The 72,089-nt window shown below is 45.6% G+C and overlaps 3 protein-coding genes across 6 annotated transcripts in view; 2 read left to right on the forward strand and 1 right to left on the reverse strand.

Annotated features, from left to right (window-relative positions):
* Window positions 1-8,539: 8,539 nt before the first annotated feature.
* On the forward strand, window positions 8,540-50,610 carry LOC139760667 (uncharacterized). Of its 3 annotated transcripts, none has more exons than XM_071684171.1 (3): window positions 8,540-8,583; window positions 35,585-36,742; window positions 48,891-50,610. In XM_071684171.1, exons 2-3 carry the CDS (start codon window positions 35,651-35,653, stop codon window positions 49,194-49,196), a joined length of 1,398 nt encoding a protein of 465 aa, XP_071540272.1. In that variant the 5' UTR covers window positions 8,540-8,583; window positions 35,585-35,650; the 3' UTR covers window positions 49,197-50,610. The 3 variants fall into 3 exon arrangements, with proteins under 3 accessions (XP_071540272.1, XP_071540270.1, XP_071540271.1); XM_071684169.1 differs by lacking the exon at window positions 8,540-8,583 and adding an exon at window positions 9,976-10,192; XM_071684170.1 differs by lacking the exon at window positions 8,540-8,583 and adding an exon at window positions 18,802-19,496.
* An 8,007-nt stretch (window positions 50,611-58,617) lies between these two features.
* LOC139760670 (clusterin-associated protein 1 homolog) overlaps window positions 58,618-72,089 on the reverse strand; it is a 19,755-nt gene continuing 6,283 nt past the window's right edge. The window contains exons 6-9 of one of the 2 annotated variants that reach the window (XR_011715381.1): window positions 71,362-71,512; window positions 67,956-68,142; window positions 64,493-64,555; window positions 59,388-59,528 (exon numbers count right to left, since the gene is read on the reverse strand). Coding sequence is in view for 1 of the 2 variants with exons in the window: in XM_071684185.1 (XP_071540286.1) it covers window positions 59,263-59,528; window positions 67,956-68,142; window positions 71,362-71,512 (604 nt within the window). In the remaining variant the exon portion in view is untranslated. Of the gene's footprint in view, window positions 59,529-64,492; window positions 64,556-67,955; window positions 68,143-71,361; window positions 71,513-72,089 lie in introns of both variants that reach the window. The other variant, XM_071684185.1, reaches the window with a different exon arrangement.
* The window catches only part of LOC139760672 (ankyrin repeat domain-containing protein 40-like), a 54,280-nt gene continuing 42,754 nt past the window's right edge, over window positions 60,564-72,089 (forward strand). Inside the window, exon 1 of the mRNA XM_071684190.1 lies at window positions 60,564-60,583. The gene's annotated coding sequence lies outside the window, so the exon portion shown is untranslated. The remainder of the gene's footprint in view (window positions 60,584-72,089) is intronic.

Consider the following 72,089-nt stretch of genomic DNA (forward strand, 5'->3'; position numbering starts at 1 on the left):
CGTAAGAAGTGCCAAACATCTGTAAAGGAAAAACTATAATCTCGCTGGGACCAAATGTTTTCCCTTGGAAGAAAAAAAAAAAAGAAAGTAGAAACACAGGAGTGAGAGGAGATAAAAAATACATATATAAAGATTGGACAGTAGTCGAGAGGTGCTCCAGATGTGCTTTCCCGCCCAGCCAGATGTCGCCTCAGCAGCCCGCCCAGCTGGCCACACGCGCCCACTGTGTCATTACCAGAAGAATGGCAAAGTCGTGATGGTGTTTGGTCGCTGAGGACACCGTGCAGGCTACGTCTGTTGTTTGTTTGTCGCCGTCCAGTTACTGCCATGACCAGTTTATTTGTTGAGTGGAAATATTCCAACTTGTCCAGACAATAAAGTTAAGTCGAAACACATACTGTGTCAGATGAGAGAAGCTGGCCAGTTCTCCTGACACCCAGTTTGAGATGGTGGATGGCACACGCCATTCCTGGGTGTGTTACAGCGCTAGGGACTGGTACAGAAATGTACCACAAGTGTACCCGGACAGTACGGTACTTACTGGGTAGGAGAAATCACCGGAGCGTGAGGCAAAGAATGAGAGAATCATTTATGAGGTAATGCCAGGCCGTCAGCTACCCGAGGGAACCTACCAGAGCCTCCTGGCTGGCGTCTCCGGCGTTGGTAACAACAGATCGATATGCTCTTCTGTATGTTTTGTGTGTATATATACGTGTGCTTGTGTGTGTTCAGACATCTGTATGAATGTGTCTGCTTGTGCCTGATCAGATTTATCTTTTACAATCAACTGTTGTGAGAAATAGTAACATGTCATCTTATTTCCTTCTGAAAACTGGAGGACCTGAACCAGGTAGCGACGTGTGGTGGACACAGCTGCGTTGGTGCTCCTGTTTCCATTGCCTGATATTTATTGGTTGTTGGTTCTACCGACTTGTTCTGTTTGTTTCGTGTTCTTGAGCCCTCTCTGTCGTACTTTATTCTTCCATTTTGTCGTAATTTTCCCAGTCTCGGTGTATTTTTCCCTCATTGTTATGTCATCTTGTGTTGCTCTTATAATGTTTGTTTTGTGGTCTAGACGTCTACCGTTGTCTTCGGGTATCTTCCGAGTTTTTCATTCTAGTCTTATGCTCTTCAGTCTGGAGTTTGTTTCTGGATAAGTATTTTTTTTTTTTTGTGTGTGTGTGTGAGTGTGTGTGTGTTTTTTTTCTTCAGTTTTTGTTTAGGTTTTACCACGTCATGATTTTCTTGTGGATTATTTTAGTATTTTTCTAAGTTTTTCAAGTTCTCTTTTTCTGCCTTTTTGTCATTTTTCAGTTAACTTCTTCTGTTTCCATTTTAGTATACAATACTTACCAGAGGAACCAGCCACGGAGATGTCCTCATCGAGAACAGAACCTGGCACCGCTTAAAGGGTTAGGTTTGGCCAGCCAGCAACGAGGACGTCTTCCCCGACAGAGGCGTTGTAGGGCAGGATCTAGGGTGACGTGTGGATACTTTCCATCAAGAGAAGGAAGTAATCATGACACGTGCTGTGGAGGAGGAAGCTGCTCATGTCTGTACTTGCTTTGACTGTTTCCGGGTTACAGTTTTTTTTCTGTTTGTATGTTCATACGTATATACGTTTGTACTAAACTGTTTTCATCACAAATAAAACTTGCACTCAGACATAAAGTTTCAATTGGTTTACCCATGCCACTTATCAAACAAAAGCAGACATAACAAACTGAAATTGATTCTTCATCACTTGCAAAGTTATTGATAATTGGGTCCTGCTTAAGCTACTTCATGTTACGTCAGCAAAGGTGTTCCTCAAGGATCATTTCTTTCATCTGAGCAGCAATCCTATTCTCCTAATGAATCAACTTTTTGCCTTTACCTCTGCAAGACGCTAACTTCCCTCGTTAGCTCGTTGCAATGTACGTCTTGTTGTATCATCCCTCATCGTGAACCGCCAGCCTATCGGAAAGGTTGTTGACAGATCTAATGGAATTTAGTTTCTCCTAAACCCATGTTACTTGTTTCTTTGTTATTTCCCAGGAAGACTCTCTCTCTCTCTCTCTCTCTCTCTCTCTCTCTCTCTCTCTCTCTCTCTCTCTCTCTCTCTCTCTCTCTCTCTCTCTCTCTCTCTCTCCAGTTCTTTACGCAGGTTTTGGCGTAACGGTCGACCGGAAGGCTTCAGTAAACAGCGCCGTTTTCGAGTTCCGGTTCCCACGGATAGAGGCGCTGCCGTAGCTGGTCAGTAGTAGTGGTGCCGGTGGCGTGCTGCTGGCGTGTGTATGATGTATTTTTTTACCTGTTTGTACTCTACTGGGAGGGAGATCTGCAGTCATGCAACTTTTTGGTATTGTCATATTGTTAACATTCCCTACTTTATCACAGTTTATTCCATTCATCCATTACTCACGTGTGTGGGATGACTATATTTGTGTTATGGGAAGTGTGTGTGTCTGTGTGTGTGTGTGTGTGTGTGTGATGCAATCTACGAGCATGACGATACGACCCTTGAGTACGATAGCCTGGTTTGTTAACTGACCCTCAAGGGTAGGTTTAAAGGCCGGGCCATCACTGCCATCATACTCGAGAATTATATTCTCGTGCTCGAGGGGTTGAAGTACATTTATGAAGTGCATCCATCCCAGAATCATCTGTTCATAGATCACACTTGTTGTTCTCCTCTACGTACTGTGCCATGTCTCTTTAGTCTAGTTTCCTCTCCTTCCACATACCATATTTCTGTGGTGTCCAACGTTGGCTTCAGATAATGTCGCCAATTTTCCCTCATCTTGGAATTCGTCACTTTTAATTCCCTTTTCCCCCGTAGGATAATACGAAAGGGTCGCCATTCTCTGGTGCACCTAGAGTTTTACCCAAATTCCGATCTGAAACACCGAGCAGTAGCAACACCCTGGCAACACTGCCTGCCATGCTTCTTCACGGGCCGCTAGCAACACAGCATGGCAACACCTGGCCGTTGTTGGTTGTTCATGACGCAACCCTTTCCTCTTACTGCGGGGCGGGACTTAGCTCTGTTGCAGCTAGGGGAGGCGGGGCTTAACTCTGTTTTTGCTCAAGGGGAGAGGCTTAGCTGTGTTGTTGCTGTGGCCGGGGCGTAGATCTGTTGTTACTGGGGGCGGGAAGTAGCTCTGTTGCTGATGTCGGGCGGAACGTGGTTTTGTTTCTCGGGGGGTGAGTTGGGGACCTCTATTACTGCTGGTCGAGGCGTAGGTCTGTAATTTACAATGGGAGTCATGCAGCTTTGTTTTTGTTAGGGGCGGTACGTATCTTTGATGTTGCTGGGAGCGGGGCGTTGTTGTATTGTTTCTGAGTTGGAGCGAGGTACTGATACTGATGGTAGGCGTGTGTGGGTGCTCTGTTGCGACTGGTGGGCTGGGCTTAGCTCTGTTGCCGCTAAGGGGGCGGGGTTAAACTGCAACATCACTAAGCCACGCCTAAGGTGATGACGCATTGCCTGGTGTTGTTGTTGCTCGGAAGAAGGCGTGAGATGACGTCAGTACCTGATTGACGCCCATGAGTGATGGCTTAGCACCGCGGGCGGCCGGCGGTAAGGGCGGGACGTCACCTGTGATGGCCCAGCACCGCGGGCGAGTGGCGGTAAAGGCGGGGCGTCCCTGTGACGGTCCAGCACTGCGGGCGGTCGGCGGTAAGGGCGGGGCGTCCCTGTGATGTAACTAATGGGGCCATGCAGGAGAAAGTGGGTTGCCGTATGGAGGGAGGACCATGGAACCAGCGAAGGCAGTAAGTGAGAAGATGATTATAACGTGGACTTTGAAGGATGTGAAGCTATGACTGTGATGTTGAAGTCGAGGATAATGAAGGTAGAGGAAGTTGCTGTGTAAATATGATGATGATGCATCAGAAATTACAACGATGATGAGTTGGACTGTGGATGCAGTGGCGAGAAGTAAGGGAGTTACGTAGCAACACCGTAGACGTTCCTCGTTCCGTGTGGTGCCCGTGGTAGTGTTGTTCCGTGTCTCGTGCCTCATAGTATCGTCTTGCTCGTGAATGACGTTTCGTGCTGAGAGCTGTTGCTAACTAGTGTATAGTGCCAGTGGCGGTGACTGACTAGAATGTATTGACAGTGGCGATGCTTAACAAGTGCCTAGTAACAGAACTCATGTCTCGCTTGTGCTTGATTGTCTTAGTAATATACCTGACTAGCGCTTAATGCTAAAAGTGGTGCCCGTGTAGTGTATAGTACTATTACTGATGTCTTACTAGTGGCTGACTCTCCCAGACAGATGCTCAGGACGTCACACTTAGCACCAGGTGAGGGTGGCAGCAACCAAAGCCAAATTCACTTCTAAAAATTGATGACCCTCGTGATGTAGTCGATGACGTCCACCATTTATGTGAGTTTTTCTGGTGATGGTTGCTTCGTAGAATGGGATCTTCTGGAGTTTTTCTTTTTTTTTCTTCATGGCCAGACATCGACAGGGAGCTGGGAGAACATTAGCGTTAAGGTCACTTTCGCCTACATGTGTGTGTATTGAGGCTGGCCAGCGGCTTAGGCCGGCACCTCTAGTTTCTTGGGCCCACCAGCACGGCTTTGGCTAGGTTCACGCCACTTGAAATCTTCTCTTTTTAGTCACTATCCTCCAGGTTTATCATCGTCATCTCTACCGTTTTCCATCCCCATCATCCTCACCTCTATACCGCTTTGTCGTGTGTGTTCAGCGAAAAGACTTTCCACCCCATCTCCGCCAGACCCAGACACAACTGCTTCCCTTCACCTTGTCAGTCTCAGTCCTCAACCCTGCCGCCGCTTTCCATACAAACCTCTCCCCCTGAACCCCCACCACAGCCAAGCTCTTACATCTGGCGGTGACCAGCTGCCTTACCGCCCAGCTCTGGAGTTTTTACTGCAACACGACCAAGAACAACTGGGTAAGACGCAGACAGTTATGGAATGTCAATATATGTTACTTAATGCATTTACTTTGAGTTTCAGCTGTTAACCTTAAGAAAGGTAACATCCTGTAGTTCGCTACAAATCAGGAGACAAACCAGCACCAAACATACAGATGTAGGCTGTGGTGTTGCTGACACAGACCGCCCTCTGGTTCTGATGAAGACGTATGACCCAGGAGACACGTGGAAACGTTGGTATGTAACAGTTGGCGATGTTTATAGATTAGCCTCATGGTACATACTAGTGCCTCTTACTGATGCACTTTACCAGGCCTCTGCTGGTGGTGGGTGGCATGAGGTCTGATTCAGACTCTTTATGACCCCTGTCATCCTTTTGCGCTACCGCCCACAGGATGAGCGGGGGGTGCACAAATCAAATCAAATCGCCCTCTGCTGCTGCTGGTCCTGTTGGGTGTGGCTCCGACTCCCCCCACACCCACTATCTCACCCCTTTCCTTCATACTGCTGGCGATACAGAGAGTTTAGCTCACTATCTCCTGCTGCTGGCGATATATAGCGGTATATTCCCTATATTCTGGTGATGATAACATTCAAAGGTTAGTCCCCTTCTTGTAAGCGTTAATGGTCAGGTCTTCCATGTAACTGCCAGTATAGACAGTTATGGTTACTCGTCACATCGGAGCAGGAAGTGACCGACCCCCTGGACGGCTGTGTGGGCTTCCCCTGCGCGCGCACCTCAACCTGGGAAAGGCGGGGCCTCAGGTGAACTCCAAGGCCAGCTCAGGTCACAAACCCAGCCAGGTCAACCGGTGTCGAATTTTACGTCACGCGCGGTAAACAGGGAGAGGTGAGGTGGTCGGGAGTGAGGGAAGGGGATGGGGGGGGGGGGGGGGGGGTAAGGGTTTAAGATGTTGGGGGAGAAGGCGGTGGGTGGAGGGTGGTGAGGTAGAGGTGGTGGAGGCTGGCAGGAGGATCTTGGAGGGGAAGAGTTGTGGGTAGTTTAAGGAGGGACTAAACTTTAACGTTTAAATTCTCTGGTGAGTGAGGTATGTGGCCTGATGACAGCCCCAGGTTAGCAGCGCTCTGATGGAACCTGACAAAGCCTTGGAGCGGTTAAGGAAACAGCAAGGAAGGGTGAGCGTACTAGCAGAGCTGCAGGAAACACGGTCAGGCGGCGGACATTACAGAGAAATGAATAATGATATTAGCAATGTAGTGGATGACAGGTGAAAGTCGACTTGGTGGCTGGTCCTGAGTGCCTTCTGTTGGAAACAGTGTACGAGGAGCAAGGTGAAGGTGTACACGAAGGTGTAGAGCAGGTTTGAGCTTAACAGCATAGGTGTAGCACGAGTGGTGCAGTGCAAGACAAGTGGTGGTGTGTACAGGAAAAGTGAGGAATCGTATGGTGGCCTGGGAGGAGGATGGGTGAGATATTATGTGTGTGTGGGTGTAGTGCTGTGGTGCAGATGGTGTGGGTGTGGTGCTGTGGTGCAGATGGTGTGGGTGTGGTGCTGTGGTGCAGATAGTGTGGGTGTGGTGCTGTGGTGCAGATGGTGTGGGTGTAGTGCTGTGGTGCAGATGGTGTGGGTGTAGTGCTGTGGTGCAGATGGTGTGGGTGTGGTGCTGTGGTGCAGATGGTGTGGGTGTGGTGCTGTGGTGCAGATAGTGTGGGTGTGGTAGTGCAGGTGGTATGGGCGTGGTGATGCAGATGATGCGTCAGTGGTGCAGATGGTATGGCTTAATCGGTGCTGCTTGTGTGTAAGTGGTGGTGTGGTAGAAAGTAGAAATAGCAGAACAAATTATATCTTTTATAACATTTGACTGACCATTTTATATCCGAAGACAAGTGTAGTTGGGGAAGCAGGAGGCTGATCCAACTGGAGGAAGAGACAGGTTTGCCAGGGTTCTGGATGGTCGACTCTGGTGGGAAGTATTCAAACAGTTGCAATTTTTGCATAGAAAGAAGAAACAGGAACAACATTATGCATGTAGGTCATACCTGTAGAGTTGTGGTCTTCACTCCTACTACCCGGAAGAGAGGGAAAATTATACGTAATTAGATATGAGAGACTTTAAGTGATAACTGCTGATATGAAATACTTTAGTTATCGAACTGTATCTTATAATGTAGAGAAATCTAATGTAATTCTAGTGACAGATCTGGAAATATACAGAAGGTAAACCTTAGTAAATCGGATTTCACAATGTATTTTCCTAAGTATTTGCTGCCCAATCGAATTTGTTTCATTGTCACAGTTCTCTCTCTCTCTCTCTCTCTCTCTCTCTCTCTCTCTCTCTCTCTCTCTCTCTCTCTCTCTCTCTCTCTCTCTCTCTCTCATATCGCCGCTCTAGCGTCTGCAGGACTCAACAGCTTTTTGATATTCAGTTCTGTTAGTCATTAAAAACTTTGCATTTTACTTTTCCTTCTTTTCAAGAGTGAACATGCGAGATGAGTAATCTCAAAATCTTTAGCATTACATGGTCAGATGGAGGACAGAACACAATATCTATCAACACAAATTCTGATTCAAGAGGCTATAATCGCAAGTTGCACTTGAGAAATGATCATCCCTTCTCACTATACGAATGTTTGGGTACTCCTCTCCCAAGAGATGGACATATTTATTGATTAAACAGCCAAATGATAACATACGTTGTTGACGAAGGGATGCGTGATGACATGACCGACATGAAAACGAACTGATAACGTATCAAGCGTCAGACGTACGTGGTTGTTCATCAGGTCAGTATTAACTGTTAGCATTGTCGATCCTGGGATATGTGATGCTTATTATTTGTACGTAAACAGTTATCAGGTCCGTAGTCATAGCAACGTGACAGGCGTGTGTTGTCGTGTATTGTTGGGATCAAAGATTTCCCCAGCCAGTCTGGGTTACAACGCCAGTGGCGTGAATAATTGATGTTACGGAAAAAGAAAACAATTCTTGATACGAATAGACACTCAGAGGAACACAGCAGAAAGCTAAACCTGACTTGGCAGAAATTACGAATAAAAAGATAAAAAGTGCTGACAAAGACTAGGCAAGGGGAGCGACGTGCTTGCGACAAAGCGGGTCGGCTGCCCCTTGACCCAGAAGGGGAGGACCTTGTTTACGTATTTCGCGATCGTCTGTTGTTTTGCGCCCTGAGTGACTGCTGCTTATTGGTCACCCACGACAGCCAATCACTTTCGAGGATTTTCCCGCAAAAAAATATGTAACCGAACGACAGAAAGGATAAGTTATGAGGCTAATATCCGTTTTGTTGTTTAGCGGAGGTTGGGCTTCCGGGAAACAGAGATGTTGGACGGTCGGCCTAGCTACGGTCTACAAGGATCAAGCGGTTATGATGGTAGGAAACAGACGAAAGGTAATTGATTTTCTGTCATGTTCCAGGTTGAGCATTTGATATGTTCTAGTTCTGTATTGGTTGGTGTATATATATATATATATATATATATATATATATATATATATATATATATATATATATATATATATATATATATATATATATATATATGCCTGAAGTGTCTATTAAGATTGACAGGTCTTACCTGTAAGTGTCCCTCAAGTCCCTTGTCTCTCTCAAGGCCGCCAAGTCCCTCTGTGTTCGTGGGACGTCGTCGGACACTACAGAGAGCCTCATCTCTAACCAAGATGAAAATTCATCATCATCTGAAGAAAAAAGGTAAAGTATAGTCCATCGTAGCCCTTCGTTACCCCGCCTTAAGGAGGAAACCTCCCCCGGTAACCTCTGGGGAAGGCTTTAGTTAAGGAGGAGGGAGTAAGGTCATGGGTAGTCGGGCTTACAGGTATTTTTACCCCAGACGGTCACACTCAGGGTGGCAGTAAGCTCAGGTCGCCAGAAGCCGTGAGAGACTGTGGTACCTAAAACCACGTGAGATTGTTAGAGATGATGCGTGTGTCTGCCTGATGCATCTTGTCATCGAGGCTTAGGACAGTAAAAGGACCTGGGTAGTAACAGAGCCTAGCGAGTGGCAGGATCTAACCACTGGGAATGCCTTGAGAATGTCTTAGGGGCATTGCTCAGCTATGCATCACACCGTCACACCCTGGAAGTAGAGTGTCACGGGAGACACAGGGCGGTGCTAAGCGTGGGACGTAGGGAGAGAGTGAGAGTCCTTCGCCAGGCAGCAGCAGCCGCAAGAGCAGGAGGGCGGCCGCACTCTCGCACCTTCGTATTTCTTCAGCAGTGCTCACGGTCGTCGTGTTGTTGGGATCACGTAAAGATTCACCTCTCCTCTCCCTCCTCCACTCAAACGTCCCCTGGTCGTGTGTGAGGGTCGTATCTACTGGCTGGGTTATGCAGTTTATATCTGCTGAACGGTGTGAGGTGATCGAATGTCTGGTTGCTGGTGCGTAAGCGGTCGTGTCTGCTGCCTGGGTCCTCCACAATGAAACTTCATTTCGTAGGTTAGGTCTGTGATGGCGGAGTCTTGAGTTGGACATAATACTTACTACTAAAGATTGGCAGTAGGAACGGCTTCATTTGAGGCATAATCATACAATAATTTTCGTTTTTTTACCATGACACAAATATCATCATTAACTTGTTCCGACTGTATGATTATACAAGAACGACAAACCTGGCTCATTGTCACATGCGGTTGGTTGCATTCATCCGTAAACTCGAGGGTCGTTAAGTCGAGCATTTTTGCGTCAAATGATTTCTTGACGCATTCCGGAGAACCCGTTTAGTGTAGCCGGTCAGGATCTGGAATATTTACAGAACTTAACCACTCACTTGTGGGGTCTGCTATGGGCGTGATGTACGATAATTATCAACACAATACGATCTTCCAGCAATCTGTAATAACTTGTTTTTTTTTATTCTAATTTTCACTCGTCGTTTTGCATACTAAGTATACGTTTAACTATTTTCTTAAGTTCTGTCCTTCGTATATGGGTTGTCTAAGAAATTTAGAAAGTCCCCGCATTCCATAATGGAAGCACAGCATACATACAAACAGGCTAAAACGTTGAGTTAATGGCGGCAGGAAAGAAAGGGATAACTAGCGCCCAGTTACACACTCTTACCCCTCCGCTGTCTCTGATTGGTCCGCGCCTCCACCAGTCACGGCCAAGATATTTCGCGGAAAAAAAAAATGACGAGCTGGGAAAGCTTTCTCAAGCATTAGATAATTGTTGGTGTTCGTACAACACGCAGCTGCGATGGATTCCGATGTGACTTGGAACAGTTGTTGGTGACACCAGATGTGTGCATACGGTTTTATAACAGAGGAGTCGGTGACGTGTGTGTGACGTAACGCCTCCAGGTAAGTCTTAACCGGGTTATTGAAGATAACCAGTATGTTTATACTCCCACTAGACCTGAGATCTTTTTTTATTGTTTTCGCTTTCACCGATACATCGTGTTACAATATATATATATATGTGTGTGTGTGTGTGTGTGTGTGATCGCCTGAAGTTAGCCTTTCCCCGTTCCACCCAACATTTTTCTACGCTAAGTTAGGTAGTGAATAATTAAGTTAGATTTGGTTAGGTTAAGCTACAATATAGACGAGGAGCGAATCGTCAGGTGAACCTATATATATTTATCCGTTTACCTGTTCAGTTCTAGGACCCTTTTTAAGATGTGGAAGGTCCTTATATGTATATATATATATATATATATATATATATATATATATATATATATATATATATATATATATATATATATATATATATATATTGTTTGGTTATTTCGAATACCATTAAGTTTCATGCCAGGCGGTGAGGGGCTCCGCCTGCTTGTGGTTACGTAGCAAGTGAACAGTCACCTTCAGCGAGGCTCTTCTGTCGGAGTACAATCTCGTCGACGGACTTTTTATTCCGGTAGAGTCCATCCTTCCACGCGCCTGTAGCGCAGCCTTGAAGTTGCAGAGCCTCCTGGAGAAGGGTTCGTTGAATGATATATGTGATGAAATAGCCATGTACGATAGCAAGGCCCTGCACCGCGCTGGCGAATATAAGTGTGACGGTAGTGAAAAGCGACGCATTCATCTCCAAGGACGGAAAAGATTATCCACTTAATATCTAATTTTGTGACCACTGCGAGTGACCTTGATATCGACACTTCTTCCATAGTTCAGTGGAAACGGAGTTCACGATATTGACTCACATTCCTCGACGAACCTCGCTCATCTCAGAGGATACAAGCGCTACAATAAGAGTGATGTGTACATAACTGGTGCTTATTGTTGAGTGAAATTACCGGCAACCTACAGTTTTCTTATGTGAAGATATTAAAGGTAAGCTGAACGATGGAGACGGATGGGGACGGCCGCTGGTAATGTTATACCATACTCGCTTGTAGGGAGGGAGGCACAGCACCACCGGCCCCTCCTCCTTGTTATGTTGAACATGGAATTTGCATTAATGACTTTACGCTCGATATCTATTTCTATCTGTACGTTCTTTCACGTCCATGTTTGGCCTTCTTCTTACATCCTCTTAGACTTTATAACTTTGATCAGCTGTTGTAAGGAAAACGGTAGAATGTATATACCAGATGTAGTCATAAGGCTCTCCTCGTCTTTGCACAACACCTTCCTACTGATGATCCTAATCTTATACTCGAGACAATTTGATGACAACATTTTTGTTTATACCGTAAGAGAACTTTCAAGATAGGCGATCATGTTGCAACGTAAACTAGTCCATCCAATAGAATCTAAACTGACTCGTCTCAGTCAGTGCGGAATTTGATTCCATTGCGAAGGGATTCAGTGTTCAGTATTTGTAGCTAATGGTTATTTTCTTTTAAACGTGTTGTGATGAATGCTGTGAATAAGCAAGGAACGTGAAAACCTGCATCTCGTCTTTGGTTGTATGTGGCACTGCTGAAAATTCTGACTACATAAAAGAACTGTTTCATCTTCAATTTCTTTCTTACTAGATCGTATAACGTAATCGTGAATCCGACACATCATTACAAAGGATCATGATAGTCTGTTTATGATACCAGATAGAACTCTGGTCATCCATTGAAATAAAATCGGCCGCAGGGGATCTGGTGGTGTGTAGGGCGCGAGTCTTGATCTCCAGTGGCTGACATGTGTTGGGGGAGGGGAGAGGAAGGTCAGGATCCTTTGCTGGGCTGAGCTACTGTAGTGGCCGGAGTCAACCTTGGTGGTGTGCGGGGACGTCAGATGACCCGTCCCGCCACCCACGCTCCACCCCGTCAGCCAATCCTATGTCTGTATGGTTATAACGGTAGTCATCATGTGGTGCAGATCGGCAGTAGCGTCAGCCTGGCTGCCTTCACCCAACAGGAGACCACACCCTAGTGAAGTCTCCCTGCCATACCCCCATCACCGCTAACGTCGTCACACGCACCTCTCCCTCCCTCAACGTCATGGCTCACTTCTCTGCACTGCGTCTTCGCTGCCTATACATTGCACGGTCTTTGTAGCAGGTACTGCCTCCCAGCCCTGTCTCATCCATCTGACCCTTCGCACTAAGCTCTCTCCAGCCTTGTTCCACCCAGCTCTTCCTTATTGAGGAACCATCTACTATCTCCGCTCCTTCAGCCCTATTTCTTACAGCTCTTCCTATCCCCCTCCCTCTAGCCGAGACCCATCCAGCTCTCCCAAGAGGAGGAACCACTGCCTTCAGCTCCGCTCCCTAACTACTCAGTCGGAGCCACAGATAAAGCCTGAAACAACTGAGAACTATTCCCGTGTGACATTGGTGTCAGTATGTATATAACTGTTGGAAACCATAAACGTTCTGTACTGTCGGTTATATGGCTGGAGTGCGGCTGAGAATCTTGAGACGGATGGCGGGAACCAGAGGCTGGAAGGGGTACAGGGATGTAGCCGCCCACCTCAACATAGTCAGACGAGCAATTATCTCGCATTTTGAATACTAATCAAGACTGTATTACTCTTGGTGACGTGATGATGACTGCAGGAAAATTTCGTAATTGTTACCCTCTGAGCTTTGAACATATAAAGGTTACGGCCACTTTAAAAAGTTACTTAAATGTGTATGGTTAAGCTTTCACGCTGAGCTTGGCAATAGTGTTGCTGTATGTTTGTATGGCTCCAGCAGGCACGCCGGCAGCCGCGCGCCAATAAAAACGGGAAGGTTCCATGCTATTTAAATTTTGTAAGCGCTTTGATATGCCCGCGTGCAGTGTAGCGCATGCGCTAGGTGGTTGCTCCTTAGTTAATGTGGGTTAGGGCCGTGTGAGGCAGGATCGTAAAAACATTATTGTATGGCAGATGTTTTACTGGCCAGACCCTCGAACACACAACATGACGGGCAGGTCAGCACTTAATGCTATACTTCGAGGAATTTTAAACGTCTTTAGATTGTTATAGATGATCGTACTTCTGAGTACTCATCAGTACCAGTTTAATGTAGTTTTACTCAAATAATTATCATATATATATATATATATATATATATATATATATATATATATATATATATATATATATATATATATATATATATATACAAATATAGTGTATATGAACGTGCACTTTCAAAGAACACATAAGTATTATGTGAGTGAGAGCTTAAAGTGTCCCACTTGTGATGGAATTAGATGGTACCTTCGCGGCGAGAGGGTTCGGAGCCTTGTCGGACAGCGACCTGCCTAGCACATACCGTGGGGAGACAGATGGTGCTACTTCAGTCCATCATGCAACACTGAGCAGAGGCCTTCCATAAAAAAAGCGTCGATTTGCCCTTCAAATTTTAGATATATAATTTCCTTTTCTTCAGAGAGTCGTTATTAGCAATCGGAAGCCATGACAATTTTACATAAGGATTCTTACTGTGTTGATAAATTCGTCTTTCAAGATTAAATAAATATCTTAAGTGCCCGGCCGAGTGTCATTGGTTGAGCGTGCCTGATCGGGTGTTGTAGATTAACACTAGCAGACAGACATGTACTATAAGCTCACCACTACCCTTTGGTACAGGCAACAGGGAGCCCTACACGAACCTCGTTAGTCAACAAACATTCTAACGATGCATAAAGAGAAAGACATCAAACAGTATTGCATACCTGATTATGTTGTCGTACTTATAGATGTAAAGTGGTTGCCCCGGATCGGAATTTCCTGAACCTGTAGGTTAGGTTGGTTCACTCGGCCGTCCACTCAACTCTCCTCCTCCCTCCCCACCACTCCCAGCCCACCATACTCGGGAGTTTTTCCAGTAATCCCTGGGATGATCCGGGCGACTCCTGGGCAACCAGCCATGATCCCACACTCTACACTCCCAAGCTGCCTCATCCACCTGTCGCGGTCCCTAGAATTTTACTGCCTAGTTATGAGGGTTAAAATTGCCTGGCTATATGAGGAGTTTCTCTTGACACAATCGGTCTCTTGTTTGACCTTTTTACTTAGTACTTTCATAGAATCATTGGCGAGACATTTTGATATTATTGAGTCAACGTTGTGATAGAACTTTGGGTTTGTATGTAATACGGAAAGATCTTGACTCGCGCACTTTTCTGTTTATTGCTTTGTATTTATCCGTATTGTACCATTAAAGTTGCGTTTGACGAGCCAGCGCCTGGAACAGGATCGAACGTCCTCAGGGTTAAGTAAGGACCTGCTCTGCAAGGAGAACGGTTTGCGTTGACTGTACGTTAGGTGAACATCTGCCTTGCAAGGAGACATCCGCCGTGGATGGTAGATCAGTTGAGCACCTACCTTGCCAGGAGACAGTTACAGCGGACCGTAGATTAGGTGAGCATCTGCCCTGGGAAACGACAGGTACGCCCGACGGTTAGTGGACTCTGTAACCCCTACCATGACCCGCGTCAGGGCTGAGCACCGTTTTCTGAGTGGAGCTGAGCTGTCGTCGTTCTTAAGTTTGCAGTGAAAATAGAAACAAAGATTTTGCGGTACTCTGAGTAGAACCTGTGAAAATAGATGTAATTTCTGAAGTCAACAGATCATATTTGAAACATACTTCTTTGGATCCATATCATTATTTCCAATGTCATCTATTCTTAACCAACTTTTTTTCATATCTGGAGGGAAAACCTGCTCTAAAGTCTACTCTTACGACCTCGGCAACATTTCTTACTATGTAAACGTGTTTCTCCTGAATTACTACTCGGGCCATTCTTAACGAGGTGATTCGGTGACGATAATGGCCTAATACGACTGGTCATCTTCCTCTCGATCTGCGTCAGTTGGTGTTTACGTGTCCCTGGTGCTATCCGGCGAGCGTTTGTTCAGAAGACACTGTTGTGTAATACTTTTGAAGGCCAAATCATCTTACTTAAGTACGAGTAAAAATATTCTCTGTGATTTTAGGTAATAACGCTCATCACATTGTTCCTGTGGTTCCCAGCCACACATGCCATCCAACCCAGGTATTTGTTGGTCCCCTCCTCCTCCTCCTCCTCCTCCCGTCAGCACTCCCACGTCCCGTTTTCTTTACGCCTCGCTCATCGTAAACAACCTGATGACCCGGCATGACCTGACTTAACTTTCACTCAGAGGGATGCCACGCGTTACATAGCACCAAGATTATCTTGATAATTCTCCGGAATGCATCATGTTCCCGCAACACATAGTCACAAGACTAAATTCGCTTCCCGTGACACTGTATGTGTTAACTCGCTCGTAGCATCGTGTCGACCGTACGTTATGCTAAAATGTGGAATGGTTGGCAGCCGACGACCATACACCTGATACACGACTGTTACCCAGACTAGGCTAACAACAGGATGTTATTTTCCTTTAACTGTTGAATCTTCTTATTGGTTACTTCTTCACTTGGTCTTGATCGCGGATGACCAAATCATGCAAACGAAGCTTTTCCTGTTCGTATCATTGTTGGTCATATGAAGGTACATGTCTCGTCTTACTTTCTTTTGCCCGATTTTGTATTATTATTTGTCTAAATAACCATAGTTTACTAGATAGCATAATATAGCCATGCCAGCATTGAATCCTTTAATGTATAGTACATGCCTTTACAGTTCGTCAAGCAGTTTGTGTGCCTTTAAATGAAACAACAAACCAATAGGTGCTTCAAGAACTTCACGAGAAATTACAGAATGTATTATCATAATTTCCCTTAATATTTTCGTCTGTCCTATATGCGAAAACTTTGTCTTGTTTGAATGACTTATGAGAAAAACTTCAAACGTAACTGAAAATAATATGAACCCAATGTCTCTGGTTGGGATGGGGGATGGGTCCGAGTACACATGAAGTGCCAAAAATGAACGTAATGCTTATGACGTGTGTTGGCGGGAGCAGCGACGGACACTGGCATGTTGGACATGCTGTTTGTTGCCGTTTCTAGCATCATTAATTCCTGTGGGCATCTTCCATTGTTTGTCTCAGTGGGTTTCTCGCCCCCTTCGTTTCTGTGGTTTTCTAGAGTCGTACTTTATGTGGTTTTCTTGTGTCGTTTGTACCTGTGGTTTTCTTGCGTTGTTCAACCTGTGTCGGACATGATGACGGCGAGTCTCAGGAGCCAGGGGGCAGGGACACCTCGAAGTAGTTCCTCGGTGTAAAAATAACTAAAGTTTTGATCCCACTAGAAAGAAAAATAGAAGTTCATTGTCCTCAAATAAGAGGGGTTGAGAATATGTGGGCTGGGTTATAGGGTGCGCCACACGAAACACTGGGGTGGGGGAGAGGGAGAGCCTGGCAGGACAAGGGAGATGGGAGGTTTGGCACGGGAGAAGAGGTTGCGGACGACATGGGGCACTGACTGGGTGCTGAGTTGAAGGGGTTCATGTGGAGGTAAAGAAGGTAGGAATTGATCAGTGGTTGGAGGGAGGGTGAATAAGTGATAGAGGAAGAAATAGGTTGGTAGGCGAGGGACAGAGCTAAGAGGTTGGGGTTAGACAAGGAGCGCATGGTACGAGTAAGGTTAGAGTTGGAGGGGGGGGGGGATGAAGAGGGAGGGTGACCCGCTTGTGTCTCCCGTGGCCCAGATTGTGGCGGATCTGTTTAGGTCGGATTCTATTGGTTTTTACGTCCAGGAGACGTGTGGTTGTTGATGGAGGTGCAGCACGTGCGAATATTACAGTCTGTTCACGTGGAGAAACATCAAGTCAGTGATTATAAATACCCTTTGTGTAGAGGCAACGGATTTTGTTGGTTTCAGAGACGTTCTTATTTTGTGACAGATTTACATCTTAAATTTCAAAATTTCATTTTCGAGATATAAGGGACCCCCCATCCACAATACGATTTGGTGCCTGCATTACAGTAACGCTAGTTGCAACCAGCTGTGCGTGTATACTTACATGGAAAAATACAGATTAAGGGGCATAAGTACTTTAATGTGCATTACACTGGCTGGCGTAATAAGATTACTTCTTTAGAATTAATTAGCGGTATTGGCAAAAAAGTAAACTTATGTTTATAGGTAAATCTGAATCATTATGAGAGCAACGGAGAATGTGCAAGTTGTGAGGCAGATGATCCAGTACACCGGAGCTCCAAGACTGTTAATAGCATCGTCTTGTTACTAAGGAATATTTGTGGTACTTCCCCAGGGTTCTGAACCTTACATCATAGAATTATAAGGGTAGAAATCGCTTGCTGCTGAGATTTAAAGACTAATAGCACTTTACTCAAGAATCTTGACTATGTAGCGTCTTAGCATAAAGATAAGAGTCGTCCATTGCTGTGGTGTGGCTACCAACACTATTTAGCCTTGGATTTTTAGCCTCACTACCTCTTGGTATACGGGTAAAATTTGCCTCTTGCGACTTAAGCACTAGGGCTCCAGTCTGGTAACTCTGGTCCTTACTCGCAAGAAGCAGAGAGGCTAGAGTTGGCCGTCGGTGTTGCCAAGCCAACCTAGTTGCTAAATATTGCATCCAGCTGCCCCAACACATGCACTTTATTTATACCTTCCTGTCGCTCCACTTGACGCTATTTGGAGTAGTCTGTCTGTTTTTGTTCCACTTTCCTTGATTTATTGTTGTTTATAGTTGCAACATCTCTACCGAACGTTTATTTTAAGTAATCTTTATGCTAACTGTTCTACTTAACATTTTCCATTCTTTTTTATATTTGTATCTTTAAGAGTTTGCTCGTCAGTTAAATCTATTACGTTTTTTCTTTGTTCTTTTCGATTTCATTTGCGGGTATTAGTGTATCGTGTACATTCAGAGGTATCACTTTTATGAATGCATATTTACCTAGACATAATTTCACCATTTAAGTGTACTTTATTTGGTACCATCTGATGTAAGACATCACTTTGCGAGAAGATATGTGGGTCGTCTACATACTTCTTTATGCTGGGGGGGGAGGTGGGGACGCTCCTGTTCTTCGTTCGTGATGTAAAAATAATGACTTACTCTTTTTTTTTCCTACTCTCTATTACACTGACTTACATATACATTTGCTTGTTATGGTTTGTAGGACCAGTCAGCCTTACATTTACAGAGCAGATTCCTCAATATCTTTGTCAGTCAAAGAAATCAAAGTTATTACGTGGTAAAGAAGCTTTTGAGTTTGCAATTGGTAAGTGTAGAATGAAATAATCAACAAAGGAGCTTAGTGTACCTTGTCAAATTTGGCACAAAAATTATGGTTAAGGTTGTCATGTTGCGCACTGAGATAACAGCCTGTTTCTTGAAGCTCAAAATAGAGAAGCTGACAAAGCTACGCACAAGGAAAGCAGCGTAGTGTAGTTCATATACATAGGTGTGGTGGTGAGTGTTTTCAAAGTGTACGCTAGTGGTCTAGCTATCAAATTACATATGATAGCCCACTATTCCTTTCGTTCAAAAGATACAAACCCCAGAACTTGGCGGTTTCCTCGTCCGTCCAATGTACTAAACCACCTGGGCGAAAAATAGCTTCCTCTTTGCAGTATCGCTACGATGCTATTCTTGGCCCGCAATTCTTGGCCCGTTTTCTTTCTCCGCACCATTCAGGCGGTGGCGCTGGGGCGGCTACCAGCTCTGTGCTTATTTCACCGTCAACTCAGGAAGGCCTACTAGATAATTATAGATTATTATAGTCTACAATACACAGTCCAAGATCAAAAGTGAATCATGCATCGCGAATTAGACATTTATCATGAAAAGAACGAGAAAATATAGACCGAAAATGAAGAGCACCTGAATATCTCTCGCACGCTACCTGACTACTACAGTTTTAGCAACAAAGTCTCTCACTACACGTATACACACACGCACACACACACACACACACACACACACACACACACACACACACACACCCTCGCAAGGTGAAAATCTACACAGATGTGTACGGAGCCCGGCAGTGTGTGCGTTCGAGAGTCGGGTTCCTCATATTGGCGAAGTTTAGTGTTTCTCTGAGAATATTGGCGAAAACTCGTCAGTTGGATGCCGAACATACGGTGCTTAGGTCAGTGCTCGATGACCCGTGTTGACTTGGGTTTGTTGCTCGCAAGTGTCCAGGGAAACATTTGTAGCAACATATAGAAGAGCTTCCCAGTGTTGATTTTTTTTTCTGGAAACTTACGGGAAGAAGGATATTCGGAGTGGTACATATACAATATAAAAGCAAACGCACGTGCTGCATGAGCCAGATATATCTTAGGATCATCTCGGTACTGCTGCAGTTGTAGTATTCTTCGGTAAGTTGAATAAGATGTGTTGTTGATATTTCACTCGCTGACTTATTATGTAAGAAAATATGTGATTTTTTTTTTAAACACATCATCACACTGATTTGTGTATTGGTAAGCTGAAATAGATCGTTTTATAACTTAAGGATATATTTCTTTACAATTAGGACTCATCTGAAACTTCTGTTTTCTATATCTATACCACTAGATCTTTAAGTATAAAATCCTCTTTAGTATCGATACATCACAATAAGTTTATCAAATGCTGATAGCATGGTGTATGTGATCAGTAGACTAACGTCGGAACATCAGCCGAGCGTGGCCAAGTATATATACAGGGCACTGATGACACGCGAGGGAAAATGTTTGGAGGGTAGCGTCTATTTGGGGAGGGGGAAGCGGGACCTACTCTCCTCGGCAGGATGAAACTATTCTTGAAACATTCAGTGTAAATCGGACGTCTTACCTCTTTGTTCTTGTTTTCCTGGCTTATATAAGACTTTGGGGGAGATCTCGGCTGTAGAAGCAGTATGGCTTTGATGTAGAATTGCGTAGAATATATTGGTGTGATTCTCGGAGATATACGCATGTTATTTATAAAGGGTGATATGATCATAATCATGTAATATTTATTACTCGGAATATTGTAGCTTAGCATTTGTGTCTATTGAATTCTTAAATGTCTTTGTTCTTGTGCGTAAATGTTTACATGTTATTTCGTGTAAATTTTGACTTGGTTTGTGAACACATAATCCTTGAACATGACACAGCATCGTGTCACCCAGTTCACATTCCAGCGGTGACATATCCTATACCTATTTCAGTCTTACTGGCCACAAGGAGTGCATTTTACTTTGTATAACAAGTTATACAGTTTGTGTGTGGTCTCCAATTCCCATGTATGTCGAGGCTTTTTATCGTAATGACCGGTCAGAATGTGACAGTCATGTAATGTGGTACATTGCATTTGTAATTTGATTCTATTTTTATCGTAACTGATGCGGTTATTTCAGCGTTCTGAGGGCTTCACAGATATTGATATTTTTCTCAGATCAATTTCCTTTATTTTTTGACACTATTGACATCAATTGTAGATACTGCAGAATGCACCCTATTTCCTCGATATTTGATAAAGTTTTTCGTTCAAATTAGTTAAAAATAACATGCCTATGAGCGAAATATATATATCTAAAATCCTCCCGTACCATCGTGGGAACACATTCTTTTCGCTTCGTTTGTAATATTTCTTCTGTATATCAAGGCCACATGCACAGCAAGGGTGCATATAGTCTGTAAATTATCTTTAACACCTGAAGATGGTAAAGAATTTTCCTTAAGGTGGATGAGCCAGTTTTAGGTTGATGGCCTTAATGACCCCGACAGTTGATGGGCCTGAGGTCCAGACAATGAACCCAAAGAAATATTCATTCATATTAAAGGTTTTTGTTTTTTCTTGGCTTAGCTTTAAACATAAAGACGGTTATCTGTTTTTCGTGCTGCATAGTAATATGGGAAATGTGTATATTAGATACTGGTTTATTTTCTGTAATTATTGATATTGAACGAGGAGTGTTCAACACGACAACTGTTCTTTTTATAGCTATTATGATAGCAAATATTAGCAATAAGGGAGAGCGTAGTTACAACGATGAAACGAGAATCATCTGACTTTGTTTATTATTTTGGCACTGTCTTGAAAGATCACTGGTTTTAGTGGCGGGAACCTACAGCTCTCTTGTTTCCAATTACACTACATTATTCATACCATAGTTCCCTTGTGAGCCACCATCGCTCTCGCTTTGCTAACGTTAACTCGAGATTTATTATAAAATATTCAGTAAAGAATAGGACCAAACTAAAGGTTGAGTACCCGATGTTAAGTAAGATAAGAATAGCAACACAAGTGTGTTGCATTGGATGGCCTAGTTTCCCCCAAGGATTGATGGGCATTAAGCCAACAACATAATATTTTTCTGTGGGTCTCAGTGCCGCCAACCACAGTAGCCACAGCACCATATGGTCTGCTCCTTGAATACTGGTTGCCTCTTACACGGTGTGTGGGATTCAGGGTGCTGTAACGTCCCAGGATCAGCAAAGATGGAGACAAATGTGCTATGATCTGTAGATAGCTACCTTATCAGATCTGCTTGATTTGGCTAGACATTCTGTTTCGATGGATTTGTTTACAAGCTTTAGGGAAGCTTTGAAATACTTGCTAGAAACCTGTAAGATTCAAAGTTGGTGGAATGAATTTAGTCATATTTTGCTGAGTTATATTTGAAAAACAGGAAATAGTTTCTGAAGTTCTTGTTTATGCATTCAAGGGAAAACTTTCGCATGCCGAAGTAAAACTTCACACACACACACACACACACACACACATACGAGACTCTGCAGTCATGTAGGGGACTACTTTCCCCGTAGGGGCAGCGGAGCAGGGGTTAGAGTATTAATAGCCAGGCGCCAATAATACCATGTAATTAGTGGTGCCGGTAAGGTAAGAATATTAGGCCATATTGTAATCATATTCAGAATTAAGGGAAATTAATGAATGGAATAGGCGATGATGAAACATGGTTGGTATTTATAGGCAGAGCAGGGCAATGGTGTATATATATATACATATATATATATATATATATATATATATATATATATATATATATATATATATATATATTATATATTTTATACTAATCGCCATTTCCCACATTAGCGAGGTAGCGTTAAGAACAGAGGATGAGGACTGGGCCTTTGAGGGAATATCCTCACCTGGCCCCCTTCTCTGTTTCTTCTTTTGGAAAAAAAAAAAAGAGAGGGGAGGATTTCCAGCCTCCCGCTCCCTCCCCTTTTAGTCGCCTTCTACGACACGCAGGGAATACGTGGGAAGTATTCTTTCTCCCTCCCAGGGATATATATATATATATATATATATATATATATATATATATATATATATATATATATATATATATAAAGCAGTCGGGGTACATCACGAAAGGTCTGTGGGGCGTGGTTGTGGATAGAGGGCTGTGGTTTAAGTGCATTGCACATGACAGCTAGAGAGTAAATGTGAGTGAATGAGGGTTTTTTTGTCGTCTATTCCTGGCATTACCTAGCTGATATGGGAAACAGCATCGAAGACCTTATATATATATATATATATATATATATATATATATATATATATATATATATATATATATATATATATATATAATATGATATCAAATGTTCGTATTTCATGCCTTAAAAGGTGCTATTAAATAGCGCCTTCGAAAGATAGAATAATTCAACCTTGGGTTTCTACTTTTCAAACATGATGATGTTATAACGAGAGGATCTTCAGCTCTCGTCGAATTTGTTTACATTCATCGCATAGGTGGCGAGGGTTGGCAAGAAAGTGCAGCAGACCCTTGTACTACGCTGATTGGATGAGTATATTTCCTGAGACTGGATGAAGCGTGCACGAGCTATTGATCAACAGCCACCTGTGTCCATTAACTGTCTCAGTGAACCGTTGGCCAGATAAGCTGGTTGGTTCTCTAAACAAATCCTTAAACAAAAATAAATCAACTCAACAGCGTTAAGTGATGGAGGGTAATATTCATCGCAGACCACTCGTTACTTTATACAGAGACATTACTTATCTTGATACACAGACACTACTTATCTTTATACACAGACATTACTTATCTTTATACACAGACATTACTTATCTTTATACACAGACATTACTTATCTTGATACACAGACATTACTTATCTCTATGCACAGACACTACTTATCTCTATAGACAGACATTACTTATCTTGATACACAGACATTGCTTAACTTTTTACACAGACATTACTTATCTTTTTAAGTACGTGATTATCTTTTTCTCAATTCTTACCTCGGTCACACAATCGAATCCCCCTTACTCTTGTAGCTGCTTTTACAAATGATAGCCACAGTAACGAACTTAAGAAAATATGTAAAAAAGTATTGAAGTAAGTTAGGATAGTAGAGGAGGCAGAGACACGCACCTCTCAGCTATAGTAATTCTGATAACTGTGGCTTTCAAGTATACAATAACACAGTGGGAAGATCTGGTGTGTCATAGAGTTTGGAGAGTCATGAAAACACACGAGCGCATACAGGAGTAGAATAAATCAAATGGATAATTGCGAATGAGCACAACTCTGAGATGTTTCGTGATAGAAAAGAATAGTCAAGTGATGGGGCTCCACGAGTGTAACCCCCTCATATTGTACAACTAGGTAATGACTCGGAGTACCCACACGGCAACAGCTGCAGAAGCCAAAGCAACAAACACAACCACATAGCAACAGCAGCAACCACTCACTAACTAAAACAACCACAGCGGCCACATAGTAAGAATCAAATTAACCACTTCAAGAGCCGGTTGTAACCTCACTGCAACAACCACAGCAGCAAGAGCCATGGGTGAGAGCAGCCGCTGTTGAGTTAGGAGTTAGCAGAAATTCTGTACGCTTCTACGAAAGAGGATGGCCAGCTGTGCTAACTTAGGCTGTCCAGGAATCTATATCATCCTCACTAATTCTAGAGATGACCTCTCTCTCTCTCTCTCTCTCTCTCTCTCTCTCTCTCTCTCTCTCTCTCTCTCTCTCTCTCTCTCTCTCTCTCTCTCTCTCTCTCTCACACACACACACACACACACACACACTGAAAGTAATGTTTACAAATGTTGCTAGATTAATAGCAAATGGTAAAGAACAAGAATTTAAAGATAGCATAAAGGAAAATTCGCCTAATATTGTTAGAGTTGCGGAAGCAAAGCTTACTAAAGAGATAATACCACACATGTTCAGTCGAAAACAGTACATGACAGTGAGGAATGACGGAGAAGACAAAAAAGGAAGCGGTTGGCCGTCCTAATAAGTGATAGCCTTAAGTTCCAGAAAACAATGGAAGGTGGTGCATTCAGACAGTCCGTGATAGGAAGAGGAACTGTAGGAGAGAAATGCAAAATGGTTTAGGTATTATAGGGTCCTCCAGAGACGTCTAATGATCCAGTAATGATAATAGTGAAGGAGCAATCAGCATGGTACATAAAGCCTGTAAAACACGCACGTTTCAGAGATGGTAAACTACTGATGATGGATGATTTCATGTGTAAAAAATGGTTGGGGGAAATTTAGATGTTCATGTTGGTAGGTAGTCATGCAACAAGATTTTAGAGTATGCACAGGAAAGATTCTTAGGCCAAGATGAGAGGGAGGGACGCGCCATCATTTTTAGTAACATGGCTACAAATAATCATAAATGATACACCTGTTCGGAAGAGTGATCCTTTGATGGTTAGATTATCTCAGAGGAAGGGAGGAATGGACGCATGTCGGAGGAACCTTCTCTAATTAGGTCGCGATGACCAGCGGATTACCACAGGGTTCTGCTTTAAGATTACCATCCTCGATCAACGTAAATGAATTACCTGAAAGGATGGACTCCAGCGTGAATATGTTAATCTGATTATAATGGTTGAAGTTTAACCCAAGTAAATGTAAAGTACTGAGGTTGGGTCACAGCGAAAGAAGGTCTTTTTATGAATATCATCTGGCAGGAAATAAGCTCCAGCAGTCCGAGTGTGAGACAGACTTGGGAATCGACGTCGTTCCTAACCAGTCGCCAGAGTCCCACACTAGAAGAACAGTTAAGGAATCCAAAAGTCTGCTGACAAATGTTGGAACTGCAGTTAGGTACATTGACCAGGATATATTCAGCGAGCTGCACATTGAAAGTTGTAGGGATAAGAGCAACCAGAGGTGATAACATGAAATTAAAGACACTTGTTAGAAAGGATGTTAAGAATCGGTCTTATGATATAGGAGTAGCAAACTGACGGATATGATGGCTGCGGGCAGCATACAGAAGTTTATAAAGTTGTGTGGTAGTAGAGATGGTTCAAATGATGAGGTACCACGAGTGTAGGACTCGTAGCCCCGTACAGTACAAGTAGGTGACTACATAAGATCTTGCCCCACATACTCATTACTGTCGCATACTCGTCAGGCGCAGCTACAGGCCAACGAGTCCTCCGCCTGTCAGCTATTTTCAAATTCTACGTACTTAGCTACTGTCTAGGCAAGTTGTCTGTGCGTTGACTACTATCCAACGAGTTCATTTGCTACTGTCCTACGAGTACTCCGTCCATTTGCTACCGTCCAACGAGTTCTCTGTCCGTAAGCTATGATCCGACGAGTCTCCTGTTGCAACGCGTCCGTGGGACGGAGGGTGTCTGGTGACTGGGCCTGAGCTGGGTAGTATAAATAGCTAACTTCACTCCCTCTCCGCCCCCGTCCGGCCGCCCGCGGTGTACCCGTTCCTCACCTCCCCGAGCCTGGCCTTCTCCCCACCCCAGCCTATCTCTCCCATGTCCGCCCCACCCATATCACTCTAACCTGCTCTCACTCCGTTCCCCCCCCACTCCCACATCAGTGCGTTATTAACATCTTTCTTCGTCATCGTTGTCATCCTTCCCACCATACCATCAGTTCCCGAAAAAGAATTAGTTAGAAAAGGCATAATTTTTGCTTTAATTATATGTTTATAATCTGAACGATTTGCGTCACTGAATCTCTCTCACGTGATGTTAACTGTAGCCAGACACATGTAAGGAAGTTCCCTCTCTCATCACACTGGTTGGACTTCAAATTGCTACGGTCGAAATTAATGAGTTGGTCGCGCTGGCGCATCCCTAGTTATGTGGAGCAGTTATGAACAAAATTTGCGGTTCTGTGGCAACATATTGGCACAGTGATGGTCGACCCGAGCTCTTGTGTCTTCCATGAACACCTATCACTTAGGGGTCCCAGATGGGTTCCAGAAACCCCCGCCACCTTACGATACCACGTGGGCGCCAGGAACTCTAACCACTTAGGACAGTGAATCAGTTTGAAGGAAGAAAATCTTGTGCTGATGTATGTTGGTGTGTGCGTTGCAAACCAAACAGATTTTACGTGAAAAGGAATGCTATCTAAGAACGTTGATTAGATCGGCAAAATATGTCAACCATTTTGATTAAGTAGGTTTCTTATCTAGTGATATTGAATGTCGGGGAAAAGATTGTTGTGACATTATAACTAAGCTTACAAGGCGATTGTTACAGGGTAAAGGAATCAAAAAGAAAAACATTTTGTTTTGGACGAATTGATCACAATGTAGTTCATCATGCGGCAAGCAGGCGGTGGAGTACACACTGTAAGTGTGGCTCGCTGGCCTCAGCACTGACGGGAAAAGTGGTTCAGAGGAGCTTCCATCGTAGGAAGGCACACCTATATCAGGTTGTAAGGTGCCTCAAGTCCAGAGCGAATCACCCCGGATCGTCTGGTGGAACGACGAAAACTTGCGTTTAGGCTTCTTAAAGCGGTAAACCTGGTCCTGCCGGAGAGGGTAGACTGTCGCCCTCCCAGCCCTACACATCACCTTATTCCCGTCGTCATGTGGCACGGTGGTGGGCACCCTTCTGCTGGCCTCACACCCTCCGTCGTCGTCTGCTGCAGCTGCGGTGCAACACATTTCGATGCAGCAATATCAGTCATTAGTAAAAATAGATTACTTTTTCATTATCAGGATCTGGCTACTTCATAGTAACAACGTTCGCTCGCACTCTTCCTGTAGCGGTGTGAGTGAGCGTTTGCCAATGAAAACATCATAAGAATGAAATACATTTGTTACTTTTTGAGACATAGTGTATGAACACAAACACTGGGAAGATCTTGTGTTTACTGATTTCATTTTCTAGCATTTGTGATACCTGTATTGATGTGGGCGAGGAGTACCTTCATATGATCTGTCTGGGATACAAAGATGTTCATAGATGGGCAGAAGAATCAGCCATAGATTGGACAAGACCTGTATGTGCGCTGTTCTCTGACTACGTGTATACTGCTGAAGCGGGCGTGCAGCCCCTGGCCCGGGCACCAGGAAGGCGACCCACACCTGAGCTTCCCAGTAACACTGTTTGCATTGTTATATTTAGAGTCGCTCGCCCCAGTGAGCCATCTTGCATTATTGTTCACGTTGCTCCCTCATTCCTTATTTCCATTCTTTCATTCTTCTGTTTAGTTGTTTTTCCTTGTTTTCAGTACTGTGCCGTAGCCTGTGTAAGCAACCATCGCGTCGAAGCTTAACTACGTTACGCTGAAGTTTAATAGAGTCTTGTGGTGTGAGGGAAGAGGTATAGCTAAAGATAAAGCCGATCTGTCAACAGACTTGGCGTCCATCTTGAATCTGTGCGATTTTTGAGACGTTTGAAAACTTACCCTCGGGAGCTGTCCAGCTGACCTGTCTGATAGTGAACTTATGTACATGATAGACAGGTAAGGTTGGTCAGGTAGAGAAGCGTTCTACGCAGATCTTAACTTTGGTGATTTTTTCTTTTTTTTGTTCTTAGTAATCACCATCTCCCCTCCCCCACCCCTTCCCTTTCTTAGTAATCACCATCCCCCCCCCCTTCCCTTTCTTAGTAATCACCATCTCCCCTCCACCACCTTCCCCCTTTGACAATGGTGGCACCAGTAAGCCATGACTGCTGGTGCTTCATACCTTCACACGACCACCAGTACCTGCGATCGAAGTGGGTGCTGCTCAGTGTTATCCCAGGCCCTCCCCCAACCCCCCGCACCAGCTGTCATGGCGGCCACCATGGCTCCCCCTACCCCTGCACCATCTGTCATATTGGCCAACACGATTTCCCCCTCACCCTACCCCTTCGTTGCACCATCTGCTATGGCTGCCATCCCGGCTCTCTTCTCCTGCACCACCTGTCAGGGCTACCACCCCGGCTCTCTCTCTCTCTCTCTCTCTCTCTCTCTCTCTCTCTCTCTCTCTCTCTCTCTCTCTCTCTCTCTCTCTCTCTCTCTCTCTCCCGTCCCGTCCTGCACCACCTGTCATGGCGGGCAGGGCTGGAGGTCATCATGCAGAAGTATTCCCGCGGATGTCATCAGAGTCGTCCTCCCGTGACGTTCATCAACCCAGGTTGAGGAAAGGAAGGGAAACAAATCTTAAATTTTGGTCGTTCTTTTAACATTTATTTTCTATTTTCATATACCGCCACATACTTCCTCTACCAACACCAGCAACACTACTGATGGACGACACCTGAGGCTGGTCGTCCAACCCTCAGGCTACCAGGTTGGTCGTCCAACCCTCAGGCTACCAGGTTGGTCGTCCAACACACTGGATGCCAGACTGACAGCTGTCTTACCCACTGGCTGCCAGGCTGGACGTCCCATCAACTGGCCTACTGGGTAGCTAGTGAGCTGGTAGGATAACTGGTTGACTTAGCGGCTAGTTGGCTGGGTAATAGACTAACCGTCGAGCTGGCTATTTATCTGGGTTACTGGCTGAGGTGGACGGCTTGTCGTGGGCGGCCACGGGGCTAAGCTTACCTCAAACTGGGCGGAAGTGCTCGTCTGCCGCCAGACAGTTGGCAGATTATACAACAAGGTGCTCGTCACGCCCCAGCGCGGACGGAAGGAAGTCTTGGCCTCGCACAAGAAAAAAAGTTAATTCGATGCTTCGCCCTCGTCCGCTGGCATCATGAAGCTGACTCTTACGTCACTTTGTGGGAATCTGAAACTTCGTGTGTGTGTGTGTGTGTGTGTGTGTGTGTGTGTGTGTGTGCGTGTGAGGGAAACTGTGGAATAGATTTGCTCTTTCTTTATATACATAATTCTCTGTCATAATTACTTGCTTTTTTCCCATTTCTTTCTTTTATCTAGATTTTGCGTTAAGTCTTCGTTCTTTGCCTAATCATCTTGATTAGTTTCCACTGTTGTTTTTTTCTTTCCCACTTGATTGAAATTCGTGAGTTTGTCAACACCGACTGCCAAGGTGTGTGTACACATTGGTCACACACATGAATGACATCTTCCCACAAGCACGCAATGAAAAAAAAGTCGAAATCTGTTGGCTGATTTAATGTGAAACCTGAACAGTACCGAATAAAGATTTCGTGGTCGTGTATCCGTCGTGGGTTACTCCTCCTTATAGATTATCTTTCGTATGACCCCAATACCCCATCTCTTGGCCTCCTCCAGTTTCGAGGCTGCGGTGCTCTCAGAAGCAGATTGAAGATCCTCCATGAGGCTGTATTCCCTTTGCTGAGTCTCCTGCCGTACCTTAGATCCAGGTCAGTGGCTCTAGGAGATTCCTGCATCCAGCACTGCCTGCAGAGGACATCATACTGAAAAGTCCTTGTTGCCCTTGGGTTAGAAGCACCGGCAGTTCTCGTGGAGTAATTTTGTTCCTGTGCTCAGGCGGTGCGGCGATCAACAGCCAAGTTCTCCTCATGTGTTCAAGTTGTCTTTCACTCACCAGAGGATCATCTGAACTTCAGAACGCCTTCTCTGTGTCTCATTCTCTCAAGTGATTTTGCAATGATAGAAAACGGAAAGCTTTAGTCACTTCAAGAAGCAGTGAGCTGATATAGAAGGCACAGATGAGAGTAAAAAAGAATATGGTGCCAGGATCACGAGAACTACGTTTTGGTAAGCGGTTAGAGAAGAGTAAGGGTCACGTAACCACAATCATTTTTTCTTTCATACCAACTTGATGACATCAACAGTCAACACTTCCTAGAAAAATGCAAAGATAGAAAAACCAGAGACCATTACGTGAAGCTATACAAGTGATTTGTGAGAAGAGATATAAAAACTTATTTCTGTAGTAAAGGACTAGAGAATTAATTGAATGAAAATGATAAAATTGTGACTGCTGACATCATAGAAAAGTTTAAACAGTTGAATATCATTAGAGAAAGTTTGAAACGCGGGGCCCCACGAGCAAAGAACTCCATTCCCAAGCCGTACAAATGGGTAATTACACACTTTCCCCTTTTTTCCTCCACTTAGACAGCTTGTGACATTTGCCTTCAGGCCGACCATGTACCCTGTGTGAGGGTGGCGCAGTAAAGCCGTGTTAGTGGCGCCGATTAAGCTCTACGTCGTCGCTGGAGTCTTAAGCTTTATCTATCAGGCTATCGGAGCTTTTCAGAGTGGTGAGGCTTCAGGATGCGAAACTCGGCATCTTGATTAACTCTTTTGTAGCACTTTAAAGGCAGAGGTGTGAGCTAACATTGCCGTCTCTCCCCTGAGGGTCCAGGATCTACATCTTGGCTTTCTACTCTCGTGCCTCACGGTGTCATGGGTTCAGTCGTGAAACCCTCACTCCTTACGTGACCTTCCTTTTTACTAGGGATCACAACCATGGCCCGGGAACTCTACCACCAGGATCTTAATTTACTCTTTATTAGTGTCTGCCTCCCAGTGTGAGCTGACCCGCTATTGCATCTTCACCAGACGGTGACTGATGTGTACGTGAAGGTTCATGTTCGTTGCAGTTAAAAGTCTCTAAACTGTGTGTGCAGTTTTAGTTGTCTCTTGGCCACGATGGAAAACGTAGAGGTGATATGATGGCCAGAACCACACTCTCGCAGGAGCAAGATAGTTTACTCTGCCATGAAGACAGAGACATGATCGCTGACGGCTTTTGCTACGATCCCCGATGTCTTTATACAATACAGCCTTCATGCAAGTGGCCACACCTCTCTCCTCGATCCTCAAGGATGACTGACCATCTTGCTAAACACCACCATGTATGTGACCCCAAAAGCTGAGGTACCGCTGAGGTTGACAGGCGAACTGTGAGTCAGGTAGTCGAGCCACAACGCGAGCAAGAGAGGCGAGCCACAACGCGCATCAATGAGGTATGTCACAATGGGAGTCGTGAATATGAGTAACAACGGGAGTCAGGAGGGTGGATGACAGCTGGGTCAAAAGATAAGCTGGTAATGACAGTAGGAGGAAGCTAGAGAGTGTAACTCACCACACACTGACATGAGTTGAGCGAGGTGACGAGTGAGGTGTTGGTCAAGGCCATCAACTAGTGCAACATCATCACAGTCTTTCCAGACGACCAGAACCTCTGCGTTCTCCGCTACTGTTTAACAAATCCTCAGTTGGCCTCTCACGTCCCTCCAGTAAATACATTGATATAGTTCTTATCATCAGTAAGATAACCAGAGTAGTTACCGATAAGAAAATGAGAAATCATGATCATTTGCGACGACAACAGTGGAACGGAGACGAGAAATTACGGCAGCATCTCACCTTGGAGGCGTACCGTGTGACCCTTCAGTTTCAAGTCTGACCGTCAGGGTGAGGGAGCAGTGCTTCAGGTCACCAACACTGGTGAAGGGTCCTCATACACGGCTGGAAATGATGATGGATCCTCTCTCTCTCTCTCTCTCTCTCTCTCTCTCTCTCTCTCTCTCTCTCTCTCTCTCTCTCTCTCTCTGCGCGTTAGCTCAGCATTTTCGCAGAATCTCGTTTTGATTACTCTTTCCCTGTTGGTGAGGCCTTCATCATACACGATAGGAGATATATTTCTTCAGGGTCGGGGTCCCCTGGGTTCTTGAGGATAATGACTACACCAGGCGCAACCAGACCCTGGATCACTGTGGGAGAAGTAGGTTGTTTTGGGGGCTTGGTGGTAAACCTTGTAACATTCTTAAAGGCAATTAGAGTGTGTGTGTGTGTGTGTGTGTGTGTGTGTGTGTGCTCACTTTACTGTGTGCTACTCTGCGTATGTGTGTCTTTTCATTTGTATGTCTGTCTTTGTGACTGTACGAGTGTGTATGCGTGTATGATATTAGTTATGCTGCCGTGTGTTGACACACATCTGGCTGTCAGCTACAGTGGACAGTTTCCCTCTGCTTGTTGATATGTTTCCTCCGGTCCGCTGACGCAGGCGACGCGCGGGGCAGGAAGCACCGCAGGTGGAGGGAGCGGAGGCTCGGCGGCACATCAGCGAGCGCGCAAAATTCATTTTTTTTCATGTCGGAAAATCTGGAATAATTTCATAATAGTGAGTGATCTCTGGTATTGTATTAGTGTATTTATATGTGTAATGATAAGAAACTAATGCATGAGTTTATATTAGTACCGGTAAAAAAAAAAGAAATGAAAGGTAATAGTAGGTCAGTGTAAAATGAAACGGCTGGAAGGAATTAGTATAACGTAAAGTCAGTTGGTATGTGATGTGCAGCTGTACTGAGGACCAGCCTCGCCCGAACCCAAGTTATTCCTGTGCCTGCTGTATAGCAGTACTTGTGGAAAGCCTTCACACGCAACGAGCAGGATAATTGTTGGTGATAAGGTTATATTCTGCAGACGTGACTGAATGATCCCTACAAAACTATCAACATAATGAACTCTCAGTGAAGAAATTAGAAGGGAAGTGATGTGCGTGACAAGGGCCTTGAATTCAGAGGTGGTGTCATATAGCATCTCTTTGTTAGGATTCCATTCCTTGCTCCACACCCTCAAAAATTAGACCAGTTTTGCCCCCGTAGGCAAGACTCGGGGCATACAGTCCCATCCTAGTCTGTCCTGGTGTGTGTAAGTCCCAGTGTGTGACTGCAATCAGCTACTCAGTTGTAAGCAATAGGCTTTGTAAATTTAGCAGTTCCTGCCTCTGCCGCTTCTTTGAAGCAGTGAATTTCGATCAAGTTTGATGCTCCTTTGTTTTGTGTTGAATCATGGTTCGTTCTTTTCCTTTTTACTTTTGTTTATATATGTTTCCTGATCCTTAGGCACTGCAGGTTTGATCCTGGCCACGGTTGGCTTCCACCAGCCGTGCATATCCTTGTTCCAAGACACGTTCCTTGTTTCTTCTTATGCCCGAATTACCTGTTGATTACTTCCGTTTTCTTATTCTTATTGTTTTTCTCGTATGTTACATAACGTTCCGTTTGTTTAAGCTTCGTGATGAGATTTTTATGGTTTTCATGCAGGGAACTGTCGGTGTGTTTATGCTAACACTGTTGTATTTGAAGACTTACAATATATGGTTCAAGATACTTCGTCTCCTCAACCCCTTGAGCACGTCAGTACAACTCGAGTGAGTTGGGCCAAAGGCCAGGGCATCATACTGAAGGCTGACACCGTCGTACTCAAGGGTGGCATCGTCGTGCCGGGTGACGTCAACAGGAGAGGCAGGAGTAAAGCGGCCAACGGTGCAAGTGGGCAGCTCACACAACCTTCCTTTCCATACAGCTCGCTTCTCAGACAACGTCTCTCTCCCCCGGTTTGCCTCTCGCCCAGCCAGAATCTCGCACAACCTATCTGTCATACAGCCTGACTCTCGCACAACTTGCTGCTCACACAGCTCGCAAGCCGTGCTGCTCTCGTGTAACAATACGGTAGGCTTAATCTAGTTCTCTGTGACTTGTATCTTTGTTCCGGAGGCTCTGTGGCGTAGTGTGTAAGGCAGTGCGCTGGGAGCCTGCATGCACCAAGTATCTCCCTACTGGTAGTAAGTTACTGGTCACAACATCGTCAAACTACGTCGTGAATCTGGTTCCTGAAAAGGCGTTAATTTCTTTGTTGACATTCTTCACGGTGAGGATCCAAGCTGATGCGACTCGTGTGGTCTTCTTCATGTATCCCGCTGTAACCATAATCTGTACTGCTGTATGCATCCCGATGTAACCTTTACCTGTAGTTAACCTTGGCGGAGTTGAATTAAGGAGCGTAGGGTGAAGGTGGGTAGGGAGGTTGGCAGTGTAATCTTACCTGGGGGGACGTGGGAATGGAGAGGAAGTACTTTATAGTGACAGCCTAGTAAGGAGGTAGAGGGAGCCCTGAGGGCAGCCTCACGTTGCCTGGGAGGAAGGAGGGTGGGATGAAGCATCCAGTAGCTTCCCTGGTCACGTAGCCTCTCATGGGGAGGATGATAGGGGTGTAAAGCCTGGTAGTATGCTAGTCACATAGCCTCACATGGGGAGGATGATAGGAGTGTAGGGCCTGGTAGTATGCTAGCCACATAGCCTCACATGGGGAGGATGAAGTTCGACTACCGTTCTCCAGGTGCGTTTTTTCACATGAGGAAAGGTGTTAAGACCTAATCGGATGGCTGGCTCAATAGGGCCATCCACTTCCTCCATACAGCCAGTGAGTTGGAGGAAGAAGCGAGAATATGGAGGCCGCTGTTGACTGCTGAGGAGCGGCGGGGAGGTGATGTGGGGGAGGGAGGAGGGGCACAAAATCACACCTTGCGTAGTGACGGGCGGGAGCGTCGGCTGAGCTCCGACAACCTATCATTTCAGGCCGGCAAGATCTACGAGGAAATCTATTTTTCATTGGATTTACCTCTTTGACTACGATCCTTCCAGGGTCTCCTACCGTCGCTATATATACATAGTTTGCCAAAACTCATGATGAATATTGGCCCTCTTCAAGGAAAATGTTGCGTCAGCGAGACTGAAATATGGATGAACCATATCCAGGAGTTCTGGTGTACAGCTCTCCACCACGAATGTTATGACACTGGCACCACTCACTCCTCAGACATGGTCGTACCTCCTTACAGTCATCTGGTTACCGTCTCGTCGGACGTATTAGCGGACAGTCACGTACACCTGGTTGGATGGTGAGAAAACAGACGTTAACTGGCAGAGAGCTGATCTATATACCTTCATTAATGATTAGAGGGAAGAACAGCTGTTGTCATAATGTCTGACTCTGATTTGAAGGGATCCAAGTCGGCACCACACACACACACACACACACACACACACACACACACACACACACACACACAAAACCTTAGTAAGTCGTATGATAACAGTGGTACACACTGGTAATGACAGACAGGTCAGCACTGGTTGACGTGTGTGCAACGTTGGTCATGACTCCTACTGGCATTCGGAAAGTAGGAGGATATCCCTCGTGACACCACTGCACAAGAGTCACGAAATGCGTTGCTTGGGAAAATGAGACAACAGCAGAGTTGTAATGCAAAGTGAAATATTATGACATTTTTTTCTGAATGTTGTTTGAATGTTGTAGTGACGTTAAGAGCTGTCCGTTTGTCAGCAAAATTTATGACAAGTGTCGCACACATGTTATCCAGTGTCAACCAGCGTCCGTGTGTCTGTCATAAAGGTGATAACATCACATGAAGAAGCTAAGCAATCCAGGTAGTGAGATGTGCATATCTGGCTTTAAGAAATTCAGGAAACTGTGTTCAGTTATACCATCAGATTTCATGTTTCTTTTCCTCGCCAGGTTGTGTCGTTGCTCTCACTGTGGTGACCTCGACGCTGGAAAAATAGGTATCCCAGCGGCGGCAGCATGGAGGTGCTGACACTGGCGGGCGGGCGGCCACCACACGAGGACGTGCCAATGGACCTGAGCACCAGCAGCCGTCGTCAGCTGGTGCTGCACCACGCCCCCTGGCCCAGCCTCAGGGACGATCACAAGCACCACGTCGAGTGTGTCATAGATCCCGTCAGCACCCTGTCTCCAGAACCCATTCCTCCTTCGCCTCCCCCCACCGCCAGACGGTACATTCCCATCCCCAAGAAGAGACACTGTCACGCCCGCACCTCCCCACCGTCATCCACCAACTCCCCACCACCTAAATGCCAATCCCCATCAGTGAAGATATGTTCCCCTCCCTCATCCATGGGTTGGAACGTATCGAATTCTATTTCTTCGGAGGTATCATGTAAGAGGGCAAGATTAGAGTCTCCTAAACCTTCTGACCTGTTTGGTGACTCAAAGTTCCGTCTGTCATCTACAGAAGAAAGCAGCGGCCCTCTCACTAGCAATACCATAAGCAGCAGCAGCAGTAGCAGCAACAGTAGTAGCGGTGGCGACGAGCCCAGCAATAAGTGGCGAAGGTTGGGGGCGGAGCTGGCCAGGGGAGATGGTGATGCACTCGTGGGCGGTGGAGAAGGCTTAAGTCAGTCAGTCATGAGGCCGCGGCAGAGGCAGCACTCGCCCGGCGCGGGAACCTCGTCGGTTGGAAGCCCCGCCGGAATACCCCTTACAGGTAGTGATGGAGTGCCTGGGAGACACCTCCTCAACGCTCTTCTTCACCTGCATACCTCGACGCTTTCTCAAGGACTGCTGCCCACGGCCGCTCTCAAGGACACTGAAGCTCTCCTAGCGGCAGTGCACCAGTCGCAGATGCTTTACTACACCTACTGCTCCCACCTCATCCAGAACCTCCGAGCCAAGCAACTGGAGCAGCAACAGCAGCAGCAGCAGCAGCGTCGACAAGAACAGACCCATCTGGACTACCAACTGGAAGTGGAAAAACAGAGCCCGCTCGAGGACATCAAGTCTTACGAGGACGAGGAAGAAGAGAAGGTCGATGTCGCCGAGGAAGAACAACTCTCGGGACTAAACTCCATCCTACGGGCGAGGTTGAACAGCCAGGTAAGTAAACACTTGTTTGTAGATGTTTGTGCTGGTGACCACCACTGAGGCAGTGTGCTGGTGACCACCACTGAGGCAGTGTGCTGGTGACCACCACTGAGGCAGTGTGCTGGTGACCACCACTGAGGCAGTGTGCTGGTGACCACCACTGAGGCAGTGGGCTGGCCCAGTCTATGGTGACTGGGGCAGGTTTTTATGCAGGTTGCATGTTGCTACGTGCCCACGTGACTGGCTGCTTCTTTTAGTAACCTGGACATTGTTAATCCAGTAATGGTTATGTAACGTAGGTACATTTTCATATAGAAATGACTGCGGATAAAAGCTGTATGTCCTGTGTGCCATGTCTTTATGAGCGTGGATCTTCACTTTCATATTTCTCCTGTCTGTACGTCATGTAATGGGCAAACATTATGTACCGAGGTTTCGTTGTCTGTGTGTAGAGGTATGGGGATGACGTGTACACGTGTGAGAGTAATGTGTGCACGTGTGGGGATGTTCTGTATACGCATGGGAGTGATGTTTACACATGTCGAGGTGAAGTGAAGGCTCTCCTCGCAGTGTCAGTATCAGGCCTCGGGTTACTGTCTCGTACGCCATTGTAAGCTGTAGGTCACCACGGCGGGAAAGCAGCGTACTCAAGGCAGAATGTAGGGTGGCCCGTCAGGCTCTGAATCTCTTGTTATCCCTGGATCCTGCTGAGTCTGGGCCCCGCTAAGGCTGGGTCCCCTTATTGCTGGGTCCTGCTAAGGCTGGGTCTTGCTGGAGCTGGGTCCCGCCAGTGATGAGCTTCACTGGACCATTACCATCTCAGGCTGTACACCGGGATGGTAGGTTACTTGGTTCTGAAACTCCATAAGCTGGAGGCGAACATTCCCAGCTCCCAAATTAATGACGATGGCTTGAATACTGCTGTCGAAGAATACCGTTTGTCATTGGAAGTGCCCGCTTACTGCGGCATATATGCTGTGTATGTATCTAAACCTTGCATTTTCCCCTCTTCAGCAATGTTGTAACAGGAGCAGCTGCCCCATTTGCTCATATCCACTCTATCGGTCATGAATAATGCAGCGAAACCAGAGCCCTCCTTCCACAGCAAAGCATAGGTCATTCCGTGCATTCCTCTGACCACTTCATATGCCCTGGTTCAGCTCATTAATAGTACTTCGTCCCCCATATACAACATCGCTATATTACACCCTACGTATTCCTCTCCCCCTCCTGAACGTTCTGGCTAACATACTTTAAAGACAGTTTTACTCCATCCCTCTATCTCTCGCTCTGTCTCACCCTTCTCATTTCCCCCTCTTGTTCTGACACGCAAATTCTCATAATCAATCTCTCTTCGCTCATTTTCATATGTCCAAACCGTTTCAGCGCACTCTGATCAACTCTGTCATATCCCCCTTACTGCTGTTGCTGCTGCTGTGTGTGTGTATACCGAGACGGATTCAGGGACTGCTTCAAGATCGAAAAGACGGAGGCATCTTTGTGTATCTCTGCCGCTGGAGGAGCATCATAAAGGTTCGGTGTGAGCGGGAGGGTTGGTCGTAGCGACCCTCTAAGCCCCGTACTGCTTCTCTCTTCATTACATAATCCGGGCGAGTATGACGTTAGCCGCGTTGCTTCTAAACACTTGTACATCTGTCTCCACAGTACTCCGTACGTTCAACCAGATTCACAGTGAAAATGCTTAAATAGGGTCGATTTCAAGATGGCTGTATTATTTTTACTTCCACTTGCAAAAAGTTGAGATGAATATTTGTTGGTACCAGTTCACACCGGCCACGGCAGCCCCAGGGCCCTCGCCAGCCATATGTAGTCATGAAAACACAGTCGGAGTGCAGGAGAAAAACTGGTCTTGTGTGCTTGTATGGTGGGGCGTCCGACGGGGCATAGCCCCTCGTTAGTGGCTGGTCCCGTCATGCGTGAGAGGCACACACACCGCCCTGTCTCGTTAACAACACTCACTCCTCTAATGTCGTTACCCACACTGCTGGTAGTCTCGTTACTGACGCTTGCGCTGCTGACAGTCTTGTTTAACGTTACTTCACCAAGCTCTCGCTCTCCCTCAGTAATCTGCCAAAAGTGAGCAGCCAGCGTAGTGTTGTGGTTGCAGGGAAAGGTTTCCTCCCCAAAACACTGTGGGTTGACCTTGGTAAGGATCTCTCTCTCTCTCTCTCTCTCTCTCTCTCTCTCTCTCTCTCTCTCTCTCTCTCTCTCTCTCTCTCTCTCTCTCTTCCTGCCCTTGGCCTCACATTTGTATTGCTAAGATCACCTTTCTCTCCTCGCCACAGACTATTACTCTCACTACGTGATCTTACTGTCTTCCTGCCAGCTCACATGGGAGGGATGGGGGTGGGTCCGTGCCGACCCCAGCATACGTGGGCCTCCCATCATCCACCTCCACGTAGTGTTGACTGTCTACAATCATCAGCCACTATGTTGACCCATGATTTATGTTAATCCCCTGAGTTGCCGTGAGTAGGACGTAAGAGTACTGAAGTAAATATATTTGTCAGATATCACTTAGTCAACATAGTGCCAACTATAAGCTGTCATAAAACAAATCATCACTTCAGATAACACTGGAATTATCGACGTACGTACATTCTACAATGATGCTTTTGAAGAAACGTTTGTCTACATTTGTATTACATCTCCTTCACTTTAATTTCATGCTTTATCGTAAATTATATCAAAATCACTTTAGCATTTTGGAAACTAAAGGTAGATCTCTTTGGAGTCTGTGCTTTGTTTATATTAAATAAATCTACATGAATGAGTCACTGTGCATATGGTTGATCTCTGAGTTGACAGCATTGATTTTATTGCTCTTTTTTTGTTTTCTTTATTGTTTCTTCGTCATTGAAAAAGTTTGGTGGTCAGATGTGAACTGCGAAGTGTAGGTGCACTAGGGAGGTGTCGGGAAGTGTAGGTGCACTAGGGAGGTGTCGGGAAGTGTAGGTGCACTAGGGAGGTGTCGGGAGGTGACAAGTGTAAACATTGTCTAAAGGTTTAGAGTTGATATTTCTAGCCTTAAAACGTAACATTCTCTTTGCTTTACCCTATGCTGCTAAGTATTGTTTAGCTTATCATAAGGGAACGGTGTAGATGGATGAAGGTGTACATAGGTGGAGAGGGTAGAGGGTATAGGGAGGGGTGTGGGTGTAGGGAGGAGGTCCACGTCATCAGTGAACACTGCCCAGGGCCACACGGGAAGACCGGTTCCCCATAGGAAGCTACGTTATACAGCCGTCACTCCGGGTACTGCAGGATGAAGTTTGTGTTGCCTTCTTGCCCACCTCCCCGCCCACACTCCTGCCTCTGGTGTTGCCCACACTCCTGCCCCTGGTGGGTTTTACTACAGTAATTATGTTCATTCCATCTTATGGAGAACAATAAAGAGTGTGGGTGTGTGCGTTTTCCATCACGGTACCATGTCACTTTACCATAGTACTGATGCGTTACTGGTTACGTGCGTGTAGGTAACGTCCGTGTAACGTGTAGTATGTAACGTCTGTTTAACGAGTATTAGGTAACGTCAGTGTAACATGTAGCAGGTAACGTTTTATCTGACGGTTGGTGGCCTGGCACTACATACTGGCCTCTGTTGCATGGTCCTGTGTGTGTGCTAGTGTGTATGTTGCTGTTGGTCATCCGTGGCGCGTTGAGAGATGTGTTGGCCACCCGGGAACTTGCTGCCCGCCCGGGGTTTTGCTGCTCACCCGGGGACTTGCTGGGTTCGACTGCGAACTACTGCCACAGGATACGGGACTCCATGCCAACCAGTTGGACTGGCGACGACAGTTCTCAGAGTGACACCTGTGGTGAGGGGGCGAAGGACGTGTAACCCCAAAGCACGCCGGTACGACCCTTGAATACGATAGTAGGACCCTTGAGTACGATGGCCTGGCTTTTGACCTGGCCGTTAAGGTTCAGGTCAAAGGCTAGCTCATCATAGCACATTGCCGCATAGCAGTGCTCAAGAGGTTAACCAAACACTTTTCAAACTTGGTTGAATTCAGTCTTAAGTTAACTCAGGTTGTTTATGCATGAGCACTTTCCTTCTCATCCTGGCGACAGCTACATTCAGGTCCCGGCTTAGAAACGCAGAGTTGACAGGTTATTATTGCACTTCCGCTGCTGCCTTTTTTTGTCTTGCCGAGTATGAGAGCTCCGGAGCCTTGACAGTGACGACCTGAACCATGTGAACCCTCAACACATGGTATCAAAGTCTTCCCTTCAGCAAAGCCATCGCACGATCTGTTTCGAAGCCTTTACTTGAAAAAATAAGATAAAATAAATTTGTAATTATCATCTTCATTATCTTGTACATCTCTTTAGATAAACGTGAGTTACCTCTTCATAAAGTAGATGTCAAGGAACTCTACATATATACTGAATGTAAACATAGAAGATATGGAGTAAGGTTCCGAAGCATGAGTTAAAGGAGGAAAGAATCAGCTTCGGTATAGCGGCAGCCGACGCCGTCCTTGTGTTGCCAAGTCTTCTTCCGCCACCTTTTGTTCACTCTTGGTTACGTGTCGTTGGATCTGGTTACGAGGTCTCGACAAATTCAATGTCTTTACAAAATGTTGAGTTCGGTGGTCGGGCGGCCATTGGTGTACAATTAGTGTTGAATAACTTAGTCTCAAGGTTCCAGATCACCTAACATTCCATAAATGTCGGTTTCCTTAAAGTTTAACGCTCCTCTTGTCATGAATATTGTCCTGTTTTCTCATGCCTTCATGCACCTTGACACTCGACTATATCTTACGTTTTCCATCACTTCCTGCCATCACAACAACACAACCTTGCCAACCACACTGTGAAACTGATATCCGGACCACCTAGCCAGTCCTATTGCATGCCTGTCCCATCCTCCTGGCACACAGCCTTTCCTCCTACACTCCTCCTCTGACCCTCACGCCTCCTACACCCCCTCCCCTGACCCTCTTGTACCTCCAGCGGTGCCATTAAAGATGGCAGGGATGTAAACCCGGGCAGATCCCAATTCGAAGTTGTTTTGGTAATGATTGTAGTAATGACAGACGTCACGCAGCTCTTGATTCCTTTCATACTAGAGAATCTGTCCCGTGTTCAAGGCCATAGCGCCAGGTGAGTGTCTGTTGGTCCATTAACCCCCGGAGCAGAACGGTACGACCCTTGGGTAAGGTGGCGTGACATTTGACCCGACCATTATAGATCAGGGCAAAAGCCAGTCCGTCTTATATAACCAAGTATCGTACCTATGTGCTCAAGGGTTGTACCGTCGTTGTCAAGGATTGTACCATCCTACTCAAGAGTTAGCACAGCGGCGTGTGTAGCGAGGCGTGTCAGGGGAGTATTACGTAATCTTCATATCTAGAAACGTCGTTGGAGCTGATCACCACCAGTGAGCCGAGGGTCCTCTCGCACAGTCCGCTGCTCTCGACCCCACGGAAAAGAAAGTTTAACTTCACATCCTGTGCCTTTTAGAGGAACCTTTCACGATCCGTTTTTTACTTGGCCTCGGAGCACCCCTACGTGACCCACTTGGGAAGGACTTCGCTCTCCTGGAAGTGGATTTTCGTCTAGGACATCAAGAGGAGTTACGGCACAAGGTTCATTCGCAGGGATACGTCATCGCTCATAATGTTATGCTGCGGACACGCTAAGGCAGCTGACTCTGCAGACTCTCCTTGACGCAGTGTAGTGGTCAGCGTTTAGCGATGGGATGCAGGAACCACTTTTTGTTGCTTGTATCGTGATGGTATTAGCATGAGGTAACGTGCACGCTGTGCAGGTGGAGGGTCCTGTTCCGTTCTCTTGCACTGTAGTATATTCTTTTCTTTTTGTACATTTTCTCTGCGTGTTAAGAACGTCACGGACGTCCGGACACATTGCTCAGTTAGAGGTTAGTCCTGAGATTTGAGAGTCTTATAAACCATAACTGCTTAATAAGGGTTCGGGTATCATTAGCCACATAGGGAGCTTAATGGAGGCGGTGGCGGTGAGCGGACGGTACGACCAGCTCTCCCTGTCTCTGATGGTGCAGCAGAGGTCGTGCCCAACCAACCATCTTGTGGTCTGGATCAACTCCTACCGCCTCCTGTCTTCCCTGTGCGTGGGAGAAGTTAATGTTGCACCGCAGAACATCATCGGTATAACAGACGGTTGGAATAACTGGGATCTCTAAACGTTAATTAGATATTTCGGTCAGGTGTTGGAATCCCGCTTTGGGCGATGGTAGTGAGGGTCAGCCATTCATATCAAAGGCACTGGTTATATAACAATGAAACGGACACGGTGTGTGGAGTGCATCCGTTGTTCTGCTTCCTTACCATTTGCTCTGAAAGGAGGTCCCTCTTGCCTTGAACACTCACAGTAATCCCATGGCTGAGGTTTCTATCAAGATCCGGTCTCATGATGTAGCACATTATTAGTCATGTTTACCGCCATACCTGTTCTTATAGGATGCTAGGTTCTGAAACAGATGAGAACTGTGTTGATTATATTTCTATCTCTTCTTCTAAAGATGCATGATACAGTGTTGTCCGTGAGTGTGGACGGCTAGAAAACCCCTGGGATCCTAAGCCATCATTGTGAAGCAGGTCACTACAGCTCGACCAGGTCACATGTGCTCCCCCTGCTAAGTCATTTACAAACTACGGTGGTAATGGCCATAAAGCTTCTAGCTGGGATTTTATAATATTGAGAAAGCCGTATCAAGCAGGCGGCTGGCGGTGTGACCCCCTACTGGCACGTCCCTTCGCCGTTCGCGGTAAAACCTGCAACCAACGACCGAGTTCCTCCAGCAACGCCTGAGGACCCGAGCTCCTCCCCCGCGCCCGTGCGGCCACAGGTCTTCTTCCTCTCACCGCTGCAAACACCGCCATCTGCTCGGCAGATTTTGTTTCTGCGCTGATTTTCATTCCGCTCCGCCAACACCAACCACTACTAGGAACAGAGGAAGGCAGTAATAGCCAGGCATGTATACATCCGCCCGTCAGTTCGTGCAGGATGTGCTGTTTACAAGAACAGATCGACCTTGGTTCACTGCGGGAGCAGGCCAAGCCTGGGTCATGACGAGGGGTAGGTCAAGCCGAGGTCAAGTGTGCTGCAAAAATACTTAACGATGTGTTGGGTCAGGTCAAGTTCTCTCATAGTTAACCCCGACCTGGCCTTCAACCTAAGGGAACTTAGGAAATGCCTTTATAAAGTTAACATCTTGAAAGTAACTCATATTTAGGTGTTTTCCTTCCGGAGGAGCTTACATGAACAGCTGCAGTAATGCCCCTGCTAGGAGACCTTGACCTCTCCCTCAGAGAGAATCAACGTAGACTCGACGGCTGAAGTAAATGATCAGGCAGGACCGGCATAAAAGCACCTCAGGTACTGGACGTGAGACAGTGGGTTGAGGTCACCGATGCAACAGCTCATGGATCCAGTGAGGCCAGTTAAACCACTCCTCCAAGAACGAGTTTTAAGATCAGTTTCCAGAACGTAACTCGCGTGTAATTATGCAACGGTTGGGAGCTTGTGTTCCTGCAGGACTCCTCTTGTTTATATTTGTACAAACTACACGTGTTGCTAAACCTCTCCTTCCCTGACCAACGCTCAGGGTGCTCCGGAAAATCATGTGTTTAGAGGCTGGTTCCTTGATCTTTTCTTTATAGACACCATTATACGTTTACAGGACAAGGACCAAGCCAGGTCTGATGAAAAGTGTCAGGGGCAGTAAGGCGATGGTTCTCACCCTCCATCCCTCCCCTCACACCCAGGCAAGGAACTGTTCGCGTCACCTTAAGTAAAACTGGACAGGTCTCCTCGCACTCTCTCTCTCTCTCTCTGGTTGCGTTAGAATATGACCGACTTTACCGTGCTTGTTCCTTTAGCCTCTGTGTGGTAAAAATAGAACAGTTCAAAAGAGAACTTGCACTATGGAGGTTCAGAGCTGTGTCTGGTCGGGATCACCACTCGGTCGTAACCAAATCACCACACATTGTTTACCTCACAGAGCGGAGCAGATGAAGATTCCCTTTACCTGTACTGCACGCCTACTGGTTGAGTCTCGCCGTCATTACCTCCGCAATTGATAATTAGATTCCAGTACTTCAGTCTCGCTGTTTCCACTGAAGCTTTGCTGTGCAACGAGCTCAGAGATGTTACATTTACTTAGTGTGTTGTAAATGTCTTGGAATAGGACTTGATATATATTGATGAGCGACGGTTTCAGTCATGAACAAAGCTGTTGGTAGAAGATACGACTCTTCTAAGCCAGGACGACCGTGTGAAGAGTCTGCACAACTGTGACAGAAAGGCAAGCATCTCGCCAGGACCTTTACGGAGCGAGACTCGGGAGTCAAGAATGACAAAGTTTCTGGTGATATCGCTACCTAGCATATGTACAGGTTGAGGATACAACTGAGTGACACACACTCTGGACGTCTCCAGCAGTGAGCTACAGGTCTCCGTAACCTCCACGTAAACACATGCAATTAGATGTGGGCGAAGGAAGGACACTGTGGTGAGGGTAAACCTTAGCTACACCACAGCATCTAGAGTTTAACTTCTCCAGAGATATTGTACTCACACCACAGCTACCGAACCCCCACCGGAGCTACTGTACCCTTACCAGAGATACTGTACCCTCACAGCTACTGTACCCTTACCAGAGATACTGTACCCTCACAGCTACTGTACCCTTACCAGAGATACTGTACCCTCACAGCTACTGTACCCTTACCAGAGATACTGTACCCTCACAGCTACTGTACCCTTACCAGAGATACTGTACCCTCACAGCTACTGTACCCTTACCAGAGATACTGTACCCTCACAGCTACTGTACCCTTACCACACCTAGCCTGGGATGGGTCAGCAAGCTACCCAGGTTGCTGGCGGACCGGATGGGACCTGTTCTCCCGGCTTGATGAGTACCCAGAATAGATAAAACAATATATTTTGATTTAACAGCAACCCGGGTGGGTAGATGCGAGGAGAGAAGGCATGACTGGCCGAATGGACATGAGGTGATACTTTGGGTTAATCGGACATGTCTCCAGGTCACTGTCTCTGAACAGCGTCCAGCCATGAAGCTTGTCATGTAGCACGAAGTAGAAGAGTTGCTGAACACTTGCAGGTGGCGACGTTCACTGATTTTCCTGTGATGAAACACTACTTCCCACACATGTTGTCTTTTATTTACAGATAAAACTTCAGAAACTTTTAGTACATGGATAAAAATGACGTATAAGGAGAAATTCTTTATTGATGACAGTGTAACTTGTGTAGTAACATGAGAGTTAACGAGGCGCGGCAGGGTCTGTGTTGTGCAGGTACTGGTGAATTAGTTCTCTTCCTGGGTTGGCCAAGGGAGCCGGGGAGCAACAAGCCCGTACAACACTCCTGCCGGGCTCCATCACTCCCTCCTCAAGAAAGTTACTGAATTTAAGTCGGCTCTGAGTGAACACAGATTGATGGTTGAGAAGCTAACGTACGTGTGTGTGTGTGTGTGTGTTCAGCTCGCGATAGACCGTGCAAGAAGGACATCCCGCGCTCTTCTGTGCCCCGATACGTTGCATAACAACATATGATCATCTTTACCTCACCCTTAATCATAATTGCTGGAGTTTCACTTTTCATGGCCTTCTGTTTTTACTAAGCAATCCTCGTAACACACTGTGTATGTACCAGGCTCGTATCGTTAACCCAAGAAATGCATGATTGACCTCCCACACCCAGCTGGTGTTCTAACAAGGTGACGTGTTGGGTGAACCAATCACGTTACAGATTCAGGCGGAGACGAGGTCTAACCTGCGGCGTGAGTTGTCCTCTGGTCAAGATAGAAATGTAATGTAAAAGGAAATTCGTGCCACACCTTCATCACGGTAGCTTCAGTCGTCACTTGATAACGATTCTGCTGACAATGCAGAATCTGTTAACAACCAGTCAGCAGAAATTCTATCTATATCATAGTTTCAATTAGCCAATCACTGCATTCACGAGTGACGTAACGATTCTTTAACCAACCAGACATCGAGCAACACTTACGTCACATTCTTGAAACCAACCTGTCATTTATGCACTAGTGACGTAACACACTTTAGACCACACAAAGAAGTAAACTCAGTGACGTCACAGTTAGCTAACCAAACACAACACCGTGGTATCAGTCACAAGTTGTTTAGTATCATATCACGAAATTCACTTGTTTTATGCATCTCACATCTGAGGACTTTACTGGTTACCAATAAATGTTTATAATTGGAAGTGAAAATGTCTGGTGATGGCTCGGTTTACTAAGATTTAGGCTGTCAAAGGAATTACGGTGGAAGGATGATATATGGAAGAATATTAAGAAATATTTGTTTACTTTCCCCAGCGGGTGAGAGGCCTCCGCACGTAGTCACCTTCCTCTCCCCAGGCACAGGTGCTTCACCTGAGGCCCAGGTTGTGTAGTGAGTGTAGGGAAGGGTGGTCTGTGCTGTCGACTGTTCACGCAGGCCAGACAAGCCACAGCTATGGCCATAACCCCAGCATCCCTGACCCAGAAGCTACTGCAGCCCCAATGCTGCGCTACATTCAGTGGTAGGGTCAGGGTACGGTATGAAAAAAACAGCTTTTCACAACGACTGTAGCGAGAGGAACCATACTCCTGGAGTTGTGGTCACAGAATCATTAAAGGCAGCAGTGGCGTGTGGTGGTGACGTCACAGGCAGAGACCACCTTAATCCTTTTATTGCATGTTAGCGGCGGCCACCCCTGCCGTCAGCTGGCTCCCGTACCGCCCTTAAGGTACTGCACCGTTCACTTCCCAGAGCTGTAGATACCTGTACCATGTCGAGAATAAGCAGGACCTGGGGATAAAGACCTTACGCTTCACACTCCACAGATGGAGTGAGTTACTCCTTTGACGCGTATTGAATAAAAGGACATATCCTTCAGTCGTCGGTGTTGGGAGGAAAATGCTGGAGGGAGATGCTAACCAATGTTTAACTTGAAGCCACGTCATTGCTACGAATGTGAAGCGTTGACGTCAGATGATTCCCTACTACCGAAGGTCACGTGATGGATTGAGGTGGTGGAGAGTGAGGACCTTCACCACCACAGCTCTATCGCCAGCACCTCCTACATCCTACATGGAACCATAGAGCCCAGTCAGCCAGGCGGAAGTAAAGGAGACTGAGGTATCCTCACTTTAAGTAACCTAAGTAAACCTTACATGATCTGTGTTATTCAGAAGTAATCCAGACTAAGTTCACTAGGTAGTCTACCCCAGAAGCATTGGTGTGGATTCTGAGCGAGGAACCGGTAGAGGGTGATGACATGAGGGTAAGTCAGGCCGTCGGGCGTGAGTTAGAACTGAGGGTGATGAGCAGGGTTGTGGTGGTGCCTCCGGGAATACAGGGGTACGCCTCCCTAGGGATCAGGAGTGGTGCCTTCTCGTGGAGCAGAGGCGATGCTCCTTAGGAAACATGGGTGGTGTCTCCTCGAGGAGCAGAGGTGGTGCCTCCTCAATGACCCGACCGGCCGTCCTTGCCTCTCTCCTTTGGCCACCTGTCTGGTCCCTGTAACTGTGATGAACGCCGCCACTCGACCCTAATAACCTTTACCTTGTTCACTTCCATTGCTGTATTGTTTCACTCAAGTCATTGTTGTCTTCTGCACCCATTTGTACTGAAACTGTAATACATGTCTCTCGTCTAGTTATATTTAGAAACTGAATACAGAGAGGGGTGGAGGTGAGCGTGTGTTTCTGAGTAGTCTTATTCATGAGGTTGCTGCTTAGATGAAATTTACATCTATTTTTATGTATTCATCATGCCCGTTTTCTATGGCGAGTAGATGTACACAGAGTGCACCTCTATTTTAGAACGTGGACGTTCACTCAGTAGAGAGTGGCATGGTGTCAACCGTGTATATATGGACACGTCTGGAGCTGTAAGGGTTAACTTGGTTGCCATATAGAGAGAGATTTTAATCAAGTACAGAACGGTTCTCTCGGATTCCTCAAACCTGTTAAGTAGGCCCACAAAAAGTTGCTCCGCCGTGTGCTCTTAGCAACGAGGCTCCAGATGTGTTGTGTTGGTTTGTTAGTTGGGTAGCGAACGCCTCTCTCTCCCACTCCGAGCCCCTTACTAAGCTTCCATTTTTTTCCCCACAGGAGACGCAGCCGCTTTCCCTGGACCAGCGGTCCTCCTCGGCAGGATCTCCCTGTGGAACTTTACCTTCCAGCACCACTGGCGGGGAGGACCAGGACTTGTCCCCTTCCGAATCGTGTGGGGGTGCCCGTAAGCGAGCACCCCGCGCCCTCACCGGTAAGCATGTGAGGCCGGGCACGGGAGCGTCAGCCAGCACCCTACTAACCCTCCGTCAGAAGCTCAAGGAGCGACAGAAGTATCGGGAGTTGTATGGAGGAGACCCGCCGCAACCCGCCAAAACTAATAAAGCTAGACCAAGGAAGAGGTGAAGGCCGCGTGTGGTCCAGGTCGTCATCGCTCGGCGACCCTGGTGATCGTGTTGGTCGGATGGAAATAACTGAGGGGCAATGAAGGCTCCATATACGAGAGATGATGGTACAGTTACATCAGTAACTGTGTAGTTTTGTCATATGACGAATCCCCTTCCAGAATTGTAATGAAGAAAAGACCTTCAGTTGCATTTTTCCGCATCTCATCCTAATGCTCAGCCTTGATGGAAACATCTGCATCTGCTGGCAGAGTTTAGGAGTGTTGTGAAGGATAGATAATGTACGTGTTCAGGCTAGGTCAGGTGAGCAGTGCCTAAGCCGCCACGCGATGCACGGATCCTGTGTGGGTTCTCTTGTGGAAGGTTTAAGGAACTTGGTGTAAGAGCCCTCGGCAGGAGTGCCACGTCGCCATGCCTGGAGTTGCCGATGTCCTGGAGATAACTTGATGTATTGGTCTCGGGTCCAGATGACTGGTTGTCTGGCCGCCTGAGGCCGTCGCCCGCCCACTGGTCGGCCCCCACACCCGCCCGCTACCGTGCCTACTCCCCGTCCAGGTGTTCAGCCCCGGATCCTATGGCCTCCCGCAGTTGGTGCCAGCCCGAGCTGCTGAAGAGGTTTTATACAATTCTCGACTGTAAAGCTGAAGCATTGTCATAGTCAGGCTAGCAATCGTTGACGTCCATACTGAAGATGTAGTTGTCAACTTGCGAAAGTATTCGGTCGGCAGTGTAGTCCACTAACCTCGCTGGCTCACGTTAACATAAAATCTTGACTTCTCGTTTCGCGCCTTATTATAGGCTCCCAACCTGTTTTATTTACAGTCGTGTGAACTCTCCTGGTGTCATGACGTCAGTCGTGTGCATATTTTCGTTCCTTATTTATCAAAGGTTTTACATGTCTCGCTGTTCCTCTCGCAGCTTTGCCTAGAGAGATTTTGATTTCTCAATATTTTCATGATTTGTCCGGGAGATTATTCACCTCTTGCCATCATTATCGTCAGCTATAGAATTACGAGAAACTTTTCCCCGCTGGTGATGGTGGAGACGAGTCTCAGAAGCCTCGGGATGTTATCAGAGGCAAAATACCTGAGGAGGTATTTGCGTGGTCACAGAAGACGATATGTCGGGGACCAAGGAATCACATCAGGTGAAAACTTCCTCCTCAGGCTCATGTTTTGCTGGCTTAGTGGCAGCAAAAAGATATGTTTTCTCTCGTCTCCTCGTCTATGGCCTGAAGGACGTGCTGGCATGTGTTGTGTGTGGAAGGCATTGTTGTGAGAGGCGAGGGACGAGAACCAAACAACCCATCACCAGGCAAAGGTCTCATAATGACAGGTGAAAAAAAAATTGTATATTTCTATGTATTTCGGAAACATATATATATATATATATATATATATATATATATATATATATATATATATATATATATATACATTTTTTTTTTTTTTTTTTTTTTTATACTTTGTCGCTGTCTCCCGCGTTTGCGAGGTAGCGCAAGGAAACAGACGAAAGAAATGGCCCAACCCCCCCCCCCCATACACATGTACATACACACGTCCACACACGCAAATATACATACCTACACAGCTTTCCATGGTTTACCCCAGACGCTTCACATGCCTTGATTCAATCCACTGACAGCACGTCAACCCCTGTATACCACATCGCTCCAATTCACTCTATTCCTTGCCCTCCTTTCACCCTCCTGCATGTTCAGGCCCCGATCACACAAAATCTTTTTCACTCCATCTTTCCACCTCCAATTTGGTCTCCCTCTTCTCCTCGTTCCCTCCACCTCCGACACATATATCCTCTTGGTCAATCTTTCCTCACTCATTCTCTCCATGTGCCCAAACCATTTCAAAACACCCTCTTCTGCTCTCTCAACCACGCTCTTTTTATTTCCACACATCTCTCTTACCCTTACGTTACTTACTCGATCAAACCACCTCACACCACACATTGTCCTCAAACATCTCATTTCCAGCACATCCATCCTCCTGCGCACAACTCTATCCATAGCCCACGCCTCGCAACCATACAACATTGTTGGAACCACCATTCCCTCAAACATACCCATTTTTGCTTTCCGAGATAATGTTCTCGACTTCCACACATTTTTCAAGGCTCCCAAAATTTTCGCCCCCTCCCCCACCCTATGATCCACTTCCGCTTCCATGGTTCCATCCGCTGCCAGATCCACTCCCAGATATCTAAAACACTTCACTTCCTCCAGTTTTTCTCCATTCAAACTCACCTCCCAATTGACTTGACCCTCAACCCTACTGTACCTAATAACCTTGCTCTTATTCACATTTACTCTTAACTTTCTTCTTCCACACACTTTACCAAACTCAGTCACCAGCTTCTGCAGTTTCTCACATGAATCAGCCACCAGCGCTGTATCATCAGCGAACAACAACTGACTCACTTCCCAAGCTCTCTCATCCCCAACAGACTTCATACTTGCCCCTCTTTCCAGGACTCTTGCATTTACCTCCCTAACAACCCCATCCATAAACAAATTAAACAACCATGGAGACATCACACACCCCTGCCGCAAACCTACATTCACTGAGAACCAATCACTTTCCTCTCTTCCTACACGTACACATGCCTTACATCCTCGATAAAAACTTTTCACTGCTTCTAACAACTTGCCTCCCACACCATATATTCTTAATACCTTCCACAGAGCATCTCTATCAACTCTATCATATGCCTTCTCCAGATCCATAAATGCTACATACAAATCCATTTGCTTTTCTAAGTATTTCTCACATACATTCTTCAAAGCAAACACCTGATCCACACATCCTCTACCACTTCTGAAACCGCACTGCTCTTCCCCAATCTGATGCTCTGTACATGCCTTCACCCTCTCAATCAATACCCTCCCATATAATTTACCAGGAATACTCAACAAACTTATACCTCTGTAATTTGAGCACTCACTCTTATCCCCTTTGCCTTTGTACAATGGCACTATGCACGCATTCCGCCAATCCTCAGGCACCTCACCATGAGTCATACATACATTAAATAACCTTACCAACCAGTCAACAATACAGTCACCCCCTTTTTTAATAAATTCCACTGCGATACCATCCAAACCTGCTGCCTTGCCGGCTTTCATCTTTCGCAAAGCTTTTACTACCTCTTCTCTGTTTACCAAATCATTTTCCCTAACCCTCTCACTTTGCACACCACCTCGACCAAAACACCCTATATCTGCCACTCTGTCATCAGACACATTCAACAAACCTTCAAAATACTCATTCCATCTCCTTCTCACATCACCACTACTTGTTATCACCTCCCCATTTACGCCCTTCACTGAAGTTCCCATTTGCTCCCTTGTCTTACGCACCCTATTTACCTCCTTCCAGAACATCTTTTTATTCTCCCTAAAATTTACTGATAGTCTCTCACCCCAACTCTCATTTGCCCTTTTTTTCACCTCTTGCACCTTTCTCTTGACCTCCTGTCTCTTTCTTTTATACTTCTCCCACTCAATTGCATTTTTTCCCTGCAAAAATCGTCCAAATGCCTCTCTCTTCTCTTTCACTAATACTCTTACTTCTTCATCCCACCACTCACTACCCTTTCTAAACAGCCCACCTCCCACTCTTCTCATGCCACAAGCATCTTTTGCGCAATCCATCACTGATTCCCTAAATACATCCCATTCCTCCCCCACTCCCCTTACTTCCATTGTTCTCACCTTTTTCCATTCTGTACACAGTCTCTCCTGGTACTTCCCCACACAGGTCTCCTTCCCAAGCTCACTTACTCTCACCACCTTCTTCACCCCAACATTCACTCCTCTTTTCTGAAAACCCATACTAATCTTCACCTTAGCCTCCACAAGATAATGATCAGACATCCCTCCAGTTGCACCTCTCAGCACATTAACATCCAAAAGTCTCTCTTTCGCACGCCTGTCAATTAACACGTAATCCAATAACGCTCTCTGGCCATCTCTCCTACTTACATAAGTATACTTATGTATATCTCGCTTTTTAAACCAGGTATTCCCAATCATCAATCCTTTTTCAGCACATAAATCTACAAGCTCTTCACCATTTCCATTTACAACACTGAACACCCCATGCATACCAATTATTCCCTCAACTGCCACATTACTCACCTTTGCATTCAAATCACCCATCACTATAACCCGGTCTCGTGCATCAAAACCGCTAACACACTCATTCAGCTGCTCCCAAAACACTTGCCTCTCATGATCTTTCTTCTCATGCCCAGGTGCATATGCACCAATAATCACCCACCTCTCTCCATCAACTTTCAATTTTACCCATATTAATCGAGAATTTACTTTCTTACATTCTATCACATACTCCCACAACTCCTGTTTCAGGAGTATTGCTACTCCTTCCCTTGCTCTTGTCCTCTCACTAACCCCTGACTTCACTCCCCAGACATTTCCAAACCACTCTTCCCCTTTACCCTTGAGCTTCGTTTCACTCAGAGCCAAAACATCCAGGTTCCTTTCCTCAAACATACTACCTATCTCTCCTTTTTTCACATCTTGGTTACATCCACACACATTTAGGCACCCCACTCTGAGCCTTCGAGGAGGATGATCACTCCCCGCGTGACTCCTTCTTCTGTTTCCCATTTTAGAAAGTTAATACAAGGAGGGGAGGATTTCCGGCCCCCCGCTCCCGTCCCCTCTAGTCGCTTTCTACGACACGCGAGGAATACGTGGGAAGTATTCTTTCACCCCTATCCCCAGGGAATATATATATACATATATATATATATATTGAACATGGAATCAAGAGCAGATGAGGCAGACAGATATGTCTATACTTGTTCCCAGTAAGGATGGGATCACTTGACCCCCATACATATCATTGTCTGGCTTGGTTTTCTCCTCTTCTCTACATTCCAGTGATACAGATCATTCCTGTTCCCGTTAGCGACAAAAGGATGTTCAAGTGCAAAGATGGAAGTGATTCAGCTAAACGATTCAGCTAAATCCAACTGTTTTTGACATTCTCCAAACTTATGGAATTCTGAACTTTTCCTGGTATGTACAAAATATTGAAATAAGTATTTAAGAAAATAGAAAGCAGTATTTTTGTTACAATGAAAAAGGAAAAGATTCTCGTGCATGTGGTCAATGAATAATCGGAGATTATATTTGGATAAGTATTTGATCTTGACTGACTGTAATTACTTGCCTGGCTGACCACAACATAATTATCCAGCAAGGCAGAGGGAGGATGTCTGCCCTCCACACCCGGCCTCTGGTTGTCGTTGTGGCAGACACAGGTTTTCTCGAGTTGGCTAAATCGTCCACAGACCCGAGTATAGAATGTGAGACACCGATGTTTCCGTGTCGTCAAGGTGTGGTGAAAGGTTCAGTTCTGACCACACATGTTTTGCACTTGAACACTTCCTGGACATTAATTTTGGGCATTGAATTTGTCAAGCTTTAATTGTATTATTTGTCCTGTAAATATAGTAGAATACCCTCTAGACTAGTATAATGTTATTCTGTAAATAGAATTAGATTGTAAACCATTACGATGGACGAATTTTTGTAGTGTTAAGTATTTTTATATAAATGACAAGGACGTTTACACATAATGTGAATGTGTGACATGTTCTCAGAGAATAAGATGTGAAGACAAACAGCAACAAGGAAACATCCGGCAGGAGACCCATGAGACCATCAGATCTGCAGATCTAACTTGATCAAAAAGGTTTAAAGGATTCTCCTGTCGGATGTTTACTTGATGAGCGAGTGTTCACGTGTGGCTAGAAAGACATTATCCCCCTGGGTGCCTTGTCATATGCCTGACCTCAGACCTACAACCTTCTTGTTCCAACAGCGTCTCCACCCATCACCCCCATATCCTCCCCGGCCCTAACTACTCGCCACCCATTCCACTTTACCTCTCACATCCTAACCGCCCTTACCACCTACAACTTCACAACTCTCACCACTCACAAACTCTTGGCCCTCCCATCTCTCACTACTCACAACCTACTGGCCCTTACCACCCACAGCCTCGCCTCCCTCACTATCCACATCCTCTCTTTCCACACCACACGTGGCTTTGCCGCCCTCACATACTCCGGGGAGCGAGTATTAAGAGAACTTGGCGTCTCCATCCTCAGTCAACTTGAGTTCTGTGTCAAGTAGAAGAAATAGTTAGAATGATTGAATTTCTGCTTACTGGGATGAGATTCTAACCCTACACCAGCGCCAGTGATCACCAAGTTCCAATGGTATCAGAACCATCTGCACCACTCCACCACAACCTGTAAGATGAGGTGGCGTCTGGTGCAGATTGGATGCTCTTACCTCCTGCCTACAGACAGCACATGGACACGACTTCTTCCTTTCAATGTCTAGGATATATAATTTGTTGTGTTCAATGTATGTGGCTACTGAGTGGCCTGTTAGTGAATTCACGTCTTCTGTTGGCATAGATACATTTGTTGATCAGGACACGTCCCCTGTTGGTGCGGACGCGCCTGTTGATCAGGACACGTCCCTCGTCTCTTGTTAGTGCGGACATGCCTTTGACCAGGACACTGTTGGTGTGGACACGTCTCCTGTTGGTGTATACACTTCTTTTGTGTGAGGGCACGTCGCCTGTGCCTCGCTTCTGTTGACACTGACTTCAGTTTAACTTCTCTCCCCGTGTAACGTAACTCTCTAGACGAAGTATTCATCATTCACTTTACCTGTGGTGTGAGTCACTTACGAAGAAACCATGGATAACCCGCTGAAGATGAATATCACTGTAATCAAGAGAAATCAACAACTGAGTTACCAGGAGATACGTCAGCTGTGAAGCCCAGGATGATGTGTGAGGCAGGCCTCCACAGTCCCATAACCAACCTGTTTGTAGCAACTGCCATGCCTGCTTATACATAAAGTCCTGGTAACTCCCAGTACACCTCACCACTCTTGTTTGTGACGTCTGTTACACCTCATAACCTGGGGGTCCTGGTGACCACCCAGTACACTTACAGTTCTCGTGACCTCCCCAACTGGGGATCTTGATGGCCTTCCAGTACATCTTTCCAGCCTACGGTTCTCGTGACTTTCTGTATGCCTCACCAACTCCGGAGTTTTGCAGCTCCTCCTCCTCCTCCTCTCACGTTTCCCCATCCTCCTTCCTACATCGCTGCCCTTCATCTGTCTCCTTCCTTCCCTCATATCCATGTTCTTCGTCCTGTTGTTTCCTCCTCATCTTTGACTTGCTCACGCCCTCTTTGCCTGGTTAGTTGTCATTTTCCTTTTCCTACGATCCTCAGACTTTCCCTTTATTTCTTGATAAGTCTTGTCTTTCTCCCCACCGCCGCCTTGTAGTCCTTCCCTTAGCCCATCACTGCCCCCTGTGTACACATGTTCCCAACACCTTATCTTTCCCAGTCTTCTGTTTCCTGCAATCCCTCGCCAACCCCTACCTATCAGTTCTCTTGCCCTTGTCTCGACCCCGTGCCCTGCCCCGTCCCACCTGCAGCAGTAGGGCTGACCCTTGCCGCCACAGCAAGGCTGCCCCGCCCTGCCACACCTCTACCTCCACCAGTGCCTAAGTGAAGTGTCTCGAGAGTCACTCAACCTCACGGGACTCTTTAAATGTTATCATCCAACCTTTTATATGTTTTTATATCAATAAAATGTAAGGTATTATTTTTCTTTCCTTAACCTGTGAATAAGAACTGCATCGTCGTTAAAATTCCACTAGAAAGACTTGAGTAACAAACTTGTCCTAAATATGACATTTTGTAGTAGGTATAGAAGTGTGGGTAGCTCTACCAGCGGGTAGCGTCTCTGGTTCACCAGTAAACACGTATAAATTCTGAGTCACCGGGCGTCCAGCAGCGACCAGAAGACTGGCTGACATTATGATTATTGGCTTAACAGCAAACTTTGCTAGTTAATCTTTTTTATATAAGGTAGTTAATGTTCTCAGTGCGTCGTGATAAGCGTGTCCGGAACCATATGACTCCACAAGCCTGAACATTACACCAAACATCGAAGACTCAACACCAGCGTTTGAGATCTCTAGATCACAGACATCGCTACAATCATCGAAGTCTCAACACTACGGCTTGAAACGTTTGTTTTAGAAACGTTCATTTTGGCTTCGCCGTCACCAAAGTGAAGCAATTATTTATTGTTTCGTCATAAGTAAATCTTGACCGTTTATCTCATGTGTCACAGGGACGGATGTCAGGAACATGGTAGGTTTATAACTTTACTCGGAAATGAATCACACTGGATTTCTTAGCCTGAAAGACTGAACAACGTAGTTTATGACAGTGACTAAGAACAGGGGATCCATAAGCATTACGTAGCGTTCAAGCCACAGGGTCATACTCAAGGTCACAGCCACCTTGACCTGTAAAATTATCACCTCGATTAATTTTTTCTCTCATACCACAAGAACCGGCTGCCGGCGCCGCAAGAGCATGTATCGGTCATGTTGTCGCACACAAATTAACAATACACGGGCCCGCCATATGATACTATATTTGTTGCGTATCATGATAACAAAGGCGTTTTAATCCTTGATATCTTGAAAACCATCCGAAACATTTCTGGAAAGTGGTCATTGTTTGTAGACGTGCCAACAGTCAGCCGCTGTGATTCTTACGTTATTTCCCGCATAAGGAAAACGACTGAGAGCAGTGTAAAGTTTGTGGCGACTTACTGCGGCTTAATTCCTAGTGGTGGGCCTCTCAGTGAGCTAAGTGGTTAGAGAAACTCAACCACTAAACCCAAGGTCGTTGGTTGGACTTGTGCTCACGCTTACCTTGGAAGGTGTGTGATCATTTCACCCGGCTATGAATGGGTACCTGGACCATGTGAGAGGGGGACTGAAAGCGGCGCAACATGGCGTCAGACACTTCCCCCTTGGCCGCGATCAGCCCCATGCCAAGCGCTGATGTAAGCATTATGATAAAGAATGAATTACATGAATATGTCTACACAGGTAGTGTGGCATATCGGAAAACCAGTGGTCCAGAATATTCCTATCGTAATCATGTTTCCTGTATTCCAGCAGTCCGCTTCAATAGCCCAGGACTGTTCCGGCACTGTACATATGGCCAGCCCAAGACAAATTCTCGTACCAACTTCTTCAACTTGGTCCACACGTTTTGAGAGAAGAGTAGCTTGAAGCTGCACGAACCACATGACAGGGATCCTTGCCGAAGGACCTCAAGATAACACGAATGGCAGGGGACGTGTTGCCCAAGTCGTCTCTTGCATGGATACATAGCCGTTCTCAGCCAAGAGTTCACGTGATCAAAGTTTACATACAAGTTTCTTGTACACACGTGGAAGATCGTCCATTTAATGAGCAAGTAAAAAGGGGTTTGATTACTTCACACTTGGGTCTGGAGAGTGAAACAAAAGCTTACATTCACACAGACGTTGAGCCACACGGCTCTGCTTCTCCTTTTATTATACTTTTGTTACATGATGTCATCTTATGAGTGTTCACTTTCCCTAGTATCTACGTAACTCTTTCGCAAGTTCTTTGATGATTTGTTATACTATGTTAAGTAAGACCCAATATACACAATACCTATGCTTTCTTTTGCTTAATCAATCGATATCATGAGCTGTGAACAGAAACTATATATACAGTGTGCACCTGAGTGTGCTGCATAACATACGTACTATTTATGATATAATCCTGTGAATAGATTAGCTGTTTCTCGTGCAGTCTTGCCAACATTCAACCTTTCATATGAATCTGCTTGTTAAACCTTAAATGTCAAGACTAACATCTTTTGAATTCACAATTTTGTAATTTTCAGATTTTTGGTTCATTAAAAATCTCATTTATTTTTCACATATTTCGAAATTTTTTCCTCAAATGTCTGCTTTTGCAGTTCACTTCTCGCTATAAAGAACCGTTTCCTTTACATTTTGATAATTACGAAAGAATTCCTCATTTCTTTATCAATGTGCCACTGACTGCCAACACAACGTAGCCTCCACCACTCGCTTATCACGACCACACCTCACCGCTCTGCCCTCCTCACGAACATCTTCCTCCTCCCTAGAAGTCATCGTCGTCGTCAGGAGGAGGACCCGCTGCCGCCCTCATTCTGGGTCCCTTGAGCTTCGCTCCTCCGTTAGCCATGCTCGTTCCCCCGCTGCCCCGGCCGCCGCCTCCGCTTCCCACGATCTCCGGACGAGCCCCGAGGTCCACGTCAGTGCCGTCGAGGTCGGAGTCGCCGGCACCGTCAAGGTTGAGGTCGGAGTCAGAGTCCAAGGATTCTGAGTCGAGGTCGCCCGTCATGCTGCCGAAGACTCGACGTCCACCTGCGTGGTAGAGGACATGGATTTAGGACGGATGTCATTATAGATAAGGGAGGGTAGGGGAAGAAGGGGAAGTATTGGGCCGTAAAACATCAAAATATCAGGAAAGGAAAAATTATCTGAAAACGTATCTACATCGATATTCCGATAATGATACATAATTACACTAATTCTACTTAAGGATTACAAAAGTCAAGCAACACAGGTTCTAGGATGGCTGGGAAATGAACATTAAATCTGAGTAAGCTGTGAGTGCAGAGTGTAAACCTTTTCCCTGAATGCAGACGGACATGTCGTATGTGACCTTAATTGAAAACCCGTTCCCGACCGGAAGGCGGTATCGACATAAAAGATATCGGCTAAACTTGAATGTTACGGTTTACCTACACACTTTGCTATTGAATCTGCCTCTCATCCAAACCCACAGATTGTGGGGACATCAGTCGTACTTTCACGAGAAAACATGCTGAATGCAGTAACCAAAATATATGAAAATACAGTAGATCTCATCGCATCAACTTAAATGGCCAGAAACTCGTGAGAAAAAAAGAACGCCTCTGGACACGAGTGTAGTGGGTAATGATTTCTAATTATTAGCCAAAACTAAAGTTCCTCTGATCAGACCTCAACATTGGTCACGCGGGACTTTGTAAATGTAATGATCGTACATTAATAACGACTTAAATGGGCCCATTGTTTGAACGAAAACTCTACTCAATGATGGCATGTAAGCTCTTGTCTAAAGACTGTCACATTCATTCACTGTGACCAATAACAACACAGTGAGTGGGTATCACTCCGCCCTCGCTTGCTCTCCGCCCACTATCGTCAGTGTCACGCGGGACATCGACAGGTGAACGTATTCTCGCATTACACAATCACATCGAACTATGAAGTGATATTGAGAGATGTATGGTTTACTTTGTCGTACATTGGAAAAGTGGTGTGTATTTTGTTTCTACGTTCAAGTCGTAAATCTGATAATATTCAGTAGAATTATCGACTGCAGATTCTTCTAGCCTGTTCCTACTGATGGAAAGGAAGCCTGAATCCACAATGTAAGCATTTTTTACCATTATCTGTGTGTATGAGAATATATTAATGGGTGAACAATACATGTTTCATATTAGTAAAGAGAGTATATATGTGTGTGTGTATTGTACACAGTATCTTCAGAGTGGTAACAACTGTCTCGTTGTTGCCATGTTTGCGACTATGACATTGATACGATTTCATGAGGTATTTTTGGCTACTGTGTCATTGCTGGTGGCTCAGGGGTCGAGTCTTCGACTTATTACTTTACTTGTGCAAGGCGTGACCAGATGGTCTGTCCCACTGCAGTTTAGTGAATTTGATTTAATTTGTAATTGTAATTATTGGAATCGTTTCCACATATTTTTTTGGGCGAACCGTTATCATAATCGACTGTACTTACGGAGGAATTATAACACGTGAACACCACTATTCCTCTGGCGCTCAAATGTTATCGTGTCGTTGCTGTATAGTTCCGCTACGGTGCTCATTTTGTAACCCTTCGTCTGGCGTTATTGACTCGTTATTGATCGAACTGACATTGATTCTTTATATAACAAGTAGCATAAGATATTACTTCATCATCAAAGCTTATAAGCGAACTCGAGACGTCACTGTGTCTGGGTGGCTGAGGTTCTGATGTACGCGTCGTTGTTGGAGGAAAAACATGCAAATACGTAGCTTGTAAAGGAAAGAAAGGGAGCGGGGTATGGTCATAGGAAGACTAACTAGTGTTCACGTGGCATCTCCAAAGGGTTTGGCCGAGAGGCTATCGCGTTCTGTTGTGAAGGTCCGAAGGCACTCCTTCGAACTCCGGAGGCAACGGGCCACGATGCAGGTACACCAACACCTCACAACCAGACTGACGCAGAACTGGTGTAAAAGTGGCGGTTCTCCAACAACGTTAGGAAATTTAAACACAAGTACTTACACAGAATGGTATGGACAGAAAGTACTTCACCAACAGAATGGTGCATAACTAGGAGGGAAAGTATTTTTCCAACAGAAAGATGCTGAACTAGAAGAGAAGATATCTTCAACAGAATGCTGCAGAAATGTGGCAAAACTGTCTCCAACAGAGTGGTGAAGAATCGAACAGTAGCTCCTCTGTAGCTTCGTAGTCCAGACACAGCAGGATCTCGCTAACCCTGTGAGGCACTGATGGCGTTATCTGTCAAGCAGATCCTCACTCTTGCAACTGACTGGGATAGTAACGTCCTTCAGGAAGAGGACGCTAACCTCTCATCCGAGCACCGACCTCTAGCTTGAGCGCCCGGCCTCACTTGAGCAACTGCTCCATCATTATAGAGAGACCCGAGCACCAACCTTCGCCATACATAAGGACTGTAATTATGGACCTTTTACGAGTCTCATAAACGCAGGAAAATTGGTGGCCAGCGGGTACCCCTCACCTTAATGATTCGGTCAGGTGGTACACTCCATCTTCACTGACTTATCTTCCACATCACTTTGTAAGGTATCACCAGCAGACATCATCATCACTCTACCCTTCATTATCTACCAGAACTCTCTCCATCACCATCATCAAACCGTCGCTTTCCAGCCATCGTTAACTTGGTCACTATCTCACTGATTTTCTCTTGCCTTCACTTTCCATTCATCACAATCTAATGTCACTGTCAAGCTGTAACTGTCCCTCATTCTCTATATATCACCAATCAACCCTTCATTCTTGACGCATCACTTCTCAATCATCAGTGTATTTCCTTCACCATCCACCCATAACAATGTAACTGACACTGCCATTGCTATCCAGACTTCGAGCCACCACATACATCACTATCTAACCATCGTCCTCCACTCGTCATTAACCACTGCTACCGAACACTCAATCTTCAACCATCATTATCTACCATTCAATTTCAACCGTCACCATTCATAACTATCTGGCCATTTCTTATTTATCGAAAATTCAACTGTCATTCTCCGTCTACCGCTATATAAACATCAGTAATTCTAGTTGATATGTTTAGTTACTGTTTGTTAGAAGTATTCTTATTTAAAGAACTGCCTTGTTTCTCTAACAAAAGAAAAATCAGAGCCACGCAACCAGTTTGTTCCTTTCGAATTCATCCTATTCTCTGCTAAATACTTTGTATAGAAAACTTTGAAAAAGTTATAGAAACTATTGTACAAAAGAATATCATTCACCTAATCATTTGGTGTACTATTATTCAAGATAAACTTCTGATATCAAAACACGATGCTTTACATGTCCAATAAGACTGTCCCATGGTTAGCAAAAGGCGGCATCAGATTTCATCTGTGTTACACTTCTAGCAGTTTTGCGAAGACTTTGCCCTAGATTTCGTGGAAGAAGGTTAAGCATATAGCTGATCAGACACACAGTTTGGGAACGTCGGAGTTTCGGAGCAAAACGAAATAATGAGGCACAGAACATTCCTGCTTGGTGGTGCTGTTGGTCCGTCCTGGTTCTAGGTATGGTCGTCCCCTGACTGAAAGATCTTCATGATTAGTTTATCTCAAATGTGGTCTGTGTAAAGCTCGTATGGATGCTACATTATCATTATTAACGATAAACTGGGATGATTGCTTGTAAAAATGAGGTTACACAAAGTGTTTACTCGTGTATATTGATAGATACAGTTTGTTCGTTATTGACGATGTTTGCTGTTATTGTTGCGGCCAGTACGAGTTCGAATGGGTTCGATGCCGTATGGCCTCGCACTGCCACCCTGGGATGAGGGATATCTGGTATATAGTTACCTTTCTACAGTACAGAGAGTTTGGCACTGTGGCGATTACGTGGTTACGATTTATGTTAAGTGTGAAGAGTTTTACGCTCGTGTTCCTCCGCTTCTTAACCTATATATATATATATATATATGTCTTGTCTTCACTCCTACGTGTGTAATACACGCACATACACACACACACACACACCGCTGCCTAAGCCAGGTACCCATTAATCGACCTACCCTAAAGGGAAAATGAACACTGGTTGGGTGTGGGCCGAGTGCCGCGCCCGATTTGAACCCACGCAGGCGCGACCCAGGGCAGGCTCCGTACTGATTCGTGATCAGCAGCGTTAACCACAACGCCACGGACACCCTTGTGTGTGTGTCCTGCCCTGGGAGAAGGGTTGCCACTGCTGGCGGGGTACTTTGCATATAAATAACCCGTTTAGTGCAACCTAATTTGTTTTTAATGGTACAGTTTTAGTGGCAATAAAAGATCCTATAAACAGTTCTTTGTCTAGAAGATGTGGTCACTGGATTAAGTTTGCTGTTATTTTTCAGATACTTTGTAAGACGAAATAATGACTTCCTAATGTGATTCGTTTATTTTGTTCATTGTGACCTGTCATACAACATGAGTAGTGCAGGAATAACTCAGTCAAGAAGTACGTAGCGTGTAGTTTTGTAGGTGTTATAATACTCGCAGTCTGATTAGTTGTTGTAACAGTTACACATTTGACTCTAACAAAATGTACAGTGTGTACCAGTATGACGGTAACGTCTGTAAACATATATCAGCAAAGATGACAGTACTGGTTGTGGCTCTTCCACGGTGGCGGGGTCGCTGCCACCAGGGGGCTGTTCCCTCCCGGCCCTCTACCCAGGGAACAGCACTGTACAGTTCTTAACCTGCCTGGCCCCAGGCTCCAACCCTCTCCTAATTAACTACTTGTGCAAAGCTCTGTCCTCCAACACGACTTCCTTCGAACTTACAAGTGTCTCAACATATAAGTAACGTATAATCTACGACGAGGAATACATACATGTGAGTGCCAATGATTAAGACACAGTGCCAATAAGTGCTACATGAACATTTCCCTACGAGATATAAGGATAGCTAATTACTGAAGAACAGCCATGAGGTGAATCTATCCGTGTCTGTACCAGTGAACTGTCAGTCATACACCTTCAACCGAAATCAGAACTCTATATTACTTTATTCGGTTTTCCTTCTTTGGTCGCAAGTCTCCGGGGCGCTTCCTGACGATTACTCGAGACCTGGGTGGATGACATACACACTGTTAAGGGGTCATATTCACGTGTTGCACTCAGAATCACAACCATCTCCATCACCCAGGAATACTCGAGTGCATCCAGTAAAACAATAAGTTAATCAAGTCTACCAGACACCAACAGTCAACCATGTATATCTGACAGTAACATTCAACCACATTCACCAGTGAACAGTCAATCATGTCCACGCAGGGGCGTATCTAGGGAAAATGCCGCCTATGGCAAGCACTGAAATTGCGCCCCTGGCTTGATGAAAAACTTCAATTTATATAAACTCTTAAAGACTTAAAGCTAAAGACTTATTTGATCAAAATTGTAACGTAGAAGCGGGAATGCAACTGATAGTAGCAAAACATTACTCTAGTTGAAAAGTAGGCGAGTTTCTTTTTTGTCTCACAAAACCAGACTGTTAGAAATGTCAATCGGGAAAGCATATGTCAAAAGACAAACCTATTGAGTGGCGCCCTCCTTCAAGTGGCTCCCAGGGCACCTGTCCTACCCGCCATACCCTACATAGGTCACTGTAACTATTGCCTTTAATTTTTGGTATTTTTCTCAGAAAAAAAATTCCTTGAAAAACATTATGAGAAGTATTTTTCATGCTGAATAGAAATCTTGTGTTAAATTAACGCTTAGTCCTCTTAATCACACCTAATCAAGCTGTTGAATTAAGTCAATTCTAAATTATTTCTGTTCCTTTGCATCTTAGTTTACTGAGTATGTATCGGTAACTGAGAGCATTATGATATATTTTTCATGATTATTTCAAGTTTAGAAGTGTTTGAATATCTCATCTTTCAATCTTGAAACAAAAGGGTTTTTGAGCTAAAAAAAAAAAAAAAAAACTGAATTTTTAGAATTTTCTATGAAAAATAGATTTCCTTTAAAATCTATTTATAAGAAGTATTTTTCATGCTGAATCTGGTGTTAAAATAGCGTTTAGTTGTCTTCATGACATTTTCTTAATCTTTTGAATGAAGTCAATTTAAAGATTTATTTGTTCCCTTGCATCGTATTCACTGAGTATGTATTAGTAAGTGAGAACATTATATTATCCATGATTATTTCGCGTATGGTGAACCATGCCCGTCAGACTGTAACTATCTCAGGTGATCAACTGAGTTACAGTCATTCATGTTCACGAACAATGTCTGTTAATATCAAGTTTACCAAATGAAGAACACTTAAGACAGACAAAGACACCATCATAAGACAGAGGACTGTGAATACTGTCAGGCAGACAAGATAAGGACTGGAACGCGCACTCTAGAAAAGGAATGAACCACGTCAAGCAAACGAGAATAATTAGCGACATACGGCAGAACTGGGACAGTTCTCCACCTTCAACATACAAGAATGGTAGGCAGGAGTTGTCAGTTACGCCTACCTGACACGGACGGTCACCATTCATTAAACGAGATGACAACCACGTCAAGTAAAGCAACGGCCGACCATCGACATTGTTTAGAGGAACGATGACATTATCTCGTGACGAAGTTAGGTTCAGGCGACGCTGGGCGTTCGTTGTAGCCGCTCATTCTAGCACATTACCGACGTCCTCGCACCTCACACGGATTTTAGTCCATTGCTAAGTGCCACATTTGATGTCTGGTTCTCATAATTCTACGGAATTTTGACACTCAGTATTTACCCGTCTCGAAGTATTGTAGTAATCAGAACTAAGAGATGTGTTCAGAACGAGAAAGTGTATGAATGCTAGCGAGAGTGAGGAGGAGAGGTGAAGTGCGTTAAAGTATGGATCGTGGAATCATCAGCGGAGGAATGAAAAGGCTGGAATTTGAAGAGAAAAAAAATCGTTTATGAAGAGGAGTAGGTAACCAGACTGACCCCCTGAGAGACACCTTTGTTGATGGGATAAGAGGGAAAAAGTCTCTCCGTGAACGACTATGAAGAAGACCGACTAAAAGAGGAATGTATGCACGGGAGATCAGAGGAATGTATGCACGAGAGATCAGAGGGAATGTATGCACGAGACATCAGAGGGAATGTATGCACGAGACATCAGAGGGAATGTATGCACGAGAGATCAGAGGGAATGTATGCACGAGACATCAGAGGGAATGTATGCACGAGAGATCAGAGGGAATGTATGCACGAGACATCAGAGGGAATGTATGCACGAGAGATTAGAGGGAATGTATGCACGAGACATCAGAGGGAATGTATGCACGAGACATCAGAGGGAATGTATGCACGAGAGATCAGAGGGAATGTATGCACGAGACATCAGAGGGAATGTATGCACGAGACGTCAGAGGAAATGTATGCACGAGAGATCAGAGGAATGTATGCACGAGAAATCAGAGGGAATGTATGCACGAGACATCAGAGGGAATGTATGCACGAGAGATCAGAGGGAAATCAAGATAGGGAAGTTTAGAAAGCAAAGACCTACACCATACATCAAATGTTATGGATGAGTCTTGGATTCATCCTGTCAAACCTTTACTTGATTATGAGATTGTTAAGCTTTTTTTCTTTTTTAACGACTTGTTCGTAAAGTTATCCTCATCGACAGTAACTGAGGCGGGATAAGAATTTGGAGTAGTAGCATTTGGTCATATTGGTCTATGGTAATTCTTCCTCTGTACTGATACCCTCTACAAGATTCACCATTGACACTTATTCACCATCATCGACTATGTAGCTATCACTACTTCCGTTACTGGAGCGATCATTGTGGTCACTGCCATCTTGGGATCAACATGAATATTAAAGGTGTCCCATTATGACCATCATGGCCAGATCTCTTGTCATTAACACTAGCATTAACAACTCGCTCGTCACCACTATGAATCACTCACCATCTACCATGTCATTACCACCCAGTCAGCCACTGTCACCATATCCACTCCCACCACTGGCACCATCTTTATCACCTCGTCACCTACCTCATCAACATAATCAGATATCCGGCAATACCAACCCGCCCATCACCCACCCAGCATAATCACCACCGTCACCGTAGCTGCCATCATCAACCCGCCAATATCACCACCACCACCACCACAGTACTCCACCACCTCCACAGTGCACCACCACCACCACAGTGCACCACCACCACCACAGTGCACCACCACCACCACCACAGTACTCCACCACCTCCGCTGTCTTCGCCACCGTCAGCACTGTCACCATCATCACCAGTCATACCACCATCTCTATCATCAGCACCATCATCTTCATCATTATCATCACCATCACTATCATCATCGTCATCATCTCTACCATCACCATTATCACCACTACCATCGTAATCATCATCATGAGTATCACCATCATCACTACCATCATCATCATCATCACTATCATCATCATCATCATCATCACTATCATCATCATCATCATCATCATCATCACTTACCTTTCTCGGAATTTTTCTTGACCTGTTTATCCAGCATTTTCTCCTTGGCCATGTCCTTGAGCAGCTCGTCGTCGTCGTCATCGTCGTCATCATCGTCATCATCGTCCGAGTCGTCCGAATCCTCGCCGGCGCTGGTCAGACGGTTCTCCTCCGTCCGCAGCTTCTCCAGCATCTTCCGCGTCGCCGACTGCCAGGGATAACACACACACGAGTCACATACATCAAGTTAAGGTGTTGCTACTAATTGCTTGCCTTATCTATATTTAGTGCAATATTCCTATGAGTCCACGGGGACTCATAGGAATATCGCTCTCCCAGGTTACCTATTCTCCTCATCTGTCTGGCTTCATTCTCTTTACTGTGACGCTACAGTTTTCGTCCCTTTCCTTCCCTATCCTCCATCCATCTTTGTCTCTTGACACCTTTACCATCTTCACCTTTGTCCGCCACTCTATGGCTTCTCCCTCCTAACTTCTTTGAGCTCTGTCCACCCTCACCCTTGCCTTTGCCTCCTCCCTTCGGCTGCTGATGTGTGGATTCCTGTCACCCTGGCAGCACTTTCAGCAGCTGTACAGGTAATACAGTGTCTCTCCTGCTGTCGTCTAGGGGGGGAGGCAGGAGGATCCACGTGGCGGAGCTGTGTTGATCAGCAAACAGGGGTGTCGGTCACGTATGCGGCTCCGCAAGACCCCTGAACTACGGTACTCGGCTACCGTTGTCCAGATACCTAATAATGGGGTGAATTCTGACGCTGGATGATGAGGAAATCAGAACTTTGACGGACCGTCAAGTTCTTGGGGATGTAAGGCGCTCAAATTTTGTTTGCGTTCTTCAGGGAAAGAAGGCAAGGGAGAGTGTATGGTTAGGTTAGTGGAAATTCTCTGTTGAGTTTTGGTTCTATAATGCTACCATACATGGTTCCTAAGTTGTGTCTGTTTATACAACCTGATCACAACCGACTCAAATGCTGCGTAACACAAATATTCATAACAAGCACCACCGAGGTCTGCAGGAAAGTGGGCAATGATATATCGAGTTCTAATTTCCCTGTTACTATAAAAGAAGAACTATTTCTGGAGGGTCTGAAATATCGTATGTGGCTGTGAGCTCCAGGTTCCTCCCCATCCCACCAGCAGCAACACGCAATCTCCGCCCTGCCCCGCCCCACCTGACCCGCCTGCCCCGCCCCACCTGATCTGCTTGCCCTACCCAGACTTGCGCCATCCTGAACCCGTCAAGTCGCCAAAGACGTACGAACATAGAATTTCGGATCTTTCCTATTACTTCTCACGTCTGTTGTGCGATGACTGTTGACGCTACGTGAGTTGTCCGAGTGTTTATACGACAGAGGCTCTGGCTACGTATACGACTTCTCATCCAGGAGAGAAATAGAATACAGAAAAAAAGAAATGAAAGAAAAAGTACTAGAAATGAAGGAGAGGGGAAAGTAAAGAGAAAAATTAACATGAAACTTAGGAAACGTGTTGTAGTTGTAGTAAGACCAGTAAATCCGGGCGCGAAGGATGTAAGATGGTCCCGAGCATCACCACAACACGACTGAGGACGGTAGCGGTTGCCTGGGCGGCTGCTGTTAACAAACTACAAACACGGAGGGTGTTAGATGGTTGTGAGCATCAGCAGCTACTAGTTTGTCCTGTTTTACTGTCCCATACAAGATGGTCTACGTTAAACAGGCCACTGTTCAAAGAAGCTGGCGATTCAGCGTTTGCTAGTTGCCCGACCGCTGAAAGGTTGTAAAAGCACAATCTATGTTCTATTATAACGACACCATCCTTTAAGGACACTTTAACTAATCATTAAGAAGGTTTTTCTAGGATACTCTGAGGCTCCTTCTGCAGGTGCGTGCTCGCACGGCCTCTTCCTGGGAAGGTGTCCAGACTCGCTCATATCTTGACATAATTACGACGGAAAAGTTTACGGCGCGTGAGATGTTTGGACGATGCATCAGCTATTAAGCTTCTTGACAACCGAGAGGACGTGGCGATGATAGCAACTGTGGCCGATGACGATGACAACACGAAAGGCAACAAAGTATAATGACGACGGAGAACTACATTCACGAGGACGGACGCCTACATCGTCGATGACATCAAGGACGGTAGAACAACAACGACGACGTCACTAACAAGACGGACGATTGGTTTAGAGAACTACAACCTCACATGGTAGCGCGTCGTTAACAAGAGCGACGACGGCTCGTTCTGCTGCCCAGCCTCCTCCACCAACTTAGGTAGCAAATACCCCGGGAGGCCCGGCCACCGCCGCAGGATGGACTGGTTCTACAGTTTTACAGGTGGCCTACTGTCACCCCCAGGCTCCTGCCTGTCGGTTGTGCTCGCTCAGGGATCAGACTAGGTCGCAAGAGGGTGGTGCCCAGGAGGCACGTCAGAGACGCACGAAGGCCCCCAGGAGGCACGACAGGGACGGTAGCTCCCCAGTAGCGTGTCCTCGCCTCCTTCTCACCATCTTCACAAGTCACCTCCATTGCCATCCCTAACGTTTTCCCCTCATCATTACCAACCATCCCCAACACCCTTCAACACCAGTGCTGTCCACCTTCAACACCATCCCGACTGCAGATAACCTTACGTATGCCATACGATAGTTGGAAGATCTTCTTCCTCCACGGGCAGTCGAGGACGTGGCCAGCAAGTTAACGTGACTAACACGTCCTGGCTGGTCTGGTGCACTGTTACGGAAGCTCATTCAGGACGCAACCTGGTGTCTTCACTTAACTTGTGCTTGTGGACTGCAGAATGTGTATTAGATCAATTTTTGTCTCGTAAATTTACACTTTTCCTCTTAGTATACTTAATGCACTTCATGATTTTATACATGATACTCTACAAAGTCTTCCATACCTCTTTTGCCAAGTGAGAAGCATTTCTGAGTGCAGATATATAAATCCCTTACAGGATTTTCAAGCGTGAGCTGTACGTATCCTTTTAGTGCACAAGAAGGACAATCTGAGTGATTTCAGTCATTCTCAGTAGTTTAGATTCTTAACAGAGTTAGTGCCGACCGTGTGAGATCTTGGCATCTTAACTATGTCATTTCGTCCGCCTTGAAAGATGACGTCACCACACAACTGTTCTCTTGTCGTGACAGTTTCTTTAAGATCGAGATTAATGGTTTTGCCTGCCTTGTGTTGCAGGTCCGTAGTACCCACCCTGCCAGCTCGTCATGACAGAACTCAGCTGCTGCTATGCTGTAGTGTTGTGTCGTGTCCGGTACTCTGAACAACAATGGTCTTGGTTCCTTCTTTCTTCCCATATTTGTAGAGCTGAAAACTCGCCCACCTGAGCACCCTCACTACCCGCCCACCTCAGCACCCTCACCACCCACCAACCTCAGCACCCCACCCCCAACCCCCATCCACACTCACCTCCCTCTCAGCCATCTTGTCCTGCTCGAGTCTGTCGTAGTCGTCCAGCTGGTTCTCGAGGTACGACAGGCTGATGAACTTCTGGACGAACATCTCGTACTGCCGCTTCAGGTCTTGCTCCAGCTTTTCATACTCGTCCATGAAAGCGGGTCTGTAGGGGACACGAAAACGACTCGTTCGTTACACGTCACGAATACGTTATTTTTACTCAATCAGGTCAGAAGCAATGTTGCAGGCACGTCAGGGACGCATTACTGATGTTAGAGACGTCAGGGGTACGTCACCGATTCTAAAAACACGTCAGGGACACTTCACGGATGTTGCAGACAAGTCAGGGACTCATCGCGGATTTTAAAGACATTAGGGACACGTCATGTACATGTCTCAGACGTTATAGACACAACAGGCATGCGTCACAGACATTAGAGTCGTCGGGGACACGACACAGACGTCGGAATGTGTCGGGGATACGTAGCAGACAATAGAGACACGTCACAGACGTTACGAAACTTTGGAACACGTCATGGATACGTTAGCCTGACGTCAAAGACACGTCATTACTTTAAGACTGATCAAGTCTGTTATGCCAAAATGATGATCATAGATGATGAATGTGTAGAACGAGCAATTGGTTCCCATGTGAGGCGAGGGTACCAGGCACCAGCGTCTGTTGAGGAGGTGCGTTACTACAGTTGAGTCGACAGAGGTGAGGCGGAGTGGCCCCAGGG

This window comes from Panulirus ornatus, chromosome 37, assembly GCF_036320965.1.
Source record: "Panulirus ornatus isolate Po-2019 chromosome 37, ASM3632096v1, whole genome shotgun sequence".
NCBI lineage: Eukaryota > Metazoa > Arthropoda > Malacostraca > Decapoda > Palinuridae > Panulirus > Panulirus ornatus.

What these genes read in the sequence shown, in the direction of transcription:
- LOC139760667 (XM_071684171.1), top strand. Translation starts at nt 35,651, where the DNA reads ATGGAGGTGCTGACACTGGCGGGCGGGCGGCCACCACACGAGGACGTG. An exon ending in GGGCGAGGTTGAACAGCCAG is followed by an intron (nt 36,743 to 48,890) that starts GTAAGTAAACAC and finishes TTTTCCCCACAG; the next exon opens with GAGACGCAGCCGCTTTCCCT.